We start from the raw sequence: 72089 nt of genomic DNA on the forward strand, positions 1-72089 counted from the left end.
TGACGAGGGTTGGACATCGAGAGGTGAATTTATATATAAGGGAGATGTAGTTAAAGGATCTCATATGCTTGACTTAATAAAAAACCTCTCACTGACCAATAAAAGAAGAACCCAATCAATCCCAAAATGTTGGGTTAGTTTCTTAAATACGTTGGATGGGTTAAATATCCCTGTGGCCATGTTTAAAAATCCCCAAGCACGCGCTCAGTACAGTCAGCTCAAAATGGCCGGTGATGCTTTTGAAGAAAAATCACCGCGGGAAAAAAGAAAAAAAACATTCCTATTATCACCGCGATGGTCAACTTCTGAAGAAAAATCACCGCGGGAAAAAAGAAAGAAAACGTACATATTATCACCGCGATGGTCAACTTCTGAAGAAAAATCACCGCGGGAAAAAAGAAGAAAAACATTCATATTATCCCCGCGATGGTCAACTTTGGATTAACGAGACCATACACTCATGTCATTTTCAATAAAATGTTTTATTAATCACAAGTTTATGGTTACAGAGTCTTTCTTACAAGCGGTAACAATCTCTAAACATGTCTAAAGAGCACACACTATGGTGAAAAGGTTCTGAGCGGTTATGACTGACGCGCCTTTGATATTTTTTCACAAAATTAGATACCATACGGTCATTTTTATTGACATCATCGTAATACAGAGTCAACATTTCTTTATACGATAAGCCGCATGCCCGATGGCAGAGATAAAAAACACAATGCTGTCCACATACGGTAGACAGTGGGTGCTGAAGTTGACGGTCGTGGTACTGTATATTCTTTGAACGGTTTTCCAGAAACTGTAGAATGCTCGAGGGGTAATGAGCAAAATCAGGCGGGAATCCGTACGAGTCGAAAAAGGTCGCTCCGCCGTCCTCTTCCAACGTCAATCCAAGCCAATGTTCCCCGGGCATGTGGGATGGGTGAGTGTTGACGATAAAGTAAGCAGGTAGACGGTAGGTATGACTCAGCGAGGGTAGTTGATCAGAAGCCCACACTCCGTGAAATAAATGACCCATAAGATGATGCAACAGTCGTTCTAGTTGATGATTATCCATCTTTTTAATAATAATCCACCAGCACCTGTCTTTTAGCGTTGATCTCCAGAATGGAATCGTAGCATGCGTATACTATAAGTGTTGTAGTGTAAGGCAGCGGTACCCTAAATCTCATTTCCAAACGCAAATTTCCGTTGGAAATGGGAGATAAGGCGTCGCTGTCTTCGGTCGCCCCAAGATTGAAGACAAACAGAGAATAACCTTGGTTAAAATCGCTGCGGTTGATGCTAAGAGGTAAATCCTTAAGATGTCGTCCTGTGGCAGTAAACATATTGTAAAATTCTCTGACTGAATTTCCGGTATTGAAACAGGGCTGAAAGGCTTTAGCAGGTACCTGTCTGCCGTCCTGACACAAAGCCAAATATTCCACATCATTATGTTTGAAATTAAACGGTGACAGGTCCCGTCTTCCTACAAAAGCATCGTGGTGTACCATGGCTAAAGCTAAATAGCGTGGCATAGCACCCAGAAAGAGATTTTCCTGGTTACATATCCTGGAATTTTCAGGGATGGAGTACGTTTTCACACTGACACGCGAGAGCGGGTAGAGTGCATTTCCTTTCATCAGGGCGGCTGCGTGACCCAGGCGTACAGCAGGGGAAACGGTGACCTTTTTAATAAACAGGGAGGCTGATAATATCTTCAGGCTGAACTCTGAGTCACGAGCCCCCATAAGGCAAAACGCATCATTGCAATGAATAAGTTTGATTCTCAAATCGACAGAGTTTAATAACAGACGCTCGCAGAAAAAAATGTCGCTGTGGAGAGGTCCTAGTAAGTCAACTTCCCCAGATTCTGCGCTGAATTGCGCTCTCTGGACTAATCCTTTGTTCGGTCCGTTAGCCAATGTGATAGAATCCATTGACCCCGGAGTGTCTTTGTAAAACAGGCCGGCGCTAAATTGACTCTTTAATGTGTCCTCTGAAAAGTTGAGTAAGGTTTCTATCATGGTTCTGTAAGGATGAGTGGCGCTGGATTGTGAAATCAATCTATCGCCCAGAATAACGTCGCATTGGCTAAAAATTGTATTGAGAGGATAATGATGAGCCCCACCGCTGTATCTGCTGGGATGTCCGTCCCATCCTTCTCTGTGATTTTAACTCGGAGGTGCAGCAACGTATCGTTCAAGTCCAAATACTTTTCACCATCTCCGGGTATAAAGAATTCAATCGGAGAGTTGTCGCTCAGTGCAGAGAGAGGTTGGTATTCTTGATATTTTTTATCTTCTACAGATAGTTGAGTCATGGGAGCTGAAAAGAGATCCAGTTCCGCCAGGGTGCACTCGGCTGATTTCTGATGTAAAAGAGCCATTGTGTACAGCGCTAAAATATGTCAGAGCTCTGAGCAGACTTCCTCCTCTTGGGTGCGCGTCTCTTGACTGATTTGCTCTTCTTAGCCGCCGCACGTTTTTTAAATGCTGAGGAAACAACACGCTCACCTGGCGGGCGTTTCCTTGTTCTACGGGACAAGACCAAAATACCTCCCGAACCTTCTTGATTCTTATGCTCGGTCAGTTTTCCCATCACTCCTTTGACAGCGTCCGCAGCAATGTTTGTAGCGGCTGTTTTAAGATGCGGTTTTGCCACAGCGAAACCTTTTTTCAGCAGAGGGGATACGAACCTGAACAATTTAGAAAAGATAGAGCCTATGCCTCTCCCGTACATCACCGGGGCTCCGTAAAAAACGGGTAAAGCTCCACCTACTTGACCTTCATAGTACGCTACAAAGCGCCGAGGGTCTTCTTTGATATGTATCATCTTACCGGGAACTTACAAAGAGCGTTGGACGGGTTTAAAGTGTAATTTCACAATTGTCTTTCCAAAAACAAAGTCTATGTTCCTGTTGCGATCGGTTTTAATTTCTATGCGTATGTTTTTGATGTAATTTTTAGACAAAGGTATATAATGTATCGTATTGTATCTGATGCTAGTCACGTCTCCAAAGTCACCTTTCACATTCACCACACAAAGCAGCGGTGAGTAGCTGTCGCCGACCGCTTGATACTGAATAATGTCGGTGTATACAAAGAGGTTATATACTCCAGCATTCGATTATAGTAAGCGCCGCGATTGAATTTCACGATCACCAGCGGTTGAGGTTCGTCCGTCACACGGTTCAGTTCAAAATAGCTCGAGTCTGCGGGTAAATTGTACCACGTACGAGGATATATGATTTCGCATAGACCCACCACCCATTCACCGCTCAGTTCAATCGGTTTAGCCAAATCGATTGTATAACAACTGCTGGTATTACTTTTAAATACTTCCTTACTGGCATTGGAAGGCAGGGTCACGTAAAAACCCTCGGCGGTTGTGTGTTCCATGATTCTCTTTTGAAATCGAGTGATGGATTGGTCTTTGCGCGCCACCTTTTTATATACTGACCATATCAGACAATTTAACCCAACTGTTGAACTTCTCTGGCCAGTTTTTCCATTGCACGAAAACTTGTTTTTCACCCTTGACGGTACGTCGTTTTAAGATTTTCTCCACTTGAAACATTTTGTTTGCGACCATTTTTACTTTTTGCAGCTCCGCTTCATAAAATGAACCCTCGATAGACTTGCCATCATAATCTTCTAATTTGTATACGGGAGGCGTACGGGGAATACGTTCCGTCACTGTAAAGACTTCGTCCGTAAAACTCTGTTCATATTTTTTATCAAACACGCCTCTCACCTTGGATAAACGTACCAAATCCCCTTTCTTAAACGACATCTTTATTTTATTCCTGTGACGAGAGGAGAACGTGCCGTACAGGTTGTGAAACACCTGATCGGCGTTCTCGGATGTGACATCCATTGGTGTCATTTTTATAGAGCTGTGATAACTGTTATTATAACTATCTACCAGGTCTGGTAAGACGTCCAAGTAACGTCTGGTGTTGCGAGCCGTAAAATATTTAAACATGCGAGATTTCAGGGTACGGTTATATCTCTCGATGACCGATGCCTTTAAGTCGCTGGCCGTTCTAAAATGATTGATATCGTATTTCTTCATGAGAGTCTCAAATGTCTTGTTGAAAAATTCTTTGCCTGCGTCAGTTTGTAGCTTGGCGGGTATTAAGCTCTCTCGAAACACTGATTCAAACGCTTTTACAACCTCACCAGCCGTCTTCCTCTTCAAGGGACGCACATACGCTTTTTTAGAAAATACGTCTATGACGGTCAGTAAATAATTAAACCCATCATTATGTGCAGCCAAGGCTTGCATGTCACATAGGTCGGCTTGAAATTGATTTAAAGGTTTTGTAACAAACACTCTATTTCTCTTAAAATGTACTCGGGCTGGTTTATGTAATGTATAAGCATCTTGTTCGGATAAAAAATCTTTAACTTCCCGAACACTGACTTTTTCACCAGTTTCATCCTGTACACCCTGACGGAGTCGTTGTACTCCTCCAAAGCTAGCAGGATGTAGAGGGTCGTAATACACTTTTTCCATCACCCGTTTCTCCGCCATCCTTTCCTCTGAGCTCTCTAATGTTCTCTAACACAACGCATGAGCAAGAATGACTCTTTATTCATTTTTTTTTTCATTCTTTATTTTCAAAAGATGGAAAAATACATATTTGAAAAACAAGTCAACTATAAAAAGTAGAAAAATATGTTGTTTTTTCTGTTCAAAAGAAAAATACATTTCTTCACACAAGATTACATATTTGAAAAACATGTCAACGATACCATGCTTTTAAAAACCATTGTGATTTTTTTTTTTTTTTTTTCTTTTCTGTTTTGTTTTCTTCATAAAGCAGGGACCATATACCCCTTACGAACCCTTGAAACGCTCTGTGACCAGCCGCAGTTGAAAGATTTTCACAGAATCTTGCCCAATCAAATTATCATACATGTCCGTGATGGGGTCAAAGATTTTCTTTGCTAATTTCAGTTCGTGGAGTAGCGTCTCTGCGACTACACGGACTCTGAAATCCTCTGTTTTGATGTTGCGGGCAAGCAACAGACTCTGAATAGCGGGAATAAAGCGAGGTGTGATGAGTCTTCTCATCAGGCGATAAAAGCGGCGCTCGTAAAAGTCGTCCTCAAGTACTTCCAGACATGCGTGCTGCTGTTGGCTAGGATGATCGACCTTACAGCCATAGCACTCAGAGCGTCTGTCGTCGTGAATAATTAGATTGAGAAGATGAAAAACCGCCGATTTGATGGTGTCGATGATGAGAGAAGAACCCCAACCGTCTACCTCATCCTCCTGGCAAGGAGGAGGAGGGCTCTCCTCCTGAGCGTTTGGAGGACTTTCTGGACTCTCCTCCTGACCGCCTTCCTCGTCCTGTTCATCCGGGATTTCTGACTCCATCTCATCTTCTGAAGAACCAGGGTTTTCATCTGACGAATCAACGCTTTCCTCCTCCTCCTCCGATGAATCAGGGATTCCCTCATCCGGAGTTGTAGCGACTGTCCCGGCCTCATTAGTGTAGTCCTGAGTGGCCTCATCCTCATTAGAGTCACACACACCCGTGTAGTCCTGAGTCGCTGTCTCGGGAGAGGGAGGCGGACAGACCATGTTTTGACCGACCGCCTCTGAGGAGGCGAAGAGTACCCGCGGGGTAAGGGTCCTCATCCATAGGGTAGGGGATCTCTTTGCTGTTGTTGTTGTTGTTGAGCTGGACATCGTTGCGATTTTCTTCTGCTCGCCGTTGAACATCTTGTACATTGTAAAGCAGTCTGCTTCAGTCTTTATAGTATCGTAAGGGGGTGTGGTTAGGAAAATTCTGGAAAGGAAGTGGGGTCGGGAAAGTTCCGGAAAGGAGGCGTGGTAAAGTTTAAAAGTTTAGAGTTTTTTTCACAACCAGGGTATTTTTCCATCCGCGGCTGCTAAGGAAGAGACTGGTAACCCTATCCCCCATCTCCATCATCCGCTCCACCCATTCCAGCGCTGGTAAGACTAGCACGGTTCGGAATAAACCGCAGTCTGGATTAAATCTTGGCAAAACAAACAAGTCGCAGGCTCTCTTTTCTTCCGAATCCCTGGATAGCAGAAGGGCCTGGAACCACCATCGGCCTGAGGTTGTGGTAACAGACGGCCATGACGATCCCAAGACGATGTTCATCTTAGCCAAGTCGCTATCGCTGGGGTAATTGGACGATCTAGGAGACTCCGCCTCGTTATTCTCTTCATCATTGCTACAAATGTTTACAGCCGTCTCCTCCTCCTTACATTCTACCATAACCGTTTGAGTCTCTTTATCTCGGGTCGCTCCAACCACACCCTCATTTTCCTTATTGGCGTTACTCTGAGAAGTACCAAATTGTAGCAACGTCTTCATCACACCCCAGTCATCAAAGGTCATTTTCACCATGACGGTTGAAGGAGATAATTTCTCCCCTTCCTTCAGCTGATAAAAGCAGAGTTCACCTTCTTCGTACTTGAAGACATAGCCCCAGTCTCCACACATACCACTCGACTGTAGAGACCATTCCTCGTGCAGAGATTCAGTCGGGGGTAACTGGCTACGACACAGATACAACGTGCATTTCTTTGGAGCTCCGGGTGCTGTAAGAGCATCTTGGAACACCGTTATCGGAGTCTCACAGATCAGCGAAGAGGACCACCTGCTGGAGACATCTCCTTGATACGGACTCAGTGGAGAGTCAACTTCTTCGTCAGACATCTCTGAAGCAGCGCTATTGAAGTTTACATTCATGGTGAGTAGAATGAAAGGCCGTCTTTCTATGTTTTAGACCAGAAAAGACACCCTTTTTATCCTTGAACCATACTACTTATTGATCCACCCCTCTTCTCTCACTGGCTCATTTTTAAAAAATGCAATTTCCCGTATCACGCCCATTGGCTCATTTAAAAACACGCAATTTCCTGTCTCGATGCATTAATATGCAGTTTCCGGACTCCTCCCAGGAAACATCCGGTCTGAGGCACGCCCTCTTTCTAGAAGGTTCCGGAAGGATTGCGTCAGAAACACCTGTCGAACATCAATCAAAATTTTGACAGGTCGTGACCTCTTGACCTGGCTGTCATCAATCAAACTCGCATATTTGAGTGAAAGAAACCGCCTACTTATACTCTCTTTTGACATTCTTTACTATGACTTTTTCATGACTTTTATCGTCATACTATACTGTCTCTTTTTTATGATTTTTTTCAACATACTATACTCTGACTTTTTTCAACACACTGTATTATGACTTTTTTTTTTAAGATCAATTTTTTATTTTTTTTTCATTTTAAACAGCAAACAGACAAACACATTTGAACAAGAATAACCACCCTCTCCCACCCCCCCACCGTCTCGAGGAAAAGAAAGAAACAAATAAACAAAAACAAAAACAGAAATCACACCTCGCCTAGTCGTTCTACTTCTTGTGATGCTGAGGTTATTAGGACTGATACCTGTGCTGCTGCACCTTTCCATAGGTCTATAGTAGCTGCTTTGGCTTTGTTTATTCTTGCTGTAGAGAACTCAAGCATAACTATGTCCAGAAAATACGCCAACCACTGTTTTATACAAAGCGAGTGGGGGGGGGGGGGGGGGCCAGTGTTGAGCTATCATTTTCTTGGTCGCGGTTGAGCCAGCTAACCAAACTTTCTTCTGTCTCCCAAGCAGGTGTAATTTAGAGTCATCATTAAGTAACAAAACAATCGGGTCAGTGGGAATTCGACATCCTATCACATCAGATATTATTGATGTTGTTTTATGTTTCCCAGACCATGTGCAGGAAAGTTCCAGTTTGTTCAGGTTGACAGAATGTGCAATAGGGTGTAGGAATGCCTTTAGAGACGTATCTCTTCTGAAGAGTCCAATATGTTCTATGACATATGTTGAAGTGGATCTGCTGGTGATTTGGGTTCTTGGAACAGTGGCAAATGTTGTCCCAAACTGTCTCCCAATTAATTACGTTCCCCTCCGGGCTCAGCTCTCGCTCCCATTTCTTTACTATTGGGAGTTCTCCTACGGATACTTGCATCAGTTTAGCATAAATCCTGGACACCAATCCTCTCGCAGGAAAATCAACAAGGCATTTAATGATTGGGTGGGTCTCAAGACTGTTTCCCCATGGTACTCCATAACATTTTAGGGCTGAGCTGAAACGAAGATAAAGGAAGAAGGATGTCCTAGGGACCTCAAAGCTAGTTCTCAGGTCCTCAAAACTCAACATACCTTCCCCATTGAATAACTGGTCTAGAGTATAAATACCTCTGTCACTCTACTGGTTACAAACAAAAAGTTTGTTACCAGACATTAAATGCATGTTGTGCCAAATTGGGGTGCTCAAATGCCACTTATTCATGTAGCGTAGTTGCTCCTCCACCTGTTTAAAGTTAATCAATGTGTTGGTGATAATAGGGCCATAGGCTAGCATACACTTTTTTGGACACACACCTGCAAAGGCAAGGTCTTGCAGTCTTAGACTTCCAGTGAGGTTTTGCTCTATTTCTCTCCATGGAACTGTAGATGAGGGGTCCATCCACACTCTGAGGGCCCGTAGCTGAAAGGCTCTGTGGTACACTTTAAGGTTAGGGAGGGCCAGGCCTCCGGTGTTTGTGGTACGTTGCAAAGTAGAGTATTTTAACCTAGGTTGTTTACTATTCCAAATATACTGCCGGATTACAGTATCAAGTTTCTTCCAGATATGTATTGGTGGGGGTAAGGGGATCATTGTACTTAAGAAGTTCACACGAGGAACTATGTTCATTTTAACAACAGCAATCCTGGACCGTAGCGATGCCGGCAGCACAGACCAATTGGCCAGATCCCTTTGAACACTACTTAATATAGTTTCATAGTGTTCCTGGACAACTCGCTGCAGCCATGCGTGAATGGTGATGCCCAAATATGTAATTTTGCTTTGGTTTGGTATTGTATCACTAATAGCTAATGTCACCTGTTTGTTGTTCAACAGGAGTAGATTTGGACAATTGATTTTATAGGCGGAGATTGAGCCAAATTCGTTAAAGATCTTAAGGATTTTTGGAACAGAGTCCTCAAGGTCAGAGATGTACAGTACAATATCATCTGCAAACAACGATATTGAGTTGTTATTAGTGGGAATGCTGTTCAACAGCATTCCAACTATTGTTGTTCCTGTCGGCCATTTTGTTTATTTTTCTTATTCTTATTCCCTCTTCCGTACGTTTTTTTGGCTCTCTGTAACTTCTGCATACGTTGAGCTATTAAAACCATTCAACTTTTAAAATGTTCAGCTCTTTCAGCTAATGATGGAACTTCTTCAACTTTTCTTCTACTATTTATACTTTTTAAAATATTAAGCTTTTTAACACTTTTCTTTAACATTGAAGTCAATGAGATCATGCTTCAAATCCTTCAAATTTTCTTCAGCTCCCAACATTTTCAGCCCCTCCATACTTTCACCTACATTTCTACATAAAGAACCTACGGTTCTCTCACACTGTCTCGCACTCATTAGCAGGTGTGGTGATTAATGATCAAAAACAGGCTTTATAAGTGCTAAAGGAACATTCATGATCTATACAGGTGATAGTGTAGTGGATAGGGCACATGCCTTTTCCGTGGGAGATCCTGGTTCGAATCCCACAGTCAATGTGTCCCTGATCAAGATGTCATTTAACTTTTTCAACTATTCTCACTACTTTAACTTATTCTTATGGATTTAAGCTATTCAACCAGTTTAGCTTTAACAATTCAGCTATTCATGTTTTATTTTGGCTCTCCTCTCTTCTCTCCTTCTCTCCTTCTCTCTTTCCTTTTGTTCAGCCCCATTCTTTTTACCTAATATATTTCACATCTCATATCAGCTAGATTGATGCTTTTTCGTTCTATGCAGTGTCTGATAATAATACAAAGTATTTCTTCTTTCAGCCGTTTTAGGTAATTCATTTCAACCTTCATCTTTGACAGTATTACAGGTCAGCTACAAGCTTTTCTAACAATGTATTTTAGCTCTTCACTTGGGTAATGCAGTTTAGCTTCCAACTCTTCTCTCAATTTTCCTGATTTTTTAGCAGTGTAGTGCATTTGAGCTTTAAGATTTTTCGTACTATTTGTTTCATATTTCTGCATTTGTGAGTGATTATCAGTTAGAAAATATACTCAGACCTCACATTGTTCTACGTCTTTTGTCATTATTCAACTTTTGAAGCCAACAGTTCAGTTTAGCATAAGCTTTTAACTTTTTAATGAAATTCATACGTATTAAAACGATTTCCACTTTTTCAACTCTTCTCACTACTTCAACTTCTTCTTACTGATTTAAGGCGAGACACGGCAGGCAAAAACATCGTTTTTTTTTCAATGGTCAATTTTGAGATTTTGGGCTATTTGTCTTCAATAACATGTCTTCTTTCAGACTTGTGGTGAAATAAAGTCCGAAATACACATTTACGTCTTTATTTTACTACACTTTGTCTGTTTGCGGCCGTAGATTTCACCTAAATTCAACAAAAGTCCCTGTCGTCACATATACCGTTGGAAAGCTCTCTTTCTCCTGTACAATGCTGTCGGATCCAAATATGGTCATTTCCTTTTTATCAGCAACCAATCATGAAAGTAAAAGGGGGGATTTAACTCAAAATGCGCAATCTCATTGGCTGATGCCAATTTCTGACGTGATTCGTTCAGAATCGTCACGTGACGTGCTCTGACATTTCCGCGGTAGCTCAAAATGTTGAAAGAAGTGCGTCGAAAACGGTCGAAAATCACCTCAGAGAAGACGAAAACAGTTGTTATTAGCAAGAAGACACAGGGGATCACAAACTAAGACAACAGACTCTCTCTGTCTCTGTCTCTCTCTCTCTCTCTCTGTCTCTGTCTCTCTCTCTCTCTCTCTCTCTCTGTCTCTGTCTCTGTCTCTCTCTGTCTCTGTCTCTCTCTCTCTGTCTCTGTCTCTCTCTCTCTCTCTCTCTCTGTCTCTGTCTCTGTCTCTCTCTGTCTCTGTCTCTGTCTCTGTCTCTCTCTCTGTCTCTGTCTCTCTCTCTGTCTCTGTCTCTCTCTCTCTCTCTCTCTGTCTCTCTCTCTCTGTCTCTCTCTCTCTCTCTCTCTCTCTCTCTCTCAAAGCAGTTTACAGAAAGTCATAGCCTACATGTCATATATTAAATATTTGTCACATATGTACCACACTGTAGTGATCGCGATACAACACACTATATTACAAAACAATTACATTACACAACAGTTACAGTTTTGTATAATATAATTACTATATAATAGGCTACTAAACAAATCTGTAATTTTGGGATCCTAAGTGGTGTGAGTCCCTCAGGCTGTAGCAGGCAGATCCATATGTAGCTGTCAGTGGAGCTACTGTCACCTCTCCTAGGAGAACTATCAGCTTCTCTTCTGGTGTTAACTTTTTTGGCTATTTTTCCAAGGTGTAATTCTCTTAGTGAAGATAGTTTTTCCCAGTGGAGGAGGAAGTGCATCTCTGTCTGACCCAGCTGGTGGTCACTGAGCCTGTATTTAGTCAGGATCCGTCTCTTCTTTGTATCTCTGACAGTGTGAAGATAATCTGTCAAATAATAATTTAGTCTACGTTGTTTGCTTTCTCCAATGTTCTAAATATTGGTCTTTTGAATGATTCATAATTAGTTTTGTTCTGTTGTGTTATGAACCAGTGCTGATGGGAGCCTGGTTAGTTATCTTCACCATCAGCTGACTGAGGGGACTGGTTCTGGTTAGTTATCTTCACCATCTGGTTAGTTATGTAGCCCTCTTTTGCCTCAGAGGGGTGTTAGTGTAACCTGGGTCCTAGGGTATGGTTCTCACCTGTTAAGCCTGCTGTGTAATCAGTGTAGCTTAAACGCCCCTACGGTATAAAGGTTATACTAACCAGTGAGTGGAGCCGGAGTCAGTAGTACAAAACACAACTGTATTATAATAGCACAATCAACATTAATCAACATTTACCCTTATCATCCGTAGTGTGGGTACAGAGTATTTCAATTTATTTATCTAACAATTGCAAACGGATATAAATACCCTGAATAAACCGGTAACTTAACATACAGTAACAATATAAAAAAAAAATACAAAAGCCGGCAAAATAAAATAAACCCCCGTTGCAGGCCTGTTAAAGTTCGTGTTGACAGTTGATATGTAGTACTCACTGTCCTTTTAGCCACAAAGTGAGCCAAAGAGTGTCTCTCCCTGCGTTCCCAGATCAATAGGCCCGCGCTGACCAACAATGGCTGTTGATCCACTGCTTTCCCTCGTAGCTGGAGGAACCACTGGCTTTACCCTGGTCACCAGTGGCGCTTTCCGGGTGACGATGCTCCCTCGGAGGCTACTCAGTGGAACCACAGGTGTGCCGGGAATCCTGTGGCGCTAACTGAGCAGCGTTTAGACTACAACAAATCTCTCAGCAAGACGTTTCTCACTACACAAACTTTATGTTTACCTCAGAGCAACTGGTGGCTAGCCTAACTCCACACGTGGCTAGCGCTAGCAGTAGTAGGCTAGGCTAACCTCCTCAAACTTGAAACCTCAGTAACGTAAGTAAATAACACGGCAAACCCTCGCGCTCGCGGGTATTGATCCCCGTTTTATTTTCCCTCGCTTTTTGCGACGGAGTTTAATACATATTTTCCGTATAACGTCCAGTTTTGGCAGCTATCTCTCTGTTCGTAGCTAAACCACACTTCTCTCTTTTTCTCTCTCCTTCGTCCTTCCTCCTCTCGTCTCCCCGTGTGTCTCTTCGACCCCACAATCATCCCGCCCCCTGAGCAATCTGATAGGCGGAGAGTGATAAATGATTGTGAACCTTCCTAATGAGTGTGTTGTCTCCGCTTTCAAGCTAGGTTTCTCCACTATGAGTCAACTACAGTACACCTCACATAAACCACAAATGTAACGAAAGTAGCAAACTTCCCACATCCGTTAGGGCAAATAACTAACTAACTAACTAATAGCTATACCGAGTAGGTTAGAAAATAATGCCTAGTGTTGAAAAGCAGCTAGCTAGTAGCTAGAGGGTTGTGAACTAACCCTGGGCTACAGTTATCTTCACCATCAGCTGACTGAGGGGACTGTTTTGTGGGAAAAGTAAGCTGGAGCAGCAGCAAGTATGGCCATCTCCACCTTGATGAAGGTGCCTCTGCCATGCTTTCTGTTATGGAGAAGTTGTGGCTTCAGAGAACAGTTGTGATGGTCAATTCAATGAGAGAAACTGATATGCTCAGGACCTCAAAAGCTGAGGCCGTCACAGCTGCCAGTGTAAAACATAGGCGCAAGAGTCTAAGCACAGCTAAAATACATATGGTGCTGGAATGGACAGTTAGACTTTAAAAAGCTGTTACATCTATTGTTGGTCTTGTTCTGTGTCCATTAAACTGTCCAGCGTGGGTTTTGTCTGCAACTTTGTGCATAATACGCCAATATTAATTCATTGAGTTACTGCAGTTGTAGGCCTTAAATGCCTGCCATTATTTATTAAATAATCAATTTTCATGAGCTTGAAATATTCTATATCATTATCACTAAGGGCCTGAGCATTTATTCTGTTTTTGAGCAATTTTTCCAATAGAAATGTATTAAATTCCACTATTTAAATCTTTAAATGCCGTTTTCTCAAAATGAGTTTTTTGTCATTCTCCAGTATAAACATCTCAGCCTATGTAGCACCTATGTACACCAAACTTTCCAGTTATACACTTAATAGTATTCTGAAGATATTTACAGAGGGATTTGTTAATAAATCATTCCTGGCCTGATTTATGTGAAATTTTAAGCTAAAAAACATGGCGAAAATCGATTTTTTAAGGCTATGGACAGTATATTTTGATTTCCTAGGTAATGAAAGCAGATATCCTGAAATCTCTCTGTAATTTTGTTTTCATCTTGTGTGTAAACAAAATGAAAAAAGAATTTTGCACCTGGCTTTATCATATGTTCAGATCTATCTACCGAAAATATATGCAAAATCGCGCATATTTAATGAGAAAATGCCGAATTTGCATAATTAAACATAAACATTTCAAAAACTTGTAATACATTTTTTTTATATACTTGTGTAAGTAATCAACTGAGGAAGTTTCATGGAGAAATCTATTATTTAAAAATTTTAGCCTATTCACCTGTAGTGTCTCGCCTTAAGGAACAGTGTGAAATACCCTATATAATCATTCTATCACCACTTTAAATAGTGTTACAGGCTTACAGAAATGGTTTGTTACCAAGTTATTGTTTTTGTTTTTTCCAACCAGAGGGGTATTGCACAAAAGTAGAATTTATAAATCCAGGATAACCGATAAAGCGAGGCTTGACCTAGTCTGATCAGAGCAGCCTGGTGTTGTGTGTTTCACAAAGTCAGGCTGAGGAGGAGAGACTAGGTCGAGTCAGGCTGAGGAGGAGAGACTAGGTCGAGTCAGGCTGAGGAGGAGAGACTAGGTCGAGTCAGGCTGAAGTAATTTGGATAGATGAGCGTTCACGGCTTTCCTCAACAGACCGTGATAACAGATTTCCTGATGCTAAAATGGAGAATACGCGTTGTGCATACTTTACACAGAGTGAGCAGCAGCTTCTTATGGAAGTTTGATGAAGTGAAACACATTATTAGTAAAGAAGAAACACGGAGAGAAACAGTGAGAGAAAGCGTGGCAGACAATCGCGGACCGCCTGAATGTGTAAGCAGCCTAAAAATATACATTTACTGACCACTGCTCTGAACTGAAACATCATAATCATACCATTCAAGGAGTTAGGCTACTAATCATTTACACAAATTAACAGTTGGAGCTAGGGCTGCACCATATATCGTAAATACTGCATTAACTTGAAACAGGTAAACCTTGTAGTGCATTCAAAGTTATTGTAAAATACCCTTTTCTCATCTGTTTTTGTTGTTTTACAGCAATTTACTGGTGAAATAAGTTATTATTGTTATGTTATTATTACATTTTTAATAAATCATTTAAATTCCTCCCTTTTTGTGCTGATCTGAAAAATGTATCCGATCTGTGACTCAAAACCGTGATCCAAACTGAACCGTGAGTTTGGTGATCCATTGCACCTCTACTATTTTGCATGTATGTATATGCATGTGTATATTGCAATGTGGAGAGTCATTTCTATATAAATCCTAAAAGACATTTGTGAAACCCTCTGTGTGCATTCATTAATATTGAGATTAGATTTCTGGGACTCTTCAGTCTGGAGTAACCTCTTTCCTTCTCTCACCTCCTCCTTCTTCCTCTTGCTCCCTCGCTCCTCTGAGTCTCCCGAGGTCTCACTCACAACTTTCCTCTTGCCGTCCTTCTTTTTCTCCTCCTTCTCCTTGTGTTTCTGCATGTACTCTGCGATATGGTCGGGGCCGTCCAGGTTGTCTTGAGGCTCCCATGTGTTATCCTCACTGGAAAGGTGAGTGCAGACAGAAGAAAATCTCCTCAGACTTTGTTTTTAGGTAACATATTCTCACTCTAATTGATAATTCGTATTATTCCTTTTTTCTATTGCCATTTTGTAAGGTTATTTGCAGGTCTGCAACTTAGTGTCAAAATACCAAACCTTCAACTTTGAGGGCATGATACAATGCCAAAATTTATGCTGTAGATCAGCGGTTTTCAATAAGTGAGGCACGCCTCCACAGGGGAGGTAAGACACGCAAGAAAAAATAACTCTGTATGCAGCTCTATTGATATCGGTAATTGCGCGTGCGTGTATTAGCTTTAAAATGCGTTGTTTCCTTGTTTCAAGTCAACAGAAGTCAGCATTAAGGGAGGAGACAGGACCCAGCAAAAAACGTAGGAAATATGATCCTGGGTACTTAAAGTTAGGTGTCACCTGGTCGGGGTCCGAGGCTGCACCTCTGCTGCAGTGTGTGGTCTGCAAGGAGGTGCTAGCAATTGACAGCACCTCCACCTACTTGTGTGAGTGTGGGTTTTCCGCACTGACCCTGATTAAAAACAAATACAGATCAAGGCTGCAGGTGGAGGACGACTTGCGTTTATTCTCTCAACACCTCTGCGCATCAAAAGCCTCGTTGTTCCCACTGATTAAACTGAAACTCAAAGTTGTGTTGTCTTGAATGCATCGGTTGGGCCATAGAGTTGATGCCGCTCTTGTAGTGCAAATTATGTGAATGGTGCATTTTGTTTGTTGTTTAAATCTGAGGTTTTATGTTCGTTAAATGTGATGAAAATATGTGAATCTGTTTGATCTGATATCATGCCTTCAATGCAGCCTACCTTACCTACTCTAAGGGGAGGCTCATATTCACCCAATTTGAAAACCCCTGGTGTAGATTATTTGCAAATTGTATCTCAGGACCAAGAACACCAAGTATTAATATTATAGACTCATACTTACTCTGAGAACCCCTTCCATTTCAGCAGAAACTCTACTCTTCCATTTACCACTCTGTGGTCCAAAATCTTCTCCACCTCATACTCCTCCTCTTCCTCCTTCACTGCTGCAGGCTGCACCTCCTCCTCTTCCTCCTCCTCCTTCAATGCTGCAGGCTGCTCCTCCTCCTCCTCAGCCTTCTTGTCCTTCTTTGCTCCTACGGTCGCCAGCTTGACGTCTGCTGAGGGCTCCTTTGGTAGACCCAAGGGGGAAACATGCAGAGATTATAGCCGCTTTCTGACCAAGTAGTTACAGGAACGTAGTTATAGGAAAAGTCCACTTCTAAACAGATCTACTAACTACTCGCCCCCAAAACCGTTTTTTTTCCAATTGCATTCGCACTGGCCAAGTGGCCATAGGGACTGGTAGGAGGGGTAAGGGAGTGATGCAAGCACGGCAACGGTCTTTATAGCTTTAAAATCTGAAAACAAATACACCAAAAAAAGTATGAACTAAATACTAAATCTAATGTATATAGCATATTTGTCATAATTTAAACAAGTCTCCCGAAGAGAAACGGGTATCTCTCTCTCCCGCCTCTGACTGCTGCGCTGTGGACGTGTGTGGTGTGTGTGTGTGTGTGTGTGTGTGTGTGTGTGTGTGTGTGTGCGTGTGTGACGGCTGGCCAGAGATGTTCACAAGTCATTTTTTGGAAGTCCAAGTCGAGTCTCAAGTCTTTGAGGGGCAAGTTCAAGTCAAGTCTCAAGTCTTTTGCCACGAGTCCAAGTGAAGTCTCAAGTCCCTGGTCATCTGATCTGTCCCTAACACTGTATTGTTAAATCTTATGAATTCAAAGCATGTCCTGTAGCTACCATCCAGACAGTACAGTATCAAAATCAGTTGTGGGATGACTTTATGGGGTCTACTTAACACATCCCTCTAGCCCTCAGACCTGGTGAAATATGAACCTAAGTCTGTCACATCATATGGATACAACTATAAAGATACAATCTGCCTGTTCCCAGCATTAGCACAACAATGTGCCTGTTCCCAGCATTAGCACAACACTTTGCGATGGTTAGCTTGTTACCTGTGGTGATATATGCTAAATGTAACGTCTCTTTCACTCAAAAAAATGTCTAACGTCGAAGTGGAAATCAAGAGAATAGTGGCAGCGCCACACCAGTTACAGAACAACATGCATCTCAGTGTCAGTCCAAATTACGCACAATAAGCAGTTTGAACTCACTGATTTAATGCCATTTATTTTCTAAGTGTTAGTACGCTCAGTGAAACTGAGTCCAGCGCGAGGGAGACCTGACTCAGAGGAGGAGAGGTTAGTGAGGCCAGCGTCTCCACGGCAGGTGACAGCGCTTACGGATCCGCTGCACCACGCATGGATGAAATAATGAAATAGTAAATAGGACTACCTTAACAGAAATATGTGCAGAATTAAAACAGTCAAGACGGCCCAGTGTTTGGTGGACCGGGTACACCTTGTTCACTTGATAGCCTACAAATCCTCCACAGGATCAATTACGCATCACATGAGTTTGCCCACCCGACACAGCGTTTGTTCCTGGGGAGATGGATCCGTGTGTCCCGCCTCCTGTGCACCATGGATGTCTGAGCCTCAGCAACCACTAACTATAAAGATACAATTGGCCTGTTCCCAGCATTAGCACAACACTTTGCGATGGTTAGCTTGTGACGATATATGCTAAATGTAACGTCTCTTTCACATTAGCGTGTGAGTGACTGACCTATTTGGGTGCGTTTTGAGATGCCTGATGAAGTTCGACGTTGTTGATCCGGTGCCACCCACCTTGCATTTAGCTGTTGGCTTACTGCCACCGTTTACCAAGTTATTGAAAGCAAAACTAATGACAAAAGGCACAACTCCGGGAGGACTTGGTGTTGCCATGTCAATGTATTTTGTTTTATGTGAGTGCGCGCACATAAGGCATAACGCATGCGTTACGTTGCACATTATGGCAAAGGGCAGGGGACATGAGGCTCGTCATACGTTTCCCCAACGTATATGCGACAATAAAAGAAAGTAGAAATACATGAATACATTTAGATTTAAAAGCAATAATTGCATGAAAACATGTTGTTGACGAGTCTCGAAGCTCGAGTCTTAAGTCTTTTGGATCGAGTCGCAAGTCAAGTCTGAAGTCAGCTGTTTGTGCGACTTAAGTGCGACTCGAGTCCGAGTCTCAGACTCGAGTCCCCGTCTCTGGAAGAAACTCGGCCGCTATAATGAAACAGTGAGAGAAAGCGTGGCAGACGATCGCGGACCGCCTGAATGTGTAAGCAGCCTAAAAATATACATTTACTGACCACTGCTCTGAACTGAAACATCATAATCATACCATTCAAGGAGTTAGGCTACTAATCATTTACACAAATTAACAGTTGGAGCTAGGGCTGCACCATATATCGTTAATGTTGCGTTAACTTGAAACGGGTAAACCTCGTGGTGCATTCAAAGTTATTGTAAAATACCCTTTTCTTATCCGTTTTTGTCGTTTAAAAGCAATTTACTGGTGAAATAAGTTATTATTGTTATGTTGTTATTACATTTTTAATAAATCATTTAAATTCCTCCCTTTTTTGTGCTGATCTGAAAAATGTATCCGATCTGTGACTCAAAACCGTGATCCAAACCGAACCGTGAGTTTGGTGATCCATTGCACCTCTACTATTTTGCATGTATATGCATGTGTATATTGCAATGTCAAGAGTCATTTCTATATAAATCCTAAAAGACATTTGTGAAACCCTCTGTGTGCATTCATTAATATTGAGATTAGATTTCTGGGACTCTTCAGTCTGGAGTAAGCTCTTTCCTTCTCTCACCTCCTCCTTCTTCCTCTTGCTCCCTCGCTCCTCTGAGTCTCCCGAGGTCTCACTGACAACTTTCCTCTTGCCCTCCTTTTTCTCCTCCTCCTCCTTGTGTTTCTGCATGTACTCTGCGATATGGTCGGGGCCGTCCAGGTTGTCTTGAGGCTCCCATGTGTTATCCTCACTGGAAAGGTGAGTGCAGACAGAAGAAATCTCCTCAGACTTTTCGTATTATTCTTTTTTCTATTGCCATTTTGTAAGGTTATTTGCGGGTCTGCAACTTAGTGTCAAAATACCAAACCTTCAACTTTGAGGGCATGATACAATGCCAAAATTTATGCTGTAGATCAGCGGTTTTCAATAAGTGAGGCACGCCTCCCCTAGTGATACACTGGTAAGAGCTAATGATGTTTAGCCATGTATGCAGCTAATTTAAATAGCTCACTTTACCGTATTGTGTCAACAGTTAACTTAATTTTATATTACATGTGGCTACGGTTGGGTACCGTTCACATTTTTACAGGTGCCGGTTCCGATACCTGAAATTTGGTTCCGGTACCCAACAGTACCTTTTTTCGGTACTTTCCCTTTGTAAAAAAACTAAAAAATTAATTTCAGTTGTAAAAATAATTTCAAAGCTATTTATCCTAGAGGAACTTCGCTCCGTCCGCACCTCTGTGTGTGTGTGTGTCTGTGTGTGTGTGTGTGTGTGTGTGTGTCTGTGTGTGTGTGTGTGTGTGTGTGTCTGTGTGTAATAATCTGATGCATTTTGTAATAACAACCTGAACCCAGTATGTAATAATATATCTAATAAATGTCTCTGGTTTTTGTTATAAATTATTACATGACGCTGAGATTTCTTTAACAGTAATGTAAAATGGTGCATTGTGTAACGTTAACAACAAACAAAATGGAGTGTTTTTTTTCAAACATTGTTTTTTATTAATTCATGAATTCTAGCGTGAATCATAGTGACTCAATAATAATTATAAAATCAACCTGTTGTTCAGTAGATTAGTATTACCTTTCATTGGTCAAAACACGTCAAGAAATGATTATTTAACCCTTGCGTTGTCTTCACCGTCGGCCATCAACTTGTCATTTTCTTTTTATGGAACTTTTTCTGACATTTTTGTCGCTTTTTTAAAACGTTTTTGTCCCTCTTTTCAACGTTTTTTTTATTCATGGTAAATAAACCTAATTTAAATGACATTATACCTGATTTTTGAGTTTGAAAAAAAGCAGAAATTATGAATAATTTTGACTAATAGCATAGTTAAGATCAGAGGATGTTGAGTGAATCACAGACTGGTTTATGTCAAAGTTTGGTCAGGATGCTGTTTTGAAACCATTTAAAAATTATTTTTCAAATGCTGTGAAATTAAATAAAACAACTAGGATACATGGATGTCTCAGTCACTTAAAACTACTACTAACTGGCTTCTCTGTTAGCCTACAAGCTAGCACGCCACACTGACTTTAGCTTGTGCTCTGAAGAGCTCTGTCTGGCAATGCTACACTAACTGCTAACGATGCTAGCGGGCTAACGATGCTAACAGCAGTTGGTATCACAACTTCTACAAACTGTTTGGATGTAAAACGATATTAACACACACACACACACACACACACACACACACACACACACATATATATTTTTACCTTCTGTCCGGTTCAGTGACTGTTATCAGCGGTCCTGTAACACTAAATTTTTACCAGAGAAAAATAACAGATCCTTTGTCACCGCCGAGGGCCCGCCCCTATGCCCTCACAACGACAGCTGATTGGCCGGGAAGTTAACAGCAACCAATAGAATTAAAATAGGTCAAGATATTTAAAAAACAACAACCAACAATTTTACTGTAACACTGAAGACACATTCAAAATAAATTAATTAACAGTTACAAAAAAAAACGGAAAAAACAACAAAAAATGATATAGTATAGAGTATAAATAATTAAATCAACCTGCCATATGTGTAGTAATAACAATAACTGAACTGTTCTTTCTTAAATATTTTTTAAATATTTAAAATCCAGCATGTAGAAAGTCTGTCTGTCTGTCTAGCTATCTATCTAATGAAAATATAACGAAGTTGCTGTAATCTAGTGCCATGTAGCTAGCTAGTGGTCTTTTCATAATCACTTAAAACACAGTGTAGTGGTATTTCTACAATCAAACTGTGTTAACTACACTAAACACACATTACTTTGTCAACAGAATGCATGCAATGCACCTGCAATGCTTCGCTATTAGGTGTACTACTAGCTAGCTTACAGCATGAGTCAGCAATTAGCGCTAGCTAGCGGTTAGCATTAGCGATCTTTTTAAAACGTTATAATACCTCATATCATAGTGAATTTGTCTCGTGATTTGCCCCAGACACACACACAGTGGGTATAAAAGCACTGTTTATGTGTCACTGCCTCAGAGAATTAGAAATATTCTCCAGTTAAATCTTAGGTATCATGCTACAACATTAGCCAACTAGCTAGCATTAGCACTATCATACTTGAACTTGCGCTAGCCTTATAGCATGCATGATTCATAGTTAGCTAGAAATCACTGTTGCTAAATGGATTATCAGAGCTAAAATGCTCCTCGTATCCGGCAATGCTGACTAAGTGTGGATATTACAAGCCTAGGTGTAGACCACCATGAATCAAGATCAAGAAATGTAACCAGTAACCGGAGCTAAAGTCTGCTGTTTGACAGCAAGCAATGGTGTAGTAAGCATAGGCTCCTTTGCTAGCTTGCTAGCTGTTTGCTTAATTAGCATCAGTGGTAGCTGTTAGAGGGGACAGCAACGGTTGCTTTCAGCAAAGTAAAGTAAAGTTATACAGGCTGTTCCGTTATGAAAATAATAACTTACTAACAACTAGTGAGCTCATGTTTCTGTCAAAGACAGAGGTAGCTAGTGTTCTAAAATATAAGAAAAGACAAACCATAAGCGTTTCCAAAAGTGGTCTCCCGCCTTGGAGGAAAAGAAAAAGGAGGGAACCCAAACTTGAATGTAACCAAACCACTGGGTTAAAATTATGAAGGACTAAAAATGACAGAAGGAAAAATAAATAAATAAATAAATAAAAGTAGAAATAAATAAATAAATGCAGAAATATAGTGAAAATAAATACATTTTGGTAATATAAATGGCTATTTCTGTATTTTTACATGTATTTATTTATTTATTTATGCATTTCTATATGTATTTATTTATATATTTATGTATTTATATATTTATTTATTTATTTATTTATATATTTATTTATTTATTTATTTATGTATTTCCACATTTCTACATTTATTTATTTCTGTATTTCCACATTTCTACATTTATTTATTTCTGTATTTCCACATTTCAACATTTATTTTTCCCTGCGCCTGTATGCTAATTGAGTGGGGGGTGCCAACATCAGTCTGAAGCAGGATTGGTTAGAGCGATGTGATCGAATCTACTACTACTGCCTTGATTTCACTGGTACAAGGAAGCCTATTCGGTAATGCTGCTTGAGTTAATCAGACTGTGACGTTAGCGTTAGAGAGTTGGCAATGCTGCTTACACTCTACGCTACGTTACACACTTTCACTGGCAATCTGGATGCAACTGCTGCTGAAAGCTAGCCTACATAATTCGAGGTAAGATTTAGCTTTGCTAGGTTTTAAGGTTATAAGAGGAGTCACATTGTAAAGTCCCATTGTAAAGTAAATGTATCTGGAGTTACCATGTAAATTGTATGTAAGGTTAGCTTGCCACTAATGGCAAAACATGCTAACGTTAATTTTCTGCAAAATCGAAGTTTTGCTACGTGTTCCTAATTTAGACATAGTATCAGCGAAATGCAAAATGGGAATTGTCAATGCTTATCATTATCTAACACTAACTAATAGCAAATGAATATAAATGTATGTAAGTTTCTTATAACGTTTGGTTAACTGTAACAACCATAATGCACCGATAATGTCTTGCTACTGTTTGCTCCATCAGCCTATGGTTGGCGCATTTAGCCTTTTCATGCTTTTAAGAGCTAACGTTAGCAGAAATGAGCTCATTTAACTAAAGTTACACTAAAGAACAATAGACTGTTGTTGATTCATATGTATTCTCCCCCGATATTTAATGAAGTACAGTTACATGCTATTGTGCATATATATTTAACTATGAGGGGCTCAAATGGAAATTGATGACTCTCTTTCAGAAATAGGAGTGTGGAGAGCTACGATGGCATGTGCACCCACCCAATGCCTCAGAAGTAAGTAATAGTTACTTTTCTTTTGCTATTTATGGTACACAATAGGCTCTATGCGCAACTTACTTCCGCATTTTGCAAAACAGGTGAAACAACATCCGGTTCAGGTCTGCTGTACCGCGCTACGTTGGATATGGCACTGTTTTACTCTAGATGCCTTCAGGAATTACCCAAAATGAGCATAACTGATGTCCATCGCATATGTAGGTTGACATTTAAAACTCCTGCCACCAAAATGGACAAAGGGTTTAAGCTATACGCCTCCTCATACATATTTGACTATGAAGGTTTGTATCTGCTAGCGATAGCTCATGTTAGCATTCCCGAACGGGAAGAATGCAGTATGTCACTATGGTAGCTAAACTAACGATAACATTAACCTACTAATCTGAGCTGCAAATTTATGATTGCTAGCTATATACCTACATAATCACGTTTTCACTTTGTTTTTCACCAGTATCAAACAAAGACAGACTGACTGGTGCTGTCAGCATCAGGGCAGCTAGTCACAGATCAATGAGGAAAAACGAGAAGCCACACAGCTTGAGAGTAACCTTAGGGATGGGTTGGGTGTTCTGTTCGGGTTCTCAGTCTGTTCCAGTTCAGGGACAGTATTTATCAAGCCTCTCAGGGTAGGAGTAAGCAAGAGTGGATTAATCAGTGATCATGAGCGGGTCCCCTTGACTGTCTTATCACCATGGACAGACTTGCAGGAGCTGCTTTAGTCTTGAGACGCTTGGTAAATGCATGCACAAGTTCCAAGTGCAATGTTGTTTTTTGTCTACTTGTCAAAATATGTGTATAGTGAGGTTACTGGGGTAACTCTGATTGGACATCCTTGATTCCTGACTGCCATCTTTTCTATGTTATTCATAATACGTCCTATAAAATCCCTCTATTACAGCATGAGCAAATTCTGTTATTGTGTTTGTTGTATTAATGTCATTGCCAAACTTGCCCCAGCATCCTAACTAGACTGTTACTCAAATCAGTGGCATCTGTTTGAACTACTGCTCAGGTATGATACATTAAAGCTCAACCACACTCTCAAATCTGTGTCAATGTTTGCAAAAAAAATTCTCCATATACTTTTGTACAGATAGTGCTTCGAGATTCGGACCCTGTCATCCTAACGGTGCTCATGTGTAGCTGGCACTGCAATGTGTAACCACACTGTTGCTTTGCTATTTCACACTGCACACTATTCACAGTTGAATGTGCAGGTTGTGCCACCTGTCCACACCTGCACTGAGACAGAGCAGCAATGGCACAAGCCCAGAACCGCGGTAAGTGTTTAGACAATTCCTAGGCCTAATATGTACTGTACCTCTTCTACTATGTTGTCCTTCACAGTTTATATATCATTTCTATGTTATGTGTATTTTTAATTATTGTAAAGCGACCCTGAGTCCTCAGAAAGGAGCTATATAAAATAAACATTATTATTATTAATACTCCTGGAATTAGTGATATTTAAGTATACATATGTATTAGAATAATCTGTCAATGCCGAGTCCAACTTTTAAAGGGTCAGGAACCTTAGATGGAGAGCAATGCAATTGAATGCAATTTTGTTTTGCTCTCATTGTTTTAACATAGGCAGTTGTAATATGTCACATACTTTGGCAGATTAGTTCGTTTTTGTGTGTGTGCGTGTGTGCGTGTGTGTGTGTGTGTGTGTGTGTGTGTGTGGGGGGGTTCCTTTCAATTTTATTGTCTCCTATTGTTAAGATTGTATGTTGTTTGTCCTTTTTTTTGTCAGGGAGTGAAACCTGGGCCTGTAAACAAAACAGTCATCAGGAAACCAAGACTCAACCGGCTCACGGAAGGAGGAGTCAGGTGAGGTAGTGACTAGTAAGATGCTATTGCAATTACTGCATCATACAGTCTACATATGTACACATATACACACACATATGTACATGCTTACACATACATACAGTATATACACACACTTATGTACACACACACACACACACACACACACACAAATAAATAAAAGAGAGATTTCATAGGTGTCAGTAACGTGCAAATATTACTAACACTAATTACACTACTAACACTAAAATTACTAACTATTACATTCTTTCACTGGAGTACACTCTACAAGGGCTTGGTTGGGGACCCAATCGACATCTCTTTGCTACTGATGGAAGACATGTACAAAGACTTTAGCATTAGAGAGAAACCTCTTGCAGCAACAATGGGCATCAGTGACGAGAAGACCCTTGTTGAGACAGCTTTTGGCTTAGCACAAAGGGGGAGTGTGCTCTCATACCAGCAGCCTGTATTGCCCACAAAGTCTGTCAAGATGCACCAGGATCCTCCACCTTACCCACCGCTGCCTATTGGGGAGTACAGGCTTGCCCTGACAGACTGTGTCCATGTGTGCACTGAGGAGGAGCACTTCCACCTCAAAAGCTTAAATGTTACACTGGACATGGCCTATAAGATTGAGGCAGCAACAAGAGAGCAGGCAGCAGACCAGGAGTGGCATCAGCTCCGCAGGCCTAGGATCACCTCCTCACGTTTTAGAGAGGTGTGTTTTGTGAGGGGAGTGAGCTCTGCAGAGTCTCTTGCAGAAAGAGTCCTCAAAGGAACAAGGCAAACTGCAGAAATGAGAAGAGGTGCAGACATGGAGTTTGAGGTGGCAAGGGAGTACTGCCAGATGAAAAATGTAAACTACACACCCTGTGGCCTCGTCATCCACCCAGATGCCCCTTGGCTTGGTGCTTCGCCAGATGGCTTGATTTTTGATCCATTCGCACAGCCACCGTTTGGACTGGTTGAAATAAAGTGCCCTAATGTGAAGAACTATGTGGACTGTAAATACCTTCAAATGCAGGATGGCACTTTGGCTCTTCGTAAAAGCCACTCTTACTACTGGCAGGTGCAGGGTCAACTATTGCTCACTGGCCTGCAATGGTGTGACTTTGTGATTTGTGCTCAGGAAGACATGCTGGTGCAGCGTATCCAGGTTGACCCGGGGGTAAAAGCAGTCATCAGAGAGAGGGTGGACCAGTTTTACTTTAAAGTGTACATGCAGAAGTACTTGTCTGTCTCCAAAAGATCTTACTGATCGATGCAGGATAATTCACGTGGGGGCCTTTGTATGAAGAAAAATGAAATTACCTGCAATAAATGTTTGTTATTGTGAGAAGCAGGAGTAAATAAAATGTTATGCATCTCATCTGAATTTGGAAAATGTATTGGCTTATTTCACTACTGTATTGTTATATTACATAACATATTCACCTATTTGTGTAATTAGTTATTTCATGCTTTGTTTCATTTGAAATGCTTTGGGTCTTCATAACATACAGGGTGGCTATACAGAACTACACATTAGCCACAGCATATGCCTCACAAGTGGTTAAAGTAATTACACCACACACAGGTGCTATTTACTTAATGTGTTCTATTACTTGACAGTAAAATATGGTTCAGATTTTTCAAGCAAGGTGACTTTTTTTTCACAGTTCACGTTTGTCATTCACATCTAGAAATGAAACCATATCTATTTTTGAAGGGCTCTTACAGTCAATTTCAATGTTTCATGCATCACTGTTGGAAGGATGTTTTTTAGGTCTGACAAACTCTTTATCGCCAAAGCAATATTTGCATTAAAAAGTTACACCATAATTGTTATATAAATAGGCTATATAAATACACTGCGTATTTAGCAATAAACACAAAGGAGAGAAAAGGTTGTTTTTTTTCAGATTTATTTGTAACAAAAATATTTAAATCATTCCATATACAATGTCTCATGGTGACTGTATAAAAGATGTTTTCAGATTTCATATACAATATTTTACTGTATGCATGGTTTGATTTCATACATTTTACTACAAGAGATAGAGAGGGGGACAATTAATGAACAGTTGGCATTTTGACAAATTAAATCACTCAAAGTCAAACATAACATAACTTGTATTGCTACATAAACATGTATCATGGAATACATGTCAAATCTACATCAGAGAATCCAGTTCGTTGAAATTATGTAGTGTTATTGTTTTATCATAAAGAGAGACAAATGGAACAGAATTGAGGGAGGTCCATTAGCAGATTAGTGAGCAGATCTGAGACAATAATATTGACCATTCAGTGTATTAGTAGTATCCAGAGAGACTGGCTCAGTGAGGTTAACAGTTATTTGGCCCAAGCTTTGACCAGTGGCTTGTTTTGATAGTTTGTTAGGAGGCAGGCTACTGCAAAAAGCTGGTTGATACGGCCACAAATGGACAGAGGGATAATAGTGTCAAAGAGTTTGTTCTCTTTGATTCGCCTAATTGTCCTCTCCACATGTATCCTTAACCGTGCAATGTCCTGAGTGACCAGCACTTCGCCATGAGACAGCTGTGACTTTTTACTCAGAAAAGGTGGTCTGTAAACTTTGCAAGGCACTAGGTCGTCAATTCTGAATCCTTTGTCCACCGTTACAGCCATATCTTTATCCAAGAGAGGGACAATGCCAGATTGCCTGAACAATTCTTTGTCACTGATAGAGCCGGAATACAGTGAGGAAATAAAAGTAACAGCACCATGTGGTGACACACCAATCATCCCTTTCAGGGTAGTGTGGGATTTATACTGTGAAAACATCTCACTCTGTAAGAGTAAAGATGAAGGCGTCTGACATCTCATCTCTGTACAGTCAATAAGGACTTGGGTGTCAGAGTATTTGCCGAATACACTCGGCATCATGGCTCTAATTGTCTCAGGAGACATCCATATCCCAACAGCACCCAATAAGGTGTACAAAAAATGTACCCAGGTTTTGATTATCCTGCTGACGGTGGACTGATGAATACCGAAACGATCACCCAGATCTTTCTCCTTCAGTCCCAGTGATAGGTACGCCAAGAACAGGAACAGTTCATCAATCATCGGAAGGCATCGGCTCTGGTGGGGAGCAGGGGGAACAAGTCTTAGTGGTAAAAACGATAATAATTGCATGGTCATCATAAATGTTTCTAAAGTGGGGTCCAAAAGTCTGAGACCACTTGTATGTGGTTTTAATTACATTGAATTAGAGAGCTGTGTTGTTACCGATGCAGATTTATCAGCAAGCTACTTTTATAAACAAAATGATTAAGTATGAACTATGCCTACTGGTCGATGCGGTGAATCAGTGGCATTGTCAGGAGCTGCTGTTGTGCTGGAAGTGGATGACTGTACCAACACGCACGATTCTCCTCGTTGCAGGTTCAATCTGTCTCCAAAATGCCTGTAGGTGGCGGTAGCTTGCAAATCTAAAAGAGTGAAAGAAAATTATTATTAACTTTAAAATCAAAGCATAACCCATTATTGATGTTTGGAAAATGCATCATCACAAAGCTGAGATATGTGGTTCTCACAGGACAGAGACGCTACAAACAGGCTATGATGATCTTATAGATTAAACTAGCCAACCGTATATAAAGTTAAAATAAGCTCAACCTTAAACATCTACAGCAGTAAAATGAAACATACACATTAATGCAGCAGTAATATTAATCCATAAACATCCTATATAATAGTAAAACACTGAAAGGGATCATTTTACTGCACTATGGGTACTTTTACTTTTCATACATTAAGTACATTTTTCTGATAATACTTACATACTTTTACATGAGTAAGGTTTTGAATGCAGGTAGTGGAGTATTTTCACAGTGTGGTATTAGTGCTTTTACTGAATTAAAGGATCTGAATATTCTGCCCACTACTGTGATTAATAAATGAATGGATTTGAACACAATCTAGGTCTGCAAGAAAGTCATAACCACAGAGGTATGCAAGCTAAGTATCATATGACATGATACGTACCTGGTATAGAATCTGATGTCGTCATCCGATGCTAAAAACCTCTCCAAGCCAAACGACTGCTTCACTGTAACCTCAGCCATTCTCTTTTGCAGCTCCTCTATCACCTGCTGCTGGGCCTCTATTTTCTCACATGCTATATCCAAAGCTGATGGTTCTGGTTTTGCATCGTAATCATGGCACTGAAGCAACAGTTCAACATCCATCTCTTCCTCTTTAGTTGATTCGTCCTCTGGTCGTTGTATTCTATCCCAGACACTTGGTCTGACTGCCGGTGTTTCGGTTTAACGAGAGACCATGTTAACTGGCGACCGTCAGCCAAATGCGTCTGCTGTTGTTGTAGTGACGACAGCTGTTGAAAACGGGAAGAGAATACGTAGCTGTCCGCGTGAATACCTTTTTGTTAAGTTGTCATTAAAATGTTAAAACATAACAACGTTTACGTTACCTCTCTGATTTGTCTTTGGAGTCTTCTCTGAGGAAACTTGTCAGTCGCGTTTTGAATGTGGCTTGCTGTTAAGGAAAACAGGAAGGCAGCGTTGCTCTTCCTGTTACAATGTTTATAATCTAATAAACGTTTTATTGAATGGACCTATTAGTCTTCAGAGCTTGTTTAAGTAAACACATGTCACGTAGAAAACAATGTAGCCCTTTTAAAAGTAGAAAATAAATTAATAAACAACTTGGATTCGAACTCGTGCCATTGTGGGAAAATATAAAGGACTCAGCAGTCTAACACACTACACCATCACATCACATTATTAATATGTGGACATGGCGTAATATGAACTCAAACGTCACACAGAGTCGCTGAAAATCAGGAGGATCCAGATCAAGTTGTGACCATACCACACTGCATGCACATAACTAACAAGCTGCTCTTGCTCAGAAATTGTCGTTATTTTGTTTGAGTCCCACAAAATGCACATGTCTGCTTGTAAGCACATTGAAATAAAATTGAAACTCAAATGTCCATCTCTGATAAACCAAATAATAAATAAACATGATTTCACGGGATTCGAACTCGTGCCATTGTGGAGGAAAAACAAGAGACAACGAACCAACTCAGTCCGCTAAAGGATCTATAACAAAGTCAGGTAAGTATAGCATCAAAATATCTCATATCGTATCTTTAAATCAGGAGGATTCAGATCAAGTTGTGACCTTGTCTATGTACATAAGACCATTTTGTTATTTTACTGGTTTCCAACACAAATAACAGCCATTTAAAACCAGATCATTGTTATAAAATGTTGATGTGGCAATACTTGCTTAAGTTAAAATATCCCACATCAGCTTCACAATAAAGAAATTCAAGGAAAAAAAAAAAGAAAAAAAATGCATAGAATGGAGCAGTGGAGGGCCATTTGCCAAGAACAGTAGGGGATGTTAAACAGTCAAGTTAACTATAGTCCTATTTAGAACAGGCCAACATCCCAAATAAATAAAAAACCAGACTTGAATTACAGTCGGGGAAGTAGGCCTACATCCTCTGCTCAAACTTTTTGGATGAAGCTTTTGATGTCCTTTTGGGACAGTCAGTGGGGAGAACAGCTGAACATGCCAGGGCAGATGAATAGTGTAAAAGAGCATAAACCGATATGAAAGCAGTGCAGGTGAGGTTGTGCATTTGTGTAACTGTGCAAAGGGGCATGGCAGAGATAATGAAATAAGGATGTGCAAAACAGCATGAATGATTAGATTCAACTTTGTCATTGTACAGAGTACAAGTACAAAGACAGCGAAATGCAGTTAGCGTCCAACCAGAAGTGCAGACAGGTGTTGCACAGAAGAAAAATGGCTATGTAATATGAACAACATGTCCAGATATGTGCAAAGTAGTAGCAGTGACATTGTACTAGTAGTAAGAATATATAGATATATGCAGGGTATTAACAAAATATACAGTAAGAAAAAAAAGGATAAATATGGACATACTGAGTGAACCATATAGACAGATATGTACAGTGTGTACAGTTATGTGCAGTGTGGTAACATTATAAGAATAGTACAGTACAGATGGAGAACAGTTAGCACGTACAGTGATCGGACAGGAGCGCAGCCAGACGTACCTTAAATCAGAAAGGGTTTAATTGCCAAGTACGTTTTTATAACACATACAAGGAATTTGTTTTGATGTTGTTGGTGCACGTCAAACATTCTCTATATGGAATATTAAACATTATAAGTATAGGTATAAACAATATAAGTATATGTACACAGTAGGTCTATGTATTAAATCAAAAATAAAGATAGAAACAAAAAATAAAGAGCATTACAGCAGAGAGAGAACAGTGGCATGAAGAGCCAGGGGTGGAGAGTCAGGGTGGTTTCTGGGCCTTGTTAATAAGGCTAGTGGCAGAGGGGAAAAAGCCGTTAATGTGACGTGAGGTTTTGGTCCTGATAGACCTTAGCCTCCTGCCAGAGGGGAGTGGCTCAAAGAGTTTGTGGAGGGGTCGGCCACAATCTTTCCAGCATGCTTCAGAGTGCAGTTAGTGGGATAAGGGTTTTGAGTTTCAGGGTTTTTTTTGTAGTTCATTCCAGTCATTTGCAGCCGAGAACTGGAATGAGTGGTGGCCAAAGGAGGTGTGGGCTTTAGAGGTGACCAAGGAGATGTTAACTGCTTGAGCGCAGGCTGCGGTAGGGCAGTGAGCTTAGGTACAGCAGGACTTTCCCTAGCTGTAGTGCCGCGCACTAATACACTCAAGGTTAATGAGATGTGCGCATGGGTAGGCTACAGTGTCAATGTAGTATGTGGTACGCTGAGAGATGTACGCTCGTTACTTGTAGGCCCTATGGCTTGTGTTCCAGTTGGCTACAAGTGTAAAATAAACATGCACTGAGAAATTGGCGTCTGTTCACTGTTACGGTCATGACAACAAACTATTACACTAGCAAGGACTTGTAATTGAGTTGGTACTAGCAAGTTAAGCGACGTGTGTAAGGAGGGCCAGCCAACTAGCCTAATGCATAGAACAGAGGTGCCCAAATTCTTTCATATGAAGGGCCAAAATGTATCTGGATGGAAGGCCACGGGCCAAAAATAAATGTCAATGTTGAAGAATACCGTAATTCTTGCCATTCTCCATAGATAAAACGTACATATGTAATTTAAAGGGGACGTTTACCCTCACTATGCATTACATTGCCGTTAAACTCAGATTACTTTTTAACTGCACAAAATGTAGCCTATGTTTCGTAGTCATTACTTTTAAAATAAGGAGAATAGGCTATGTCAAATCCAAAACAAAGAGCATGGGCCAAACTTTGCCCGCGGGCCCCAAATTGGGCGGCCTTGGCATAGAGGTTGCAGCAGTGGGTGTTGTAAGTGTCAGGTCATGAACAATCATGGGGGTGATGTGCATGCGGGACACAAAAAGTCATCATCCATTTTGGGACGTCCTACACACAGCCAATGAAACCATCGGGTGCATGATGTGCATTCAATCTAACACAATTGAAAGAAAATATATAAATTAGATTTGTCTAAATAAATAATGCACTATCCATGAAAATAACTTTAAAGGTTCCTACCCAATGGTCCACAGGTGCCTCTGAGGTGCCACTTTCCCCAGTGTTTATTTCCCCGCAGCAGTGGCAGAGTTCATTGAGGTTGTCTATTAAAAAGATATCCCAATTTCACAATGAGTTACGTATAAGTAAATGTTTCAGTGAGGTTGATATACAATTAATTGAAGCTTACCAGAATCAGCCATCAGTCTCCTGGAAATCTCGTCCCTCATGGTGTTGATGCCTGCCACGTCAACATCAAATTCCATGGTGGCTCCATTTAGGAGCCGCTCTGCCACCTGAAAATACAGGTTCATTTTGTGTCCCTATAAAAAGGTTTTTAAAAAGCATACTGGGTGCATAATCTTACTTTGCACACCAACACTCCACAGGATATGAAATCCTGTTGACGGGGATGTGACACCGTGTCACACCTCCATCTTGACAGATTAACGTTTTTTTTCCGCATGAATGCCCTAAAGTAAAGAATTAATAAGCACATCAGAAACATATTAACAAAAGACATTACAATAAAACCTGAATTTGCTTACCTTGTTGCATGTGTGACTTGTTCAGGAGTGGCTCCAAATGGATCTACAAAAATAGACCTGCCCTCCTTTGGATACATGACCTTTTACAGATAGGATACTTTAATGTACGAGATTCTCAGAGTTGTAACTATTACTGAATTGCATTGATTAGAGTGCACTTACTACGAGGGTCAAATGCCTGTCCTTGCAGACAGCCCCAATCAATATGTCCCACTCAGTAACATCAAGCTGCAAGTGATCATTAGTTTTAGATGTCATAATTGTACCAAACACCTTTTAAAAGCAACTATTGTTGATGATTATCCTTACCGTTCTCATCCCCTTTGATGTCCCATTCCAGATGGCTGTCATTTTGTGTTACCCGTTGTGTCAACCATAACAGATAAGCATTGACAATCTACACAAAAAAATATTAATGTGAATATCAAAGAGTAAAAGTCTTACAGCAGCTTACAATACAAGACTTACTTCACTCTCCAATTCCCTCCCAGGAGCCAAGTTGTTAAAATCAGCTGTAAAAAGCTTATAGGGGCCCAACTTGGCCAATAGAATCTCCCCTATTCCTGAATTATGTCCAAGAACTGGAAATACAGAACATGTCAGTCATTTAAAATAATATATAGCATTATAATTATAACTTCATTTCACATTACTGAATGGGATTTACCATTACTCTGGAGAGGACTCTCTCCTGGGGATGTGGCTGGTAGAGGGTCAGAGGAGTTGATGGCAGGTGTTTGGGGTTGAGAGTTTGAGGGGAGATCAGTGGCAGAGCTGGAGTGGGTATTCAATTGCTGTGAAGGGGAGGGGGAAGCCAAAGGAGAGTTGCTAACTTTTTTTAGCTTGGCGGGAATCCTCTCCTCTGGCTCTATAAAATGGGTTAGTTGGTCAATGTTGGCCACGGTTTCGGTTTGACCTTTTTGTAGGCCTACATATTTCTCCCTAATAGTTAGTTATTCGGAATGGACCAAGCATGTCACTCCATTTTTCCTCCTTTCCTCTGTTGCTGTCTGATGTTCTGTTTGAGGACAAGATCTCCCACCTTAAAATTGTCCTCACAACCTTGTTCCAGCTTGCGTTTAGCTATAGTTTCCTGACTCCTCAGGACATTTTTCGCCACCCTCTGGTACACTTTGTGCCGATGCTCATTTCCCTCATCAAACACCTCCTCCAGCAGAATCAGTTCCTCCACTTTTTCTGTTGTCACCTAAGGTACCAATATACCATGTGGTGTTATTCTGAACTATTTAACCAAGTAATTATGACCACTTACTCCAAAACTATTACAGCAACATACCTCATACTCTTCTGGCACCTCAGATGGGTATCTGGCCTCCCTTCCAAACAGCAGGAAATATGGACTATACTGTGTAGTCAGTTGTTTTTTAGTCCTGAGTCCAAACATGACTGGCTGAAGGAACTGGTCCCACTGTGTTGGTGTGTTCCTGGCCAGTTTGTTGAGAGACCTGAAAATGTTTGCATTGAATAACATTACAGCAGGCATTTTATGTCCCTAATTTAGTCCATAGTACTCATGCTGTGTAGGTGTAAATTGGCCAATTTAACAATGCACAGACCTCTGGATGGTGCCATTAAGCTTCTCAACCAAGCCATTGGTTTGAGGGTGGTATGGGGAACAGAAGCTCCGATGAATGCCAAGGGCTTCACAGAGCCTGGCATTCGCCTTAAATTTAATTTTGCAGAAAAAAGGTCAGTATTTACGGTATGGCTCAGTAAGAAATAAGCAATGTTTGTCATGAGTATTTACCTGGTTTTTGAACTCTGTCCCCTGGTCTGTAAGCAGTCTCTGAGGTACACCAAATTTGTATACAAAATCCAAAATACAATTGGTCACCTCTGCTGATTTATTCTTCAGAGGATAGGCCTCTGCCCACTTTGAGAAATAATCAACCATTACACAAATGTATTGATTACCACCCTCAGTTACAGTCAACTTCATAAGGTCCATCCCCACCAACTCAAATGGCTCCGTTACCTAAAAGTTAAGATATGGCTAATCAAACACCTGTACAGGAAGCTTGTAAGCACATTTAGCTGCATGGGATATTCATTGCACAAATAACCTCACCTTTATTGGGTTATACTGTTTTTTTTCTTTCAGACTGGCACGCTTTGCCTGGCAATCAGGACACTGACCAACCTGAAACCAAATAATATTCAAATTAATGTATATCAGACATTTGGTCAAGCAGAAACAGTAAGTCCAATACGTCAGTTAACTTCATGTTGGAGTTGTAAATTAATCTCCAAGTCAGACATCTCTGGTTCATGTTCTTACTTGACACAGCAGGCCAGTGTTTCAGTGGCCAGTTTTTAGTAGTTTTTACAATGTGTGTAGAATCCATTTAATTATTGCTTCAATTTGACAGATTGATTTGTTCAGTTGGCCTTCATGTAAATAAAGTCATTTTTGATGACCCTTTTAACTTACCCATTTGCAGATATCAGCCTCCATTCCAGGCCAGTAGTACCTGCTGACAATTGCGTGTTGGGTCTTTTCAACCCCGCAATGTGCCCCAAGGCTGCTGCTGTGCATTTCAATAAAAATGCTGTCTGCTTCAGAGGCCGACATGACAACTTTTGCGAGATGCTCTTGCTTGTCTTGCCGTCTCCGGCAGATATAGTAAAGAACTCCATCTGGTCAAAGAAAGCTCAATTTATTCTAAATATAACAGACAAAAATCATTGTGATTGATGAAATATGACATTTGAACTTACCCTTAAGTACAAAGTTCGAAGCTCTTCTCTTAATTGAGTATCTCTGAGGTTTTGTTATTCCCAAAGGGAAGAGATTATGGACTTTAAAGTCCATAATTTCTTTGACCAGTTTTGGATCCATTCTTTTTTTTCTTTGTTGTTGTTCCTTTTTTGTCTTTTTGAAACAAACCGTTCTCCCTACTTCCAACACTGTTGTAACTTCTGCAAAACCTTATATACTCATGGTAGGCCCTACTAATTAGTAAAGTGACTGCAAACTTGACTTGATGGGCTCACCTGATCTGCACTTGCAGTTTGGCCAGTAATCACAACTAGGTGTGTTGTTTGGGTTAGCATATACTTCTGGCCTTATATTGTATGTTTTCTATAAGTGATTATCCATAAACTTGTGTAACAATTTCTTATCCAGCCTATAAATAAATGGTTTGTGGTATTTCACATTTTAAGTAGCCTATAACCTCAAGCTTGAAGCTACTAACATAAATAGCCTATATAACGTATCTTAATGTTAGTAGCTTAAGGCTACACGGTGTGGTCACAACTTGATCTGGCTGCCTCCTGTTTTAAAGATACGATGTATGAGATATTTGAATGCTATACTTACCATCATTTACTGTGGAGCCTTTGTGCACGTGAAATGTAGTTTGTTTATTTATTGATTTATTATTTGGTTTATCAGAGATGGACATTTAAGTTTCAATTTTATTTCAATGTGCTTACCATGGACAAACATACAAGACATGTGCATGTTGTGGGAATCAAACAAAATAAAGACAATTTCTGAGCAAGAGCAACTTGTTAGTTATGTGCATGCAGTGTGGTATGGTCACAACTTGATCTGGATCTTCCTGATTTAAAGATACGATATATGAGCTATTTAGATGCTATACTTACCTGACTTTGTTATAGATCCTTTAGCGGACTGAGTTGGTTCGTTGTCTCTTGTTTTTCCTCCACAATGGCACGAGTTCGAATCCCGTGAAATCATGTTTATTTATTGATTTATTATTTGGTTTATCAGAGATGGACATTTGAGTTTCAATTTTATTTCAATGTGCTTACAAGCAGACATGTGCATTTTGTGGGACTCAAACAAAATAACGACAATTTCTGAGCAAGAGCAGCTTGTTAGTTATGTGCATGCAGTGTGGTATGGTCACAACTTGATCTGGATCCTCCTGATTTTCAGCGACTCTGTGTGACGTTTGAGTTCATATTACGCCATGTCCACATATTAATAATGTGATGTGATGGTGTAGTGCGTTAGACTGCTGAGTCCTTTATATTTTCCCACAATGGCACGAGTTCGAATCCAAGTTGTTTATTAATTTATTTTCTACTTTTAAAAGGGCTACATTGTTTTCTACATGACATGTGTTTACTTAAACAAGCTCTGAAGACTAATAGGTCCATTCAATAAAACGTTTATTAGATTATAAACATTGTAACAGGAAGAGCAACGCTGCCTTCCTGTTTTCCTTAACAGCAAGCCACATTCAAAACGCGACTGACAAGTTTCCTCAGAGAAGACTCCAAAGACAAATCAGAGAGGTAACGTAAACGTTGTTATGTTTTAACATTTTAATGACAACTTAACAAAAAGGTATTCACGCGGACAGCTACGTATTCTCTTCCCGTTTTCAACAGCTGTCGTCACTACAACAACAGCAGACGCATTTGGCTGATGGTCGCCAGTTAACATGGTCTCTTGTTAAACCGAAACACCGGCAGAGAGTAGTCGTTCCAGGCGAACAACACGGGCACAGCCCCCTCTTTCAAGCGTCTTCGTCCACCTTGAATGACATCCGTGGAGACGAAATGTCTACTACAGACTGTGGTGGTCCTCTTAATTACCAAATTATCACGTCTCACATTACGTATCCATATTTTTCTTATGGTTTCTTCCTTTGGGAAGTGGTGGAGTTGAACTTCCCTGACATCACGCATTGAGGCACACAGCAGAAATCACTGTTGGGATTATCCCGCTTCTGGTACTTTACTGGCTTTGACATTTTCTTCTTGTCACTAACATTCAGATGTGATGATTCAAATAAAACGCCAACAGTAAAAATGGCTAACTAGGTTAGCTAGACCAAGTCGCCGACTCGCCGTCAGTATCAAAACAGAAGCAAACCGGAAGTCAGAAGACCTGTTTTCCGGTTTGGTCACGTGACGCTCGGCATAAAGCCTATTAAACTTTTAGCAGACTTGTTTTGTACAACTAAGCTGAGGTAATAATGCATTTTCAAATAACAGTGTGTAATTAAGAGTGCTGTTCATTTATCCTTTTTCTCTATAGCCTAAAATATGATTATATTATTATATTTTCTCACTATTACAATGTGTTTTTCCATCCAGCAACAGTCTGGATAATTGGAGACAGCTACGTCCGGCGTGTGCACGAGAGAGAGGCAAAGACCACGGGGAACAACCTTGGCATTGAAGATGTCTACATCTATTGGTTCGGCTGGGGTGGTCTGCGGTGGAAGAGCCTTCTCCCTTTCTTTTTCCAGTCCCTACAAAGAAGAGCAGCCCTGGATGTCCTCCTTTTCACTGTGGCGGGAATGACCTGGGAGATGTCAAGGGCGTCAACCTCGTTACAGGAATGAAGGAGGACCTGCAGCACCTCCACCTGCAGTATCCAGGCATGAAGTCCATCTTCTCTGGCATCACCCAGAGATGCAGGTGGAGGGCTGTTCACAATCCGGGGAAGATCGACAAGGCTCGCAGGTTTTCTTTTTCTTTTTCCACTGTGCATTACAGACAACCAACAGACTGTCACACTATGCTCACTGTAATTGTAAAGGCAGCTTCTATTTCTTTACCCAGGCATTTGGACTTGACTGAACAGAGTGCTGCACAAGTGCTTTAAGCTTTATATGTTAAGCTATATTTTTATATTGTGGTTTGTAATGTCAACCATTTCTACTGTAATTAACAATGTGGCACCAGTGATTCAACTACCTCTTTTTATTATGCAGACATGTCTTGTGACAGTTAAGTTTGCCTTTACCTTGACCCACAGCAGTGTTTGTGTGTGGAATGTACACTGGATTGTAAAAGGTGAACTACATTATTTAATTCATCAATTTAACCCCTAACATAATCTTAAAAATATTGCCAGTGTTGTTTGTGGTTTATGTAGTTTTTGAAGTTAATGCCCATTTCAATGTGAAATAAAGGTCTTTCTAAAGCTACATTTGTTGTTTTTCTGAAGCAACTATAGGAACATACACAATATTGTAGTCATACAAGAAGACATTGGTAATTTGATAGAATTTGTAATTGATTAAAAGTGTCTATTTTGGCTTTAATCAACATAAATGATTTCTTAAATGTTACCATACTTGAATGTTGACAAAGAAGGATCAGGAAAATGTAGTTTGTGCTTTTCTTGTGTGTCTTTATGTACTTGTCAATTGTAATCACCATGAAAACACTTCACCAAAGTCCTTTTAGATTAATTTATAGGCATATACTCAATTTTGACATACATAGTCAAGTGTTTAGTAGTGTACTGTGTAAGGTTATTGCAAATTCATTATAACAAAAGTATTATCACAAATCATTGGTTGATTGTGGTAGATGAGAGGCAGCTGGAACCCAGACTCCCACACTCTGGACTCCACTCCTGCAATAAGAGACAGACAGAGAGAGGAAGGGAGGATGTTAGGCCTACTGCTGCTAGGTAGCTCTCTCTCTGCTCTTCCCCTCCCCTCTGTCTGTTCTTAATTGCAGGAGTGAAGTCTGGTGTGCGGGAGTCAGGGTTTCAGCTGCAGCTCATTCACCATAATCACCTCAGCCTTTAATACCCGGTCAAACTTGCCTCTCATCGTCAGATCATAGTCAAGACGACCATGTTAGTCTCGCTGCTGATGCAACCTGCTTGTTTTTGCCCTTTGTGTTTTTGGCCTGTTCTATTTATATTTCTCCTGTGCCACAGATTATTGGAACCTGACTCCTGCCTCCGCTTCACTCCTGCCACCACCATCCTGCTTTCCACTATTGGACGTCACATTTGGACTCACCACGGACACTAGGACAGTACGGTACCACTCCTGCTCAGAACTCTGGATCTGTTACCCTCCCTGTAGACCTGGACCTGCTCTTCCCCTATTTTTGGAAACCTGGACAATTTAACTTTGAAATAAACCTGTTAAACCTTCTGGCTCGGTGTAGTGGTCTGCATTTGGGTTCAATTCAGTTTAAAACGTGACAGAGGAGAGACAGAGAAGCTAGAGAAGAGGACACATCTATTACAGGACTCACATTTTGAACCTCTAAATACCAATGACTGCTAAAGTGCTAAAAGTTGGTCTGTCCTTTCAGCAGAAGAAGCTGAACCAAAAATGATTTTCTGGCATCGTTATAATCAGAACACATTTGAGAACTTCGGATGTGGTCAATGCAATCTGTTCCACAACAAGATGAATGGCACCAAATACGCTGCGCTATACACCAGGTCTTCCTTCTGTAGGCTCTGGTCATTCAGTTTTCAGTGTGGATACCTTTGTAAAAGACAAACATGTAGTTAAGGCATGGTAGATCACAATGAATTATATTAATATATGAGCTTGTACATAAAGGTATGCTTCAGTTGAGGACATGCAGTATTAAGTAAACATACTCCTACATGTCAAATTTATCTTAGACAATGTGTATTGTACGCAACACTTTTAGTGATATGTACATTTTAGTAATAAACAGAATTTGTAAATATAGATTGTAACATGTATGTGACTCATCTTAAAACAGATTAACGTGCTGACAGAAGGTCTTCAAATAGATTAGCAGACACAACTACAGTAAGTGGAAGAAAGACATCAGTGTAACAGCATCAACAACAGTGGTTAGTAACTCCTGCAACAGCATGCTTGTTAGGTACATTAACATTCTGAAATAATGTATTTAGATTTTTGAGAAAAGAATATTGAACCTGATGCTTTATACAATACATTTGGCTGCAGAACTGAAGATTTTTCAAGATAGAACACTTATGTAACTTTACTACTTTACTTTAATAATATATATATTTTTTCATGTGCGACATTTTATCGCAAAAACGGATATTCTGGCCTACTGCCCCGTCCGTCGACGCGCTCCAGCGCGGCTTTGTCCGATGTGAGGGTGGGGGTGATGCTGTGTGGGTGTCTGTGCCTGTCCTTCAGGCACCTCCGGGTAACGTTGCCCAACTCTCGGGCGGGGTACATATATTTCAGTATATTCAAGTAAAAGCAGTCTCCGCTTGTCCTGTGCGAATGCCCCACACGAAACTCAGATGTGAGGGGGTACTTCCTAAATCACACGCGGTCTCAAAATGATTCTAATCCCGTATGAATAGGGTTTATATGAATTTGCACTATAACGTTAGCTATATCAGGCTTTGACTTTAAGCTAACATTACCATTATATGCGCATCGATTAGCAATAACATCACATATGGTTAAAAACAGATCACCGGCGAGACCGTTGTGCATACCTACTGTATACGACTGTAACGTTAAATATATATATTTTAATCCGGTTATACGGTCTGGTCTGCATAACGTTATTAGTTAGCCCGCTAGCTTGGTTAGCAAGGTGCAATCTAGCTAGCTAACTGATATTAATTGGGATGCTAACGTTGGCTAACGAAAAACAGTATTAAAACAAAATGTAACGTAAGACATTATTAGGCGACCAACTGTCACAGTCACGAAGACGAAAGCTGGTCAACCCCCAAAGTGAAGTTTACGTACCATGGATAAGCTTTGCTAAACCTCTGTCATGATTGACAGGCCGCGAACTGTCAATCACATCATAGCCACGCCCTAAAACACCCCCTGCTTTATCGTCGATTTTAAAATCAACGAGACCATAATTAAAAAAATGAACATCATTCTGTGTTGCACAAGACTTAAAACTAGCGATTGAGAATATAAACTCTTAATTGAAATGTTTACTGAGGTAATAAATCAAGTGAGAAGTGGGTCATTTCTCCATAGACTTCTATAGAAACGGACCTCCTTTTTGCAACCGCACGTGTTGCCCCCTGCTGGAATTCAGATAGAATGCAGGTTTAAGGCACTTCCGCATTTGCCGCATTTTGCTGAACCGGATGCTCTGTCCACTAATATATACAGTCTATGGGTGGAGGCACGGAATGTGTGAAAATTACGTGTGGCCACCACGGAAAACAATGCCAATGTAAACCAACGAGGATTCTTTTTCGTGGTGGACACACGGATTCGCTGGTTTAATAACGTCATGCAATGGGCGGTAGTTTTCAAGTTTTAAAACTTTTTTTTAGTGTAGTGTAGAAAATGTAACAACTTTTTTTATTTCATATAGTAATATTTATAGTATATATAAAACAGTATTATTAAAAAACAATGATTCAGAAGACGATTAAGACGTTGCCACGGCAACGTCACAGCACCGGACGCTTTACCGCATTAATTTTGTTGAAAACTTCGTTGTTCGTTCGTTCGTTTTTTTTTTTTGTATATGGTAACATATAAAGTATATATTCAATGTCTTTTATTTATAATATCAGTGGTTCAGAAGAAGAGTATGTCGTTACCACGGCAACTTTACGTCGCTGACTGACGCTGCTGCAATGCGCATCCATTCATTTCACTTTCACCCGCTTCGAATATTATCATTGGATTGAATGGGCGTTATCAGTGGTTATCAGCCTCATAGATATGGGTCAGAAGGGGCCTGCTACGCCTACTGGTAGGCTCAGAAGGCTGTTACCATCCATTCGCATGGTTAATCACGGATAAATACACGAGAAGACTCCAGATCCAATCCCAGGAGGAATCCAGGTCGCCGCTAACCGGAAGTCTGCTGGATAACGGGGATATGTACAGGTAAGACCATTAAAATGAGAGCCTTTAAACTGTGATTATTTAGTCAAAAGGTGTCAATAAGCGAAAACAATACAGAAAATTTTTTTTTAAATGTGTTATGGTGGCGTGACATTAGTGTTGACATGAGATAACCGTGTTGCAATTGCGTTAGCTAACGTTATTAGCTATATTATTAGCCTACATGCTTTACGTTAGCATAAAACGTTACTAATTCGCATGTTTAAAAAAAAAATGTCCCCATTAGCTCGAAGTAAGTAGTTTTCCACACTGTACACAGTGTAGACAGTAATGCCTATTGCATAGCTATATTGTGTAGCTATATTGTGTAGCGTGACATTAGTGTTGACATGAGATAACCGTGTTGCAATTGCTTTAGCTAACGTTATTATATTATTAGCCTACATGCGTTACGTTAGCATAAACGTTACTAATTAGCATGTCCCCATTAGCTTGAAAGTAAGTAGTTTTCCACACTGTACACAGTGTAGACAGTAATGCCTATTGCATGTAGCTGCTCATTAACGCTTCACTGAAGCTATATCATACTCATATTGAGTGAAATAAAAAATAAATAATAATACCCAAAAGCACAGGTCTGCGTCTATCTATCTATCTGTCTGTCTGTCTGTCTATCTATCTATCTATCTATCTATCTGTCTGTCACATATTCCTCATCTGCATCCCATGTTCACTGATGTGTTTCTGCATTTTAGGCTGTGATAAGAAGCATGGACTGCACTTTGCATTATTAAATATTATTTTGATTTCAGATATGGGGAAAGCTATTAAGAGCATAGGCGGAGTTTGACATTCGAGCCAGGGGGGGCAAAAAAAAAAAAAAAAAAAACTCATTGTAGAAGCTGAGACCTGGCCTACCACTTGGGGAACACAGCACGAGCACATATGGATAAAACAAACATGCTAAATAAACATATATGTTTATTTTTAAAGAAGATTTTAAATTACATTCTAACAATTTAACAATTCGCCCTTATGAAATCCAATCGCGGCACGGCTGTCTTGGAATGTAATAGACAGATGTGGCAGAATGCCCCGACACTTAAATTGAACTAAAATGTAACAGTGAACAATCAGTGTTGGACCTCCAGTCTGTTGAGATGATCTCCAAACGCAGAAACCAAGCGCAGTCACACCATAAACCGTTAAGACACGTTGAGAAAAAGATCCCTATTTTGCCATAATCCAATGACACGGAAAAAAGTAATCCACAGCGATCAGTAGATCCACATTGCCGTTTAAACAATGTGGAATAAACGTATAAAAGTCCAAATCTACACAAAACGCGCAATCAATTAGTAAGCTGACAGCAAATTTATATAGGCTACATGGCATTTAGGCAACCTTTATTACAACGTTGGCACGGTAAGATGTCCAGACTAGTGCAACATTCATTTTCATTTTTTGCGTCCTGCATATGCGTCAACAATAGTCTCAGGTGAGAGCCAGAGCCCTGGAAAAATATTTTTTTTACTAAAGCAGTAGGCCTAGGCTATATGAAATCAGATGTATTACCTACCACAATTCAGTTGTTTTGTGTTATTTAAAATATTTATAAAATATCTGGTCATGCCATGTGCTCCCCCTGCCCACCCGCAAACTCTGCGTATGATTAAGAGCGCACGCTTCAGGAGTGTTAAGATTAAGGTGGCGAGGAGGTGTATCGCTGGCCGTGCAAAGGTTTCTTACCTTAGTCAAGGTCTTCTCCCCAACCCAGCACCAAACAGACCCACCCTTCAGACCCTTCCACATCTGTTACACCTCAACAGGTTGAATCTGATGATGTGGCACCTAGCTGTAGTTCATGTTCTGAGACTGCATACAGTAAGGCAAAGAAGAGAGAGATTCATGCCTGGGATGCAGTCAAGGATGCCATGCTTAAGGTGTCGTTTGAATGTTCAGCACCAATCACTACGCAGTGTGTTGTCTGCCTAGAAGATGCTGATTATAGGTGCATTGACTGCAGCACAACTGCAGTCTTTTGTGAGGCTTGTTTGAAGAGGACTCACAGAAATCCACTGCACCTACCTGATAAGTGGAATGTAAGAATAATAGCATGCAGTCATACATACAGACATAGCTAACTCAAAGTCATTTTAAATAGATTCATTACAATCTTGTTACGGTAATATTTTAGCACTATGTTGTATCAATTATTTGTGTCTCCAGTCTGTTGTTTTAAAAACTTTGTTAGAGCTATCAATCTTTCTTACAGAAGGCCTACTATGAGCCATCTTCCCTGGGGTTATTCCTATACTTACCTGAAGGCCATAGCACCCATGCTGTGTACATGAAGGACATGAAGCTCATTGTCAGCACAGGTTTGTCATTTTATATTGAAAAAATGTGTATGTAATGTATTTAATTTTAAGGTTGAGGAATCCAATCCTATTAAATGTGGAGTAATGATTTCCTGTAAGAAATTAATCAAATTTGTGATGCATTTTTGAAAATTATTTTCTGTGCCTGTTTGCTTATTACAATAATAACAAACATTAAGGTATAGGTGACACACTCAAGTGATTTTGTCTATGCTGATATGGTAGTCTCTATAGTAGTACTTTGTTATGTTTTTATTTAATTTCCCTCTTTTTATTTGGCAGGACGGCTCTGCCCCGTCACTGTCAATATGTGTGCGTGTGAACCAGAAGCCTGCACTCTGCTAAGGTACGGGCTCTGGCCAGCAACAACCGACAAGCCCCAGACAGCCTTTTCCATCCCTCTGCTAGAGCTTTTTGTTTGTCTGTCACTGGAGCGTCAGGTTTCTGTTGAGGGTTTTTGCAACACCCTACGCTGGAAAAACAAGTTGCAGAATACTGTATTAGGACTGAAAAATCTGAGTCCATGACATGTTAGATGTAACTCCTGGAAGAAGACCATTATTCCGCTCATAAATCTAATAGTTCCTTAAATCTTTAGGACTGCAGTAACTTCAAGGCTGGCAACGTTCTGAGGTCCCAACAACAAGCAAAGAAACTTGATGTTACAGGAGTGTTTGGAGCTTCCTGTCGTCATGAAATGCCGCTAATGTTTGTCAACATGAGCCAACGAGAAAGGCAAGTAGTGACATTTATGACTGTTGACTCAATATTCAATGCTTAGGAATTCATGAACCTAACATAAGCCATTCGGTCTACAGTTGCAGCCTTCCAAGGCTGCAGACCCTGAATTGGGAAACAGCTTATACATTTTTTTTCTTCCATTTTTGTCCATTTCATTACTTTATATTCATGTAATAATTATAGAAATTAGATGTTAATCTGCATAAAAAATAAACAAAAATAAAACAAATTTGCTTATAACAATCATCCACTTGTAGTTATTAACGTGACCCGGAGAGATATGAACACTGTAAGCGGTTTTCACTTCATATCACTAAACAGTGCTGAAACAAGTCAAATACCAGGTGGGGAAATGTTAGAATAAAGATTACTTTAAGGCATTTGTACTACACATTAAAAATGGAGGCCAAAAAGAGAGTGAATGATGAATTTACCTGGCAGGGCAATTTGTGTCCATAAATGTGAAACGCTGGTACGGCCAAGGAGATGTTGTGTGGTATGCCCTCCCCTGATTTCTAACTGAACACAGTATGGCATCATTTGGACTTCATTTGTCAAGGTCTTTTATCAAAACAATAATTCAGTTTCACACTTTCGTATTTTCTCTAAAACGTTTAACGTTTAACACGTGACAGTAAAGAATACTTGTGGACAAATTTTTTCTTTGCTTGTAGCTTTTCTTCTATCTTGTTGATGTATCAATTGTTGTACTTTTGATATTTTCTTTTGATACTGAATGTCATGCTGCAAATTTGAAAAAGCAACCATTATTTTTAAATTAGAAATAAATAAAGTGTAGTCTTCCAACTGTATGCCCACGTTTTTACTACTCCTCTGACATAAACCCTCTTTTCAATATCAATTGTGCAAAATACCTACTAGTGACAATACAAGAACATTCTAACAGTCTGAGTAGTAGGACTGTGGTGTCACGATTTGTCTAGCGCAGGAACCCAAAAGCAGACCAGGACAAGCTAAGTAGAAAATACAAGGTGAGTATTTATTTGGAAATTGAATGTGGAAACGATTAGGTCCAGTTTGGTCGGCAGGTAGTGAGGCTGGAAGGCTGGAGGTTTCTGTGCTGATCCAAATGAGCTGCAGTGAAGTAGTAAGCCAGGCAGGTGAGAGTGACAATCCAGGTGAGTAACTGTAGACAGAGGAACAGGCGGCAAATTAGTGACAGGCAAAGAGACAAAAACAGCAAAAGACTTTCTAAAACTAGTAGCTTGATACGAGAGCTAAACATACTGGTTACACTAACGATCCAGCAGGGAATGATGTCTGGTCACGGCTTATATGGTGCAGGGAATGGTAATCAGGACCTGGTGTGCAGATAGCAGCAGGTGTAAGTCGTTGGAGAATCAGCCGGGATGTGTTCAGGAAAACTCAGGAACTCACGAACTTCAGGTTAGAGCAAAAACAAAACACTGGTAAAACAGGCTCAAGATGCTGGATTCATGACATGTGGAAAATAAGTTTAAGTTATGTAAAACATCAAATCATACTGTGACCCTGGGTACTGAATAGGTGAGCCAATAATGAAACTGAGAAATAGGCTACTTTTTATTTACAACATGTGTACTCAATTCAGTACAATACAACTTTAATGTTCCCCACATTGTACTGTTTGAAAGGAACCACATTGATGGTGCCAATAAACAATAAAGTACAAAGAATCTTAACTAGGGTAAATGAAAATATCAGTCTTCTTACAGTAAAGTGTAATCCAAAGACAGTGACAAGATTCATATGAAGTCTATTTTAATGAAAATGATGAATAGGCACCTAATAAATGTTAAAAGGCTTTAAATCACGTGTCAAACTCAAGGCCGCTGGCTAAATCCGTATACATATATACAATCTGTACAGACCTGCACCAGAGTTCGGATGAGCTTTCACACGAGCCGAACTTTCCGACCAAACGCTCCAGGGTTCTTTTTAAACGGAGTGTTTTGTAGGGATGTGGTGGGGGCCATCAACACAGTGAACAAGTTTTATTCATACAAGAGAAAACTCAGATTGGACAGATAGTCTAGCTAGCTGTCTGGATTTACCCTGCAGAGATCTGAGGAGCAGTTAACCATAGTCCTCAGAAATCCACCAGTTAGAACGCCATCACTGAGACAGAGGAAGGGGACGGACATCAGCTGAAAACGAGGGACATCCCTGGAATTTTCAGTGGCAACGGACCTAGATATAGACTACTAGAAATCAGGCGGTTTGCATGGTGTGTTGACCCTGGCAATGAAGGCACATGGTTCTTTTAAAACCACAGGCAGTGTGGGACCATGATTGGCCCACTGAGCACTGAGACCATGAACGCCGCTTCTTTGTAGCGTTCTTCTTCTTGTCATCAAAATGGATGCGGCAGACACAGCACAAATTGCCTCCATCTACCGAAAAGAAAAACAAATATTTTGGAAGTGAAGCCAGTTAGTTGAAATCATCAACATATATAAAACAATGTCTCTAAGGCAGCCATTTCATTTTCAACTTTTGCCAAATGAAAATCCCTGATTTTTAACAGTTAAACACCAAGCAAAGTTAAATAACAATAAAATAAGTCAAAAAAGACTGTGGGCTCAATTTAAATTGAGCTGGTTTGGCAAACATTTGTACTGGAAATATCCCTAGTTTTCATGTCAGAACCTTTGTTCTTATATATTATTCTCAGTTGTTTCAACTTCCATTTTTTCATTGTACTGCAACCAGATGAAATGCATTTTAGGTTCAATCACATGCAACCAGTTTTCACCTGTAATAACATAATTGTGATTACGTATTGCAGTATTGTAATCTGTTGAAATTACTTGTTTTTATCTTTGCTGCTTGAAAGAGGCATTATTAGTATCAATAGGACTTCCTGGTTAAATATAAATAACAGTTTGGACAGATACCTTCATCTGCAGTCATCACCATGGCTACATTAGTGGCTGTTTCTGAGGACTCTCCTTCCATCTGCTGTGCACCGAAAGAACATAAAAGAAAACACAATAACATCTTTCTTGATACAAATACAAAAAATACAAAAGATTTGAATCTTAATTAAAATTTGTAATGCAATTTGGCAGCATTTATACTGTCAATGGTTATAGTAAACATCTAAATCTAAATCTCAACAGCCAATTCAAAGTGTGAAACGATCAGGATACCAAGCTTATAGAAGCTGTTTAATGGATAAATATTGTATCTATATATTGTAATTTTCAAACAAGTGAGCTTTTCTCTGTCAAATGTCAATGGCAGATCTCAGAAGTTCCATTTAAGCAATACCAAAAACTGATTTGTAGCAATTGGCTTTCAAAATGTATTAAGATTGCAAGAAATACCATTTCCACACATGGCCTCAAAGATCTGTTCCACTGACTTCTTCTGGATGCAAACTGCTGTGTCTGTTGATTTAAAGACATTCAACCACGACACAAAGGTGAAGATTTCATCATATAATTTGCATCAGACATTAATGTGGACAGTGGTCAGATATGCTGTGTAATGAGAATTGAATTACAAAAGTTACATATCTAGTGAAATGTGTTTCTTAAGTTTAATGGTATACTATATTCATTTAAATTGAATTCAATATTTTAATTTATATTTTCTATTGATCTCCAGCCGTTGGGGGGGTTCGGTGCCTTGCTAAAGATCACCTTGGCAGTGCCCAGGAGGTGAACTGCCACCTCTCCAGCTACTCAGTCAGGCATAAAACAACTCAGCATACCTTCTGCATCCATGTGCTCGGACATTCCCTCTGCCATGTCAGTGGGGTTGCATTGTGCTGTATCTAATTGATATGTTTAGGAAAAAGGAAAACGTGTAATATGAGCATAACAAATAATTGGTCTTCCTGCATTACTGGAGAACAATTAATCAAATAGCAGTATCAATGAAGGTATATAATTCACAGGAATGATAGACATAGAATTGAATTACTGAATAGTTTTATGAGCATGAAAAAGATGTAAACCATTGCCAAGGGCCATCCCAGTCACATTCAACTAAACACTTCTAGGATAATCTGGAGAGGTGCCTTTTTAGAAAACCTGTTAAACTATAATGATGAAAACTCCAACTGAGGAATATTGTCACAACCCTTACAAACTGTCAAAGACGCATATACAATATATGACAAAATGCAATACAGCTGTTCTGTATGTCTGCAATGGCCCAGCATTATACAAAGACTCACATGAAGGCCTGTATTATTCTTTAGTTAACTTATTTTCCCCACTTTGCATAGAGCCAAATGGTCTGTATGAACACAAGTGAAGAAAGACAACAGCCACTGTTAATATCACTTACTTATTTCAAATGAAATTTGCTCAGCAGCTGCCAAAATGGCCTCTAATTGGTTTCTTCCGTAAAAGGAGGGCTTCTTGATGTCAAGTCCAGTGGGCAGCCCAGCAACTTTATTCACAAGGGACTGGTAGGGGAGCCTTCAGTACCTCCGGCCTCCTCTGAAAGACATGGACACACACATGCATGCACATGTTACACAATGTTACACAGTTGGATAATTCTAACTTCCCTCCTGTTGAAAGCTAGTTTTGTTAAAGTGTCATAATCTTATGGTTGATGGGTACATTAGATACATCATTTATTAATTTGATAAATGCCATTGATTCTTGAAGGTATATTAGGTTATCAAGATATAACTTTAAGGCATTTCTTTACATCAGTCTAAAGAAGTGGTTGAACATATGCTTACTATATCTCTGGTTGAAAAGATCTTGCACTTTTTTCAAAAGCACAGTGATGGATCTTTAGTAGTGGGTGTTGCAGCTGAGGAGCTGGCTGCAGATGTGAAAACAGACAACAATTAATTCCATAAAACTGTTTTATGTATATTTGCACTATTATGGGGTTGAGTCCATTTCTGTGGACTTTCATACAACCAATATTACCTTTGAAATGCAGGGCAAAATTGTTGACTGTGTCCTTTGAATCAAGGAACACAGTGGCTTCCTTGCTACTCATTTCAAAGAGCTCTAAGCTGGCCTTTTGACTGTCAAAGGATAAAATGGCCGTCTCCACACCCAAAGCCTCAAGCTTGGACACCTTTACAATATTTAGAGAAACAAGCAAACCACAAAAATAGTAAATAATTGATTATAAACAAAATGGACAAACGTTAATTTTAAAAATCCAACATACACTGAAGAAACTCTTAACAGGGCTAGTCAATCTTTATGAAAATAAGTGCTTATGGAGATTACATAAACTATACATTAGCTCCATATACATGGAGTCTAATGGACCCATAGCCATATGTGACTACTAATGTTTCAGTTGACCACCTTGATCTGAATAGACTAGCCCAACCAGTAGGAATTTAGTTTGAGAGGGGTGGTATAAGCCTTTATATAGCCTTGTAAACACTTGACCCAACTACTTTGTTTTACAGATTAGTTGTGGTTTTACAGTGTTTATTCTTTTATGTAGGGTATATGTTGTTGTGATTAAGCACCGCTTATGCTTGCCATCTCATGTTTAATAATTGCTTATAACATACATTTGGATGGACATGGTTTGAGTAGGAGAATCATCGGAGGACTTGATTTAGTACAACCTACATGTTTAAAAATCAGATGGAATGTTTATTTGGGATAAAATTCATTTGAAATTATAAAATAATCTATAGATAAACACTCCAATTGTCTGTCACAATGTACTGCTCACATCACAATTGCCATCAATCATCCTTACATCTAATACTATAATGATACCACTAATGCCTAGCAAAGGAAGCTTCTTTCCAAACCTCTAACTTCAGGTTCTTCAGATGCCCTTTTATTTTAAGCTCCCTCATCTCAGGGCTAAGGTCCTGTGTCTGCCCATGTGCCTTCAGTGCTGCTGCCTCCTGAACATACTGTTGCTTGACATCTTCCCTTAATGTGGACCACCTACCCTTAATATCATTCATTGTGCCTGAGAACAAAAATAGATGCACAGAAAACTTAACACCTTAGAGTCAGCATCTCTTTATATAGTAAATTCATACAGAGAAAATCTGTCCAACACACTGGTTGACTTGGCTTGTAAAACCCTGTAACAACTGTAAAAACAAGATAACGTTTGCAGTAGATAACCTGATGATTCTTTTCAATAGACACAGCAGTCTTACACTGATGAATGCAACTTAAGTCTGTGAAATACTTGGCAAATACTTTCTGGAAAATCTGGTTCATGACCCTTGTGAACCCCTGATGTAAACAGGGCCGCTATGTACAACAACAATCCATTTAGTATAACAATTAAAAGCATCCATTAAATATTGTTTCTCACCTTTGTTTTTGAGAATGTCCCGACAAAAAAGATTGTAAGGTGACAGCTCTCGTCTGTAAAGTTTTTGTTTGGCGGCTGGGGCTTAGAAGAAGCTTTAAAGGACCTTTTGTAGTTACCAATCCAGTTCTGAAAAAGAGAAAACACAAAAAAAGAGTATTACACCAATTAAACTGAATTCAATTCAATTTATATTTATAGTATCAAATCATAACAGTTATCTCAAGACACTTTACAGATAGAGTAGGTCTAGACCACACTAACTAAAGACCCAACAATTCCAGTAATTCCCCCAAGAGTTACTGTGTGTGTGTGTGTGTGTGTGTGTGTGTGTGTGTGTGTGTGTTTATAGCGTAGCAGGGCACTGCAGGGTGTAACAGGGTGTAACAGGACGTAGCAGACGTCAACCCCTGCCCCTCGGACCTCAGCAGCAGGGAAGGCTAGTTTAAAGCCGGCCGAGCAGTAGCTGGCCTCCTACAAAATCTAGCTATGTGGCCTGCTTGTCTGCATTGGCGGCAAATGGGCCTACCTTGCTCATCCCAGTTGTTTGCCTGGAAAACTGGTCTCTGTCGCTCCCTATGAGGCTGTATTAGGGGCTGTGGGGCAATATTGGCTGGCTGGAGGAGCGGTTTAATCTCTCGCAACAGTTCCTGGGTGAACCCGGTCATTTGAGATTTCACCTCTTCCATGACCTCTCTTTTCAAGGTCTCTCTCCAGCTGGTGTCCTGTGATGGGGGGGGGCACATTTGGTTTATACACAGAAGCACAGATTACCTCTGGTTGGGGGTTCCCATGTTCTGCATCAAGCAGCAGCGCCTCCTGTCTGATTGCAGCAAAAGTTTCATCAGGATTACGGCGGACATAGACCTTCAGGGCCTGAGCCAGGGAACCTTCACGCAACCCCAACAGCAGCTGGTCTCGCAGAACCGTATCAGGGGGGGGGGTTCCTCAGGGTCATGTTGCCGCAACCTGCAATACAGTTCTCTTAGCCTTAGAATGGATGAGGGCACAGTTTCATCTGGTCTTTGGACACAACTAAAAAACTGAGACCTTAACACTGGGGCGGTGGTTCTGTCTCCATATAGAGAGTCCAAATACACAAAGATTTTGCGTACTCGATCCCTTTCATCATCCTCTAAAACACTAACCTGCCGTTTGGCTTCCCCAGCTAATGCTCCCAGCACAATGTCAATTTTTCTGGCCTCTGCTAGCTCTTGCACTCCTAGTAAGCCCTGTATTTGCTCCTTCCAGTCCTGATATTTTAAGTCACTATTTGGACCTTTAAACTTTGGCAGCCAGGGGGCACCAGGATATACAGGCATCATCATATTCACTGTTAAAAGTACACCACACTGCTCTCTGTACCCAGATCCTGCCGGCAAACGCCAAGTTGTAAAGAGGAGAGGGGCCGACAACGCCACCTAGGAATTTTTTTATATTGAGGCCTAGGACCTCTTAAAAACTATAAATATTCTAATAAAAAAATTAAAACAGGTTCTTTGTACCGGGGGAGAGCAGTTAAAAAGGTGTATTTAAAACCAGTGAATAAAACCCAGTTTCTTTGAGGAATAACAATTTATTATAAAAAAACATAAAACAATAAAAATTCCTCTTTAAAAGAATTTAAAAAAACAAAACACAAACAACTAAAATCAAACTAAAACAATAAGAATGGGACTTACGCGGGTCTGTTCCTCTGCCTCTCCGTCTGTTCCTCTGCCTCTCCGTCTGTTCCTCTGTCTCTCCGTCTGTTCCTCTGCCTCTCCGTCTGTTCCTCTGTCTCTCCGTCTGTTCCTCTGCCTCTCCGTCTGTTCCTCTGCCTCTCCGTCTGTTCCTCTGCCTCTCCGTCTGTTCCTCTGCCTCTCCGTCTGTTCCTCTGCCTCTCCGTCTGTTCCTCTGCCTCTCCGTCTGTTCCTCTGTCTCTCCGTCTGTTCCTCTGCCTGTCGTGTCTGCAGCTGCCTGTTCCTCGTTGCTATTCTGTCCTTTTTATCTAAAAAAACAGTCAGTTCCCACTCTGGCTCCCAGGTGTAAGTCTTTATGTCTGATTGCTACGTGCCCGATGGCGTGAAGTAAAACAACATTTAAAAACACACACCACTGAATCATTGATATTATAAATAAAAGACATTCAATATATACTTTATATGTTACTATATAAAATTAAAAAAAATACTTACCTTTTTTTTACATTTCAAAGTTTTCAACAAAATTAATGTGGTAAAGCGTCCGGTGCTGTGACGTTACCGATTATTAAGTTTTTTAATAATACTGTTTTATATATACTATAAATATTACTATATGAAATAAAAAAAAGTTGTTACATTTTCTACACCTTACACACAGAGTAGCACCGAATAGGTTATTGTTTGCTCAAACAAAGTTATTTTTTGCAAGTGTTAATTTCTGTTCAAAATGTAATATAATGTGCTTACAGAATATAGTTCTCTGTGCTCAAAACATACAATTACCTGCTCAGGAATGAGGCACATATATAACGCCATACGCTTTTACCTCAGTGCGGCCTGTTTGTACATCGCCATGCTTTTACACACACGTTACGAAACAAATACGCCTGAAGTGGGTGCAAAAGCGTTAGTACATCTGGCCCTCAGTCTGCGTCTTCAGGCAGGCAACAGCAGCATAGTGTTTTCCTGAACCAACTGAAGAAGCGCTGGACTCCACTCTTCTTTTCAACCTTAACCTGGCTGATTGTAAGGTCATCCTGCGCTGCATCATGGTTGATTGGAAGAGCCTGTAGAGTCGCAGTCACAGCTGAGTCTGGTTCTCTGCTGAGCTCCTTGATCACATCCTCACCATTCAGGACTAAAGTCATGACTGGGGGTTCAGCAGGGGGAGTCATGGGAAGTGGTGGAGATGTCCCCTTAGCAAAGTCGGCCTTTGGTGCAGGCTGCTCAGCTGGTTCAATCTGGCTGATTCTCAAACCATCGTGTACAACAGTGATGGTAGGAGTCAGAGGTGGTGGATGAGCTGTAGCCACAGGAGTTTTTAGGCTGGGCACACAGGAAGAATCCTCTGTTTCATCCAAGTCAATGTTTGCAGAAGATTTAGAACTAGTCAGAGACAAGACAGAAGAGTCAGGTTTTCTGGTGGTCCTTTCATTCATATGGTTACTATCCAGGACTGATGTCGTGACTGGATGTTCAGTGGCAGGGGTCAGAGGAAGTGGTGGTGATGACACCTCGGCAAAGTCTGTCTCTGGGGTCAACTGCTCCGCTGGTTCAATCTGGCTGGTTGTCAAACCATCCTGGACAACAGTGATGGTAGGAGGTTCCTCAGCAGGGGTCACGGTAGGTGTTGGAGCTGAAGCCACAACAGAGTCTGGTTCTGTGGTGATCTGCTCGCTCAAGTCCTCACTATTAAGGGCTGATGTAGTCACTGTGGGTTCAGCAGGAGGAGGCGCTGGATGAGCTGTAGCCACAGGAGCTTTTAGGCTGGGCACAGAGGAAGAATCCTCTGTTTCATCCAAGTCAATGTTTGCAGAAGATTTAGAACTAGTCAGAGAAGCGTGTGGAGGAGACAAGACAGAAGAGTCAGGTTTTCTGGTGGTCCTTTCATTCATATTGTTACTATCCAGGACTGATGTCGTGACTGGATGTTCAGTGGCAGGGGTCAGAGGAAGTGGTGGTGATGACACCTCGGCAAAGTCTGTCTCTGGGGTCAACTGCTCCGCTGGTTCAATCTGGCTGATTGTCAAACCATCCTGAATGACAGTGATGGCAAGAGGTTCATCAGTAGGGGGAACAGAAGATGGCAGAGCTGGAACCACAGCAGAGCAGGCTTCTAGGCGGGGCATAGAGGCAGATGATACTGTTACATCCAAGAAAATATTGGCAGCAGGTTCAGCATTGGGAGTCAGAGGACTGGGTGGAGAATACAAAACAGATGATTCTGGATCTTGGATTGGTTCTCCATCTTCCTCCAGACCAGGTTCCTCATTCAAATCTCCAGCCTGGGTGTGCTGGGTGCAATTGTTTTTGGTGCTTGTATTTGCAGCCACATGGGTATCGGTCTGAGGCTGAAACAGCAGAAGGACCTCTTTCACTGCAGCATCAACAATAGTGTTCAGCACTTGTGCTGCAAAGCAGTTAAGCCTTCTCCTCAGGACATCTTGAGGGTACATCTGCCTAACCGTTTCCTGGATAGACAGGACCATGCTGTCTCTGATGGAGCGGAAGAAGTTGACCCGATGGTGCACAGTGGACAAAGCAGTGGAGACCCGGTCCAAAACAAACTTTGTGACACTAACAGCCATTTCACTGAGCTGCTGGGAGGGCATGTCGAGGAAGGTGCTTGGAGGAGGTAACCAGAAGCCCTGCAGGACTTTTGGAACGACCTCCACCACCACATCTCCTGGGCTGAGCAGTTTGGACCTGGGGGCCGACTGCAGCTGCTCTGTCAGGCTCCTGCCGTACTCTTGAGCCAAATTAACAAGCTTTGGATGTTGAAAACAAGGAGGGATGTCTTCTGGTGACTTGAGTAGCCTTGTGGCTTCAAACTCAATGTCTCTCATTTTCATGCTGTTGTTTACCTCCCACACCAGCGTGAGAAGAGGCTTGGCCTCTTCCTCATCAAAGTCCTCCAATTCAAACTCCCAGAGCTGCACTCTTATTGTATCTTTGCTTTGCTCTACCAACAGGTCTGTCATATCTTCCAAAGTCACCTTAGATGGGATCCTATTTTCCCGCTGAAGCCTCAAAAGTTCAATCACCAATGCAATCTTGGACTTGTAAGACTTCACATGCCAGCAGAGCTGCAAAGCCCGCTCATATATGGGCGTGTCGAACAACACCCTGATGGGTTTGTAGATGCCTCTGCTTCCTTCAACGAACTCCATTGGTATGTTGTTGCTGTACATGCAGAGCAGGCTGAAGTGTCAAAGTCACAATGAAAATTTTCCAACGATTTCTAATAGACTGGAGAGTAGAGCGTACTCAAGCACAGTTGATTCAACAGGCACAAATGAACGGTATGTGTTCAGCTGAAGAGTGGATCAACAATGATCTGATTGAGTCACTGGAATTGACTTTCAAGAACTCTTGTTTTTAAATGTCAACACTACAAAACCATTGCCATGGTAACGTACACACTTGAGTGTGTTAAGAATGAAGAGTGATTCTGATTGAGTTTTATTTGTTTTTAAATGTCAACACTACCAAACCAAAACCATTGCCATAGTAACGTACACACTTGAGTGTTAAGAATGAAGAGTGATTCTGATTGAGTTTTATTTGTTTTTAAATTTCAACACTACAAAATACAATGTTCTGAGTTTTTACATTTATATGATGTATAATATATAAATATTCCAACAATAAAACTGCTGTTTTCAGTTCACTAAAATATATTGGTGTTGTTTTGGAGGGAGGTGACAACAATATTAAATACATACACAGCATTACACTGTGTATTATATATACGTATATGTATGTGTATGTGTGTATATATATATATATATATATATATATATATAGTAACATATACATGATATGTTAATCTACAGGACCCCATCTCTCTATATAATCTTGCAATTGCAATGCAGGGGAAAATACATTTTATCCAACTTAATGATATAAATTGCCTCATTAATCAACTCTTTGCAGGTTGTTGTATTGGAGTCAAGCCAGGTGTTAGTAATATTAATTTGTGTTACCTAACAGAGTGAAAAAAAGGATATTAATATGGTGCTTGAAGATAATCAGGCAGATGTTTGGGACATTTTGCTCGCACAAATCAATGCATTGTTGCACCATTAGTTATCCCTTTGTTAAAATTTAAGTTATAACCGCCAAATCACAGAAACACACTGATCATTTTGCTGATTGCAGGATATTCAGTGCCATAGTGTTTTACCCACTTCACAGTCAGAACAGTGGTGGATATTGCAGTGTTTAATTTGGCAGCAAGCTCAGGACCCTGTTTCAATTCTTGAAGTTGTGACATCTTTCCTGGACCAACAGTTAATCTGCACTTACTAAAAGATTCCCAATACAAGGCCATGTATCTTTGGTGCTTTTTGGCCAATGTCTTTGTGATACTTTTGAAACTTTTCAGTTGGGTCTTAAAAACGTTGTGCTTTGCTTCGTAGCGCATAGACCACACGTGCAGAATTGGTCCAATATTCCTTATACATTTAGGATAATGTATAATGAAATGATGCTTAGGCAAGAGATTTCTAGCAAGAAACAATCGCTTAAAAAGCTGATGATGCTTAAATGGTTTTGTATCATCCATGGAAGACGTGGTACTGGAGGTACAGAGTCAAGCTAAAGCTGCAGCTTTAAAATGTTTATCATTACAGGATACTAGTATGAAAGCTAAAATTGAACAAAGTTTAAAAAAAACTTGAAAACCCTTTCACCTCATTGAATTCTGAAACAAAACAAGTATTTTCAACAAAAATGGAAAACTGTTGAACCTGTCGAAAAAGTACTTGGTGTCAGATTTGAAAATAGAAGAAAAAGACCCATAGGTTTTAATGTCTTGCGCATGAAAAAGTGCACACAAATGTATATTGACTAAAGACAAATTTAATTTCGGTGGGAAATTTCTTAATGTAAAATATACAGCCCCTAATTTATGTTCACCTTTTTTGGATCCCAGTGGATTCGCAGTCTCAAAATCATCATAAAATAATTGAATTTGCAGTGCAAAATTTTCATTAGAAAAAAGGGGATGTCTCTTTATATACAACCCATCTTGTAAATCAAAATATACACCATCTTTGGGAATGTGGCTAGATGTTAACATATCTGCAAAGTTTGGATTTCTGAGAATAGACTGCAGTGTTTCTAGAATTGGGACATAGGCAAATTTGTCTCTTACAACAATCTGATCATAACTTCCAGTACATCTGTTTCTTCTATTTTCAAATCTGACACCAAGTACTTTTTCGACAGGTTCAACAGTTTTCCATTTTTGTTGAAAATACTTGTTTTGTTTCAGAATTCAATGAGGTGAAAGGGTTTTCAAGTTTTTTTAAACTTTGTTCAATTTTAGCTTTCATACTAGTATCCTGTAATGATAAACATTTTAAAGCTGCAGCTTTAGCTTGACTCTGTACCTCCAGTACCACGTCTTCCATGGATGATACAAAACCATTTAAAGTAGACTGGCTTACACCAGCAACCTGAAGCTGTGCAACAGCAGATGCACACAAATCATGAGTACTTGTGTTGGATACGGGCAGAACTTGAGACGTACTGGCAGCTTCTTCACTAATTGGCAACTGAGCATCATCTGCAACATCACTGACTACAATGTCAGTTTCAACTTCAAGTTCAATTTGGTCAGCATGCTTTGTATTTAGATGCTTCCTAAAGCCTGAGAATGTGCCAAAAACCTGGCAGCATCCTGCCTGAGCACATTTTAAGCAAAGTGATTTACCCTGATATAAACCATGTATTAATCTCATATGCCTCACAAGTAGGCCTGCAGCGACGCGTCGATGACGATGAAAAAGTCCTAAAAAAACAGCTCGCCCTTAATCATCGAAGGTATGGGAATACTTCAAATACAGTCCCAAGTACTAACGTTGGCTAAATTAATTTCATGTTTGTGTAGTGTGTTGTGTAGCCTGCGCACTTAGGTGGTGCTAGCTAACTATCTTAGCTCTCCGTGCAGTTTGTTCGTGCTAGGTTAGTAGTTAACGTTAGCTAGCTACTGGCGCCTAGACAGCTGTGTTTAGCTAACGTTAGTTATCATCTAATGTTGGCTTGAATGGTAGCTAGCTTACGGCTGCAGAACACAGCTATCTATAGTAGCTAACGTTAGCTAACGTGAACGTTAGCTACTAACCTAGCACGAACAAACTGCACAGAGAGCTAAGATGCGTTGGTTAGCCTAGCACCACCAAAGTGCACAGCTGCATTAGCATGTAAACCTACAGAATAGCAGTTAAGAGAGTGAGTTTGATTATGCATCAGGTTTTATGTTGGGACTGTTATGTTGTGTTAAACACTCTCAGGAATGTCTGTACTGTTCACTGCAGTGTTTTTCTTTTTTGCACTACAACTTGATTTTTTTGAACAAGAGAGTTATGTTGGTACTGTAAAAGAGTAAACAGGCTGGCCTTTCATTTTGTATAACAGTAAAATAATTATTTTATTTTGTGTAAAGCAGAAGATTTTTTGCTGTGCAAAATTGTTTAATAAAATATATTAAGATTTTTTTGGTATTTATTTGAGATACATTATGGTTTTTATTAATCGAGCAACAGAAAAATAATCGTTATATTAATCGTCCAATTAGTCGTTAGTTTAGTCGACTAATCGATAAAATAATCGCCCGATTAATCGTTTAATAAATAATCGTTTACCCCCAGCTCTACTCACAAGACTATTGGTGCTCACAAAATCAATCTGGCAAACCAAACAAATAACCCCCATGATATCAAGTAAGATGATAAAGTGTGATATAAAAATGGGTGAAATGGGTCAAAGAAAATCTCACAATATCCAAAACATGTCAGTGTATGCATGAACTAGCCTGTAGAATGCAGAAGTCTAGCCCTAATCTCAGCAACACGTGGGCTCTCCTGGACTTGTCCCAAATGGATGTTGTAGACAGTTGTAGTTGTCTGTATGAAGGTGTACATGTTGTGGAGCATCTGATTGTAAAGAGTCCCAAATACAAAGTGTGCCTTCACAAGTTCATCAAAAGCTCCAAGAGAAGTGGTTGAGTCGCATGGTATGACCTGCTTGTCCAGAACGATGAAGAACTCATGGATTGCGCTCCTCTTCATGCCAACAGCAAGTAGATAGGGTTGAGTGGTGCTGTTCATCAATGTGTTCCTGGATGCTTGTCCCACTCTGAAAAAAACAACAAAAACAATAAAACATTTAGTTAATTGACTTACACTATACTATACAAAGGAATAGAAAAGAATAGATACTTTATTGATCCCTCAAGGGGAAATTCTTTTTTCACTCAAGTTTTTACATTCATAGGCCCAAAATACAACCACACACACACAAAGGGCTCATAGACATGCAAATGTGGAGAGATGGTGGTTTGATGGACAGCCACGTAGCGGCACCCTGGGAGCAATTAGGGGGTTCGGTACCTTCAGTACCGAGGCAGTGCCCAGGAGGTGAACTGGCACCTCTCCAGCTACCAGTCCACCTTCCATACTTTGGTCCATGCTGGATTTGAACCAGCCACCCTCCGGTTCCCAAGCCAAATCCCTACAGACTGAACTACTGCTGCCCCCAGACATGATGAGGGAAAATATTGTGTTTTCTTCCAACTTTACAAGAAGCCCAGCTGTCTGAAAAAGTAAAGAAAAACACCCGTATAAGCTATAATACAACCTTCTTGAACACGACAAGGTGCTTCTCAGCTTGGGATGCAGACACCTTGCCTGGCCTCTTCTGCCCCTGGGCTGTTGGAGGAATCAGGTGGAGGAGGAGAATGATTGAAGACAGATCACTGTCCCATCCTGTACACAGAAACCCAAGAGCTAAATGTTATATGATTGTACAATTAAAAAGTAAAAACACCATTCCTTTAAAGTTAAAGCTGACTAAAGAAAAAGCTGGTCAAAGTCAAAACCCTAGAAGAAAATAATTAGGAAAATAAAGTACCAGAGGCAATAATGTCATTATCCATTTCCTCTTCATCTGATGTAGCTTCTGCACAATAGATCAGATCTCAGAGCCTTACTCTGCTGGATGACCCTTTTCTTGAATGTTGTAGGCCACCTAGATAGAGAATTATATTATTAATACAACATGGAAAAATTCATACACAACCAGCTGACATAAGAAAAAGCAGATAAAATGTATCAAAGAACTATAATTCACTCCCACCTCCCATTAGTTCTTCTAACCTTTGTATCATTATCTCTGCATGTTTCCCCCTTGGGTCTACCAAAGGAGCCCTCAGCAGACGTCAAGCTGGCGACTGGAGCAGGAAAGAAGAGCAAGAAGGCCGAGGAGGAGGAGGAGCAGCCTGCAGCACCTCCTGCAGCCGCAGCAGAGGAGGAGGAGGAAGAGGAAGAGTATGAGGTGGAGAAGGTTTTGGACCGTAGAGTGATGAAGGGAAGAGTAGAGTTTCTGCTGAAATGGAAGGGGTTCTCAGAGTAAGTATGAGTCTATAATATTAATACTTGGTGTTCTTGGTCCTGAAAGTCATATATACTGTATATATACAGTGTTGGGCAAGTTACTTCCAAAATGTAATACATTATTGATTACTAGTTACTGTCATTTGAGAGTAATTAGTTATATATTACTGTCTCTGAATTATAATGCTTTACACTACTTTGCGTTCATTTTGAGTTACTTTCACCAAAATGAATGCGGATGACTTTGAAAAGTGCTATATACCAGGGGTGGCCAACCAGTTCAGCATAAAGAGCCACAAAAAAACCTGCACCATAGCAAAAAGCCACACAACACATGCACGTCCACACTACAACAGCAACAGTGACTTCCAGGTCTGATGACAGTCATAATACATAGCAGTTTTCATAGTTTTTTTTTTTCTTACTTAGATTGACTCAGTGGGAAACCTGACAGTCTTTGTTATCCACAATCCTTTTCAGGTCTTGCTAGAACTCGGTTGTGCCACTCGAAGCGACTTTCACTCGTTTGTCACTAGAGGGGCTTTCAAACAATCTGATTCAGCAGTGAAAGGGTTAATGAGGAAAGTGATCTGTGGCAACTTTTTTTTCCTCGGGTTGCAGAATTTGTCCTCAAAACTCTGCTGCATTATTTTTTATTTTAAAATAATTGGCAAATGTATTGGCAAGTGCATTCCATTTTTTTTGTACTTATCTGAAATGTTTCAAAAAGTAAAAAAAAAAAAATAAAAATAAATCCACCAATAACACAGCCCCCAGCCACACAGTAAGAGCCTCAAAGGAGCAGGCAAAGAGCCGCATACGGCTCAAGAGCCACAGGTTTGCCACCCCTGCTATATACACTCACCTAAAGGATTATTAGGAACACCTGTTAAATTTCACGTTAATGAAATTATCTAATCAACCAATCACATGGCAGCTGCTTCAATGCATTTAGGGGTGTGGTCCAGGTCTAGACAATCTCCTGAGCTCCAAACTGAATGTCAGAATGGGAAAGAAAGGTGATCTAAGCAACTCTGAGCGTGGCATGGTTGTTGGTGCCAGACGGGCTGGTTTGAGTATTTCACAATCTGCTCAGTTACTGGGATTTTCACACACAACCATTTCTAGGGTTTACAAAGAATGGTCTGAAAAAGGAAAAACATCCAGTATGTTGCAGTCCTGGGGGGCGAAAATGCCTTGTTGATGCTAGAGGTCAGAGGAGAATGGGCCGACTGATTCCAGCTGATAGAAGATCAACTTTGACTCAAATAACCACTTGTTACAACCGAGGGATGCAGCAAAGCATTTGTGAAGCTACAACACGCACAACCTTGAGGCGGATGGGCTACACCAGCAGAAGACCCCATCGGTTACCACTCATCTCCACTAAAAATAGGAAAATGAGGCTACAGTTTGCACGAGCTCACCAAAATTGGAGGGTTGAAGACTGGTATCCTTTCTAGCAACAACCCCCAAATAGGCATGGCGCCAGTGCTCATTATGCTTATTGGATAATCCGGCTACGATATAATGCTCACTCTGACCAATGAGCAAGCAGCTGTGTTGTATTTAAACCCATGTTTGGCCTCTTTTCTTCCAAAATGCCCGAAAAAAAAAGATGCAGAGAATGCTGAAGAAGCAGCAGTTCAACCATTTCTTCCAAAATGCCTGGAAGAAGAAGAAACGGACACAGCTACAAAGGATAACTAAGGATAAAACAATAAGTGAAGCAGTTTGCATTCAAATTTCAACAACAAATGTAATAAGACATCCAGCGGAGCATGGCCAGTTTGTGAAGCTGACATCAGAGAATGGAAAGAATAAAGATAGAAAACACCCAAACGCCAGGTAATGCAGGTTTTTTTTGTTGTTTTTTCTCTTGTGGTGTCTGTGCTGCCATTATCAGATGGAAAGCACCATAATACAATAACTTAATAAGAAAAAACAAGATGGCAACGCCATACTTCAGGCTTCAATTTTCTGTCTACGAACACCCTTTTTCAGTCTGTGGTCAGCAGTTTGTCAGATGAGGAGAAAATGTTTTCAGACTCACATGCTGAAGAAGATGATGTGTTGAGGAAAGACTCCCAGACTGTCTGATGGCGCTCAAGTGTGTCCACATGTCTCTGCCCAGGATGTAGACGGTACCAGAGGTCGGAGGGAACAGACCATCAGGGTGGAGCAGCAGGGACCACATCATTTAGATCAGGGGGCAGCACACTTTACTATCAAGAGTCATTCAAAGGGGAAATCAGCCTGAAGCCATAGACAGAGCCTTATAACGAAGGAAACAGTCAATGAAGTCTCAATGAGCCTATCTACATTACTAACAGTTGTCTGTTAATATGGTAGAGTTGGCTGCCATTTCTATGGCCCTGTCTTTGACAGTCTAAAGAGCATACTAGACGTGTCTCTGGACCTGTCGCTGTGCTCCATCACTCACATGGTGCTGCTTTTCCCGCCTCCGTTGGGTCCCAGGAAGGACAGGATCTGTCCCTCGGTGAAGCGCCAGCTTCTTCCCGTGGCGGAAAACCTTCACCAGGTTCTCCATGTAGACACTAGGCTCCTCCTCGATACACACAGCTGGAAAAAACTTTAATCATCTGTCCAGGAAGTGACAACAGTTTTAGTGTATGTACAGGAGAATCAAATTGTTAGTTACCACCGTGTGGTAACTGTGAGTTACAGCAGTCTCACCTTCTAGGTTTCCTTTCTGGCTCAGAGAACACTGCTGGACTTTCCCTCTCTACAGGACAGTAGGACTTGCTGAGGCTCGAGGGATCCCGTACCGACCTGAGACTCACAGCATACAAACCTTGGGAAAACTCAGACTAATCACCACAATATCTGGGTTAGGGCTGGGCGATAAATCCATTTATCTATTAACTCGACTTAATCGTGCGTATATAAGTCAAAACAAAATAAAGTTAAAACTTCTGTTGAACATTATTTGAAAATGGTGAAAAATGTGGATCAGATTCCCAAAGTCCAAGATGACGTCCTCAAATGTCTTGTTTCTGTTGAACAATTTCTTTGTCATCTGCAGATCGATTTTTTTTTTTAATTTTTCCCTGCAAAATGACGTAAGTGAGCCCCAGGAGATGAGGGCCAAACATTACTGGGCCTTGGCACAAAAACCTTTGCAAAAGGTTGATAACGGTAGTAGCATTTTGGATTCAGATGTTAAATGAAAGATAATCAAATACTGAGAAAAGTGCATGAATTAAACTGTTAACTGTTAATTAACTATTCAGACAAGTTGTAAATGTCGTTTATCTTAACTCATTTCAATCAGCCAGTTGTATAAATATGTAGAGGGATAATTAGATACCTTTTGTGTGATGTGATGCATTAGTCACTTGCAGTTGGTAACACCAGCCTCAATGGAGAACAGAGCTGCCCAACAGAACAGGATTCTGACTGTGAAATTATAACAAGTATCAGATGATTAGTGGTATCATTTTTCTAACTAGACAAAATGTTATGTTACAGTTCATCATATGAATATGCATGGTGATTAAATTCCAACAGCTCACTCCTAACCCTATCCCTAATTTAGTGTAGGTGTAGTGGATTTGAATCTGGACCTGGTCTACATATAAACAAATTTATAAAACTGTGCGTAGGATCCTTACTAAAAGTGTATATACGCCCAAAAGCCCAAAATGGCCTACGCCAAAAAAAAAGTCAGATTTATAAAACCGTGTGTACTCACATCTGTAAGCAGTGTTCCCTTTATAAATCAGAGATTACCTACAAGTGTGCGTACATGGTTCAGCCTCTTATCCTGCCCTGTACACGCCCATTTTTAACCATAAATAGTCAATGCAAAGCACCTCGTGAATGCTGATCAGAATGACACTGGCAGTTGTTACACCGAATCATGACGACTGGCGGAGAAAAAGCAAAAAACTTCAGACGTTCAGGAATTGCTGCAAATTTAATTATTATTTCGGCCTGTTCTTGCAGTGTAGGGAAACCTGATCTATAGACCTATATTAATAATACCTTCCAAAACGGCAGGCATTACGGCACTCAGGGACAGCTTCGATACACCAGACGCTAACTTTTTAAAGTTGTTGCCGGCTTGGTAACCAGGCATCAGCTTTTGGTGGCCGAAATTGAGAATACGGTTGCCATGTTTTAAGCTGTCTATATTTGGAGCAATTAATTTCTTATGTAACTATACCAGACATTTTAATAAGGAAACTAGGGCTCGGACGATTCGTCGACGTAGTCGACGTCATCGATTACGTAAATGCGTCGACACAAATAATTTGCGTCGATGCGTCGCGTTTCTTTAACTGTCTACGAGCGTCACTCACGTGTAAATCTAAAGCAGGGTTTCCCGCAGCACTTTGCAGTTTAGGCGGCCGCCAGCCTGCCGCCTGAACTACGTCGGGTCAAAAAAAAATAAAAAAGCATCTGGGCGCGTAAGCGCAAGCTTACCTGTGCTGTCTGCATATTGACAGACAGCGGAGCGACACAGACACACAGACACGTGCGCGCGCAGAGGTGCGGGAGAACTACGTAGGCTCTGCAGTTATGTTGAAGTCCCAGAGAGTCACTGGAATGCAGATTAAGTGGTTTCAAGTGTGGCTACAGTTTTCAAAACTTCTTGTTTGCTGTGATATGATATTAATGGCGAGCCGAAAGCGTTTGCGGTGACACTTCCTCCTGAGACATGCAGGCGCAACAGTGGTTTCTGGGTCCTGGTGACTGACTGACAGGCTGAGGTTGTAAGGCGAGCCAACTTTATTTCTACAGCACCTTTCAGCAACAAGGCAATTCAATTCCATTCCTTTGCACTTAAGTTAGTTCTCCATTAGTTCAATGTTGACAACAGGGCAGTCACCAAGTTTAATGTTAAAGGTTTGTGTCATTATGCAGTTTGCACTAAAACGTCTTTGTTGTTTACATTCCTTTGCATTTTAGTTAGTTCAATTATTACAGTTCGGATTGATACCAATCCTGAATATCTGACTGGCGTCCCCACCCCTATCCAAAAGCACAACCAGTTTTATTAATGTTACTCTGAGTGAGCAGTGTGTTTTGTTGATGTTGAAATGGATTTTAAGAAAGCAAAGCAAATACAGGCTACTCTTTTTGCACTTGCTGTGTTTACTCTAAGTTTTTATTTTTGTATTCCTCCTGAAAGTGACTTTATTTTGGCTTCAGGTTGCACTACAAATTCATTTTACTTGAACAGTGCAGTGTTAAACTATTTTAATAAATAGAGATTTGAACCTTAATGAAATTTGTTTTGTGTAAATTGTTAATAATTGAGCAATGGGAAAATAATCACTAATTGAAAAATGAATCGATAGATTAGTCGACTAATCGAAAAAATAATCGCTAGATTAATCGTTTAAAAAATAATCGTTTGGGACAGCCCTAAAGGAAACTATGAGATAATGGCTTGGGGTGCAACGGATCACATAGCTCACAGATCAGATTTACATTTTTCTGATGGCTTGTTGCCCGGAACACCAAGGTTGGCCAATCAATCCCAGGTCGTCCGGCCACATGTCAACGTGTCCCTGAGCAAGACCCTGAACCCCAAGTTGCTCCCCGGACGCTGTATGTATAGCTGTCCACTGCTCCTAATACCTAGGATGGGTTAAATGCAGTAATAGACTTTCACTACATTGTGATGATTAAGAATAATTTAGCCTTGTGTCTTGCCACTGGAGCCCCGGGGCATCAGGGGCTGTACTGGGCTGCTTTGGGGGGGATTGTGGTCGGGGGTGCTGATGGTGCCTGGGCTGGAGGGGCCTGGGGTCCTCTTGCCTAGGGGGGCGTTCTTGCTCTCTGGTGGCGGGGGGGCTTCCCAGGGGGGCTCTCCCTTGGGGTGGGTCGGGGGAGCGTAGCTTCTCTGGTGGATAACGATAGTTCATGAACTCCATATTTTGGGTGGACGTGAACTGGACGTACTGTATAACTGGCTGATGAACGTTACTGTGAACTCCTTCATTCTGTGAACGCCACGGTCTCTCAGTTTAACTTTGTTCAACAGGGTGCCAGATTGCTATAGAGCCTTCCAGGCCAAAACCCAGCTAAAACACACTGTAAACAGGCCTTAATATCACAGAAATACCATAATATTCCGCCATCTCATGCAGAACTTTCTTTGTAGATTTATTAAACTTACCCAAAATGGGGTCAGACACAAACTTAATTCAAAAGCAGTCATACTCATAACAAGCACCATCATGCTGAACACGCTAAGTTTAATGTTTGATATTAATACGCCAAAACAATAAGCTTCCTTCCCTGCCTCACGGAAACAAAATCTTCCTCAGAACCTGCCTAACCAAAACTGATCCCTGTCTATCTTCTGGAGTCGTGCCGGGCTCGAGGCCACTTACAGGCAACCCTGTTGAGCCAGCACACAGGGCTATATCAAAATATCACACAGAAACACTTACCGCAACAGACAATGAGAAATTGAAAGTTTAATATAAAAGCTGAGATAGAAGAATATTTCCAGACAGAGGATGAAACATTATATTTGACCCCATATTTGAGGTTTACTCAACACAGCCGGCGCAGGTTTGACTCCGACCTGCGGCCCTTTGCTGCATGTCATTACCCCCCCCTCTCCCCGTTCATATATTCAGCTGTCCTGTCAATAAAGGCCTAAAAAGTCCCCAAAAAATAATCTTAAGAAAAAAGGATGAATCATTGATGTGGTCTTCCATCTCCCCCAGTGACGGACGACACATGTTGACAGCAGAGAGGGAGACAAGCCACCATATATGCCAGGTCTCGAATTGATGACATAAAGTCCACTTTTGACCTGTCTTATTGGCCTTAAATTTCAAATGGAATAAACAAATGGTTAATGTGTTTTGGATGAAGTTGTTATTAAAGGTGTAATACAGAATTAGGTGAAGTATCCACTAACTATTCTTTAAATAACAGTAAAACCAGATGGAGGACAACAGGTGTGATTATGGGCTGCCATTAAAAAAATTCTAATGATTCAAAAACAGCATCCTCACTAAACTTTGACATATACCACTCTGTGATAAGTCAAATAGTCAAAATAATATTAAGTCAAAATAATTCATAGTTTCATTTTATTTTTACTCAAAAACAGGGTATACTTTTATGTAAACAACATTTTGGATGTATTCTATATCCAAAATGAGGGGAACATTTTGTAGTAATGGGTTGAACTGAAGACTAAAGGTGTAACACAGAATTGATTGACAAGTTATACTGTATGCTTTAAATAACAGTCAAACCAGGCGGGCTCATTTTGACCCCACAGGACAAAAGATGTAAGGCATGCGGGAGGGTTAATAAATATTTGAATATTTATTAATATTTTGACCATTAAATGCCTTCAGTAAGACCTATCAAACTTAAGTTATATGTTGTATGTTGTGTCCACCAGAGGGCAGTGTATCAGTCAATGTCTATAGATTGAGCTTTTCTTTTGTACATGCTGTTTATAAGAGGATATATTTTTCCCAATATATATTCTGAGTACTGGGGGGAAATGATTGGCTGAAGGAAAAGTGTCTGTTTCTCTCATTCTTTTTTTTTGTACACAAGATTTAAGATGAATAAAAATGTCTGCAAACTGTTCCACTGCTTGTGTGTATTATTTGGGACAGACTACAAAATGTAGAATATGAAGACACTCAATGCACTGAAGGAAGTGATACTGACTATGTAGTACATGTTGTTTTTAAATAAGTTTAACAATTCCACTGATAGAAGCAATAATTACAATATTTTACAGGTGCAAAACCACTTCTATTCAAACAGAAACAACTCAAAAATCCTATTAAAGAAATGAACAGGGAATGAGAATGAATTGACAAAACTGGCTATGAATGGAATTCCTGATCCTGAATATCTGAAATACGTGGCGTGGAATCCTTGGCCTGTAATGCCCATTGGTTAATCCAACTGAATCTCTGACCAATGAGCGAGCAGCTGTATTGTATTTAAACCTAATTCAGGACAGTCTGCTTTCTTGCAAAATGGGCAGAACTAAAGAAAACCGCGCCAGATGAGAAGAGAGAGAGAGGAGAGAGAGAGAGAGAGAGAGAGAGAGAGAGAGAGCCTGGTTCAGAGGGAGCCTGAGAGGAAGAGAGCTGCAGAGAGGGAGGGAGAAGGGAGCAGCTCTTCGTCCAGCAGCACCGTCACCCCCTCCTTCCCCCCGTAGGGAAGGAGAGGACAGCTCCACCAAAAACTGACGAGAAAGGCGAAGAGGAAGGAGCACCGGCAGGAAGTGGCTGACTATAAGACCGAGCGACATCAGAGGATAGTGGAGCGACAATGGAGGAGATTCCAGCAGAGACAGCTATTCCCTCCTCCTCCTACTCGTCCAGGTAGGACCCGTGTAATGGATTCATGTCTACAGCGTTTGCCAGGTGAAAGAGAGACTGCGAGAAAGCAGGCAGAGAGAGCGATGGTGAGAGAGAGAGAGAGAGAGAGAACAGCTCCTCCACCACCTCCACCATACAGGCTCTGGAGGATGCTGTGGAGCAGGAGTGCGTGGCCAGAGTGGCACAGTTTTAATAACTTTTTTTATTAAATGATTTTTTTAAACGGCTTGATTTTAAATTTATTAAAGAAAATAAAATGTATTGAGACACTATCTCATTGCAATTGTTTGAAGTCTTGTAAGAAACTACTTTGGGAGAGGAAGGGGAGACTGCAGCACAACCTGGAGGAAGTCGTCAGGCAAAAAGAGGAGAGAACCTGGCAGTGGGGCCTCCGGATGAATGAATGAATGGAATTCCTGAAATCAGAAATACGTGGCATGGAATCCTTGGCCTGTAATGCCCATTGGTTAATCCAATTAAATCTCTGACCAATGAGCGAGCAGCTGTGTTGTATTTAAACCTAATTCAGGACAGTCTGCTTTCTTGCAAAATGGAAAGAGGAAGAACTAAGAGAAAGCGCGCCAGACGGGGAGAGAGAGAGAGAGAGAGAGAGAGAGAGAGAGAGAGAGAGAGAGAGAGAGAGAGACCAGCTCAGCCTGAGCCTGAGAGGGAGAGAGCTGCAGAGTGGGAGGGAGAAGGGAGCAGCTCTTCTTCCAGCAGCACCGTGACCCCCTCGTTCCCCCCGTAGGGAAGGAGAGGACAGCCCAGAGCGGAAGCGGAGACTGCTGCAGAACCTGGAGGAACAACAGTGGGACCAGGAGGCGAAAAGGAGGCAGTGGGCCCTCAAAAGACCATCTGTAGTTTCTAAAGGGCTAGACCAAGTCACCAAAAGGCTTTTTGTTGTAAACACCCTCAAGATGCAGACCAAGAGAGGAAAGGTGAGCTTTTTTCTGCCATTTATATCTTGTTTTGAATTGGTACTGTTGTACATAGATCCAGTTCCATCTCACATTGGATTTACATTGCCTTTGTTTCATTTAGTTTGGAGAGGCCTCCCGACCACACCAGAAGTCCCGTACTCCCAGCCCTACCCTGTCAGATGCCTCTGACAACCTTTACCCCGTACCCTGGGGCTTTGAATCGAACTTGTCAGAGGAGGAGGAGGAGATGGAAGAGAGGGAGGAGGAGGAGGAGAGGGAGGAGATGGAGGAGGAGGAAGAGAGGCAGGAGAGGGAGGAGAGGAGGAGAATCTTCATCCCCCTCTTTGATTATTCTGATTAAACTTTTTTTTTATTTGTTTATGTTCAGTTGATTTTATTTAATTGTACAACTTATTTATATATAATTTTTAATTCAAACTGTTTATATATATATATACACCACTCTTTATCACTCTCTGGCTTCCTCTGAAGCTACACCTCACTCTGGCTTAGCACAGCCATTTAACACCTTACTGA

General features: G+C 40.7%; 2 protein-coding genes, 1 long non-coding RNA gene and 1 pseudogene across 4 annotated transcripts; all 4 read right to left on the reverse strand.

Moving 5' to 3' along the window:
- Nucleotides 1-14724: 14724 nt before the first annotated feature.
- LOC116048002 (heterochromatin protein 1-like) lies at nucleotides 14725-20883 on the reverse strand. Its single transcript, XM_031297083.2, has 4 exons — nucleotides 20795-20883; nucleotides 19148-19316; nucleotides 16310-16536; nucleotides 14725-15353 (listed from the first exon to the last, which is right to left on the reverse strand). The coding sequence occupies exons 2-4, from the start codon at nucleotides 19253-19255 to the stop codon at nucleotides 15020-15022; spliced, it is 669 nt and encodes a 222-aa protein (XP_031152943.2). The 5' UTR covers nucleotides 19256-19316; nucleotides 20795-20883; the 3' UTR covers nucleotides 14725-15019.
- A 28326-nt stretch (nucleotides 20884-49209) lies between these two features.
- On the reverse strand, nucleotides 49210-53921 carry LOC116048003 (annotated as a pseudogene).
- Nucleotides 53922-54082: 161 nt separating this feature from the next.
- On the reverse strand, nucleotides 54083-57058 carry LOC118495103 (mucin-5AC-like). The gene is made up of 2 exons (XM_036001515.1): nucleotides 55750-57058; nucleotides 54083-55614 (listed from the first exon to the last, which is right to left on the reverse strand). Exons 1-2 carry the CDS (start codon nucleotides 57056-57058, stop codon nucleotides 54812-54814), a joined length of 2112 nt encoding a protein of 703 aa, XP_035857408.1. The 3' UTR covers nucleotides 54083-54811.
- Nucleotides 57059-64564: 7506 nt separating this feature from the next.
- Nucleotides 64565-65672, reverse strand: LOC116048017. 2 transcript variants are annotated; one of them, XR_004897435.1, is made up of 3 exons: nucleotides 65619-65672; nucleotides 64985-65080; nucleotides 64565-64870 (listed from the first exon to the last, which is right to left on the reverse strand). It is a non-coding gene; the product is annotated as an uncharacterized LOC116048017 (long non-coding RNA). The 2 variants fall into 2 exon arrangements; XR_004897434.1 differs by having other exon boundaries at nucleotides 64565-64890.
- Nucleotides 65673-72089: the final 6417 nt, after the last annotated feature.

This window comes from Sander lucioperca, chromosome 5 (assembly GCF_008315115.2).
Source record: "Sander lucioperca isolate FBNREF2018 chromosome 5, SLUC_FBN_1.2, whole genome shotgun sequence".
In the NCBI taxonomy this organism is placed as follows: Eukaryota; Metazoa; Chordata; class Actinopteri; order Perciformes; family Percidae; genus Sander; species Sander lucioperca.

Bases quoted from the DNA above. Each gene is read 5' to 3' on its own strand.
- LOC116048002 (XM_031297083.2), bottom strand. From the start codon at position 19,255: ATGCAGAAACACAAGGAGGAGGAGGAGAAAAAGGAGGGCAAGAGGAAA. The intron at 16,537-19,147 runs GTGAGAGAAGGA...GGTCTACCAAAG, and splicing joins GCAAGAGGAAGAAGGAGGAG to GAGCCCTCAGCAGACGTCAA. The intron at 15,354-16,309 runs GTAAGTATGAGT...TCACCTTTCCAG, and splicing joins AAATGGAAGGGGTTCTCAGA to TGAGGATAACACATGGGAGC.
- LOC118495103 (XM_036001515.1), bottom strand. From the start codon at position 57,058: ATGGAGTTCGTTGAAGGAAGCAGAGGCATCTACAAACCCATCAGGGTG. The intron at 55,615-55,749 runs CTGTCTTGTCTC...CAGCGCCTCCTC, and splicing joins CACCAGAAAACCTGACTCTT to CTGCTGAACCCACAGTGACT.